The sequence below is a fragment of the Odocoileus virginianus genome, chromosome 18 (genome assembly GCF_023699985.2).
Source record: "Odocoileus virginianus isolate 20LAN1187 ecotype Illinois chromosome 18, Ovbor_1.2, whole genome shotgun sequence".
Lineage (NCBI taxonomy): Eukaryota > Metazoa > Chordata > Mammalia > Artiodactyla > Cervidae > Odocoileus > Odocoileus virginianus.
The window spans coordinates 31,049,238-31,110,185 of NC_069691.1; the positions used below are offsets into that span (position 1 = coordinate 31,049,238).

At 39.9% G+C, this 60,948-nt stretch overlaps 1 long non-coding RNA gene across 1 annotated transcript; it reads right to left on the reverse strand.

Moving 5' to 3' along the window:
• Nucleotides 1–34,006: 34,006 nt before the first annotated feature.
• LOC139039503 (uncharacterized) lies at nt 34,007–60,388 on the reverse strand. The gene is made up of 4 exons (XR_011492808.1): nt 59,748–60,388; nt 58,211–58,250; nt 38,298–38,469; nt 34,007–38,054 (listed from the first exon to the last, which is right to left on the reverse strand). It is a non-coding gene; the product is annotated as an uncharacterized lncRNA (long non-coding RNA).
• Nucleotides 60,389–60,948: the final 560 nt, after the last annotated feature.

A 60,948-nucleotide genomic window follows, 5' to 3' on the forward strand; every position in this document is an offset into this window, starting at 1 on the left:
AGCATTTAGAGAATATTAATCAATACATCAGCAACACTTCACTACACCCATACTGTTGTTTAAAATTCCCTACTAAAGCTTAGAAAAATGCCTATCAGCACAAGCAAATGTTTTCAAAGCACCTGATAAGAAAAGCACTTGCAAGGGAGATAAAGTGAAGGGAAGCATCCTAAACTGACAAATGTGGCTGGTTCTGAACTGATTGATTGATTCGTTAATTAATTTATGATGGCACAACAATAATTACAAGCTACTGTTTGTCAGCCAAATCACTTGTGATGAAGTCAAAGGTTCACATCTGTGTGCATGTCCCAAGGATCAATGCATCACATTAGCTTGGTTGGCTTTTTTCCCACTAAAAGCTAACATGTGTCATCAATATTCCAGCATTTGTGTGTGTAAACTAATTGATCGAACATTCATGCTACATAAACATGTGGCTTGTATAATGTGGGGTACCATTTATAAACATCTTTGGTGCCAAAAAAATGAATAGCCTCACATAAGGTAATTAATATCTTATTGGAAAAATAAAATGGCAATTTAGTGTTACTCCTTCTACTTATGGATAAAAAAAAGCAGTCCCGCCTCTTCAATGTCTTGGTCATTATTGTATGACATAGTATTCTACAGTTCCTCCTAAGAGCAAATCTGAGGAAATTTTACAGTGGAGAAAGAAGTTTGTGTGAGGTTGTTCAGATTTATCAATAATAGCTAATGAATTGTGACTCTAGAAAGTTACAAATTATTTTCCTCTGCAATGCATGCTATAACACACATAGTGTTGTTTTTTAGTCATTCAGAAGTGTCTGACTCTTTGCGACCCCACGGACTGTAGCCCACCAGGCTCCTCTGTTCATGGGATACTCCAGGCAAGAATACTAGAGCAGGTTGCTATTTCCTTCTCCAGGGGAACTTCCCAACGCAGGGATCGAACTCACATTTCCTGCATTAACAGGCAGATTCTTTACCAGTGAGCCAAGGAAGTCATAATATTTATGATGTTATTTTTAGCCTTACATTCTCCCATCTGTATCTACCCAAGGTCCACATTTGAGAAATCCAAGTTTATTTTCCTGTGCATAACCTCTACCAGACTAGCTCTCAGCATCAGCATTAAACCTTGATACTTGGTTGGAACACTGAAAACACCTGGAAGGTAGAGTAACCCTACTTATTTAGTAGTCACAGCTCGTTCACTGCTCCTTCAAGCCAGAGGCTCTGCTTTCGAAGAATGACAGTGTTCCTAGTTGTTTGCAGTGATGGGAGCGTTTGGGAGCAAAAGTTATGATCCACATTTTTTCCCCCCATGTCTCTCTACCATCATCTCACATTAAAATATCCAAAAAGAAACTTGGGAGGGGGACAGTAAACAAAAGCAGTTAAACAAAACCATTATCACTAGTTTCTTAGATGTAGAAATGAATCTTATATATAGGCAGGGGGAGGGTCTGGCCGAAAGGGCTCTCATATTTTCCAGGGGACTCCAGAATACTCTTCCAGATTCACAGGTCTTAGGAGGAGGGGCGGGTAACCTTCCAGCTTTGGAGATAAAGCTGCAGAGTTTCTAACACTGGAGCAGCACTCTCAGTGCTGGCATCAGGAAACAGTGCTCTCAGCTTTCATTTTGACACAGACTTGCAGTCTTTGAAAAGGGCCCAGTCCACGTAAATGACTGTGTTTTCTCTTTACCTCCTTTCTCAAAATTATTTAGAAGCTGTTAGTGTTGTCGCTTCAGTCGTGTCCAACTCTTTGCAACCCTATGGACTGTAGCCCACCAGGCTCCTCTGTCCATGGGGTTCTCCAGGCAGGAATACTGGAGTGGGTTGCCATTCCCTTCTCCAAGAGATCTTCCTGACCCAAGGATAGAACTCGCGTATCCTGCATCACAGGCACATTCTTTACCATCTGAGCCACCAGCTTGGGTACTTTCTTTCTCACTTTGCCAAAGACCCCTGTCCCTCCTAACCTATTGATTCCATTTGAGATTTTGGTTATTCTGATGTGTCTTCTCGAGTCCTCATCCAAACACCAGATGTTAAAATGCTAATCCATAACTGAGGGCTTTTCCAACATTACCATAAAGATAACACACATGGAAAGATGATTGAAACCTTAGAGTGGGAAAATAATCAGTTCTCTTAAATGTAACTTCTATCATCAAAAATAAGAAATTTCAACAAAAAGTTCACTTATTCCAAAGTCTTCTTGCTTTGGTTATTTACCCCTCAAAGTATATTAGCCTTTTCCAAAATCTCTAAATCTGTAGACCCCTGAAAAGTCTTAGTCACCATGATAAAGGTAGAGTTGAGAAAATAGGAAATGGCAAATGCTGATAACAATGGTTATTTCCCTGCTGGCTGACTTGGTGAAAACCATGGGCCTGTCTGCTGGAAGGGAAATACTATTTTGCAGTTTTAGCTCCTGGACCTTATTCCAACTCTCACTGTCAGCTTTAAAACTTTGCTGCTAATTTCACTGTAATTCCTACATGCTTTTAGCACTTAAGTTTCATCTTGAAAAGGGCAGCATGGTGTGTTTAACTTGGGCCACAGATTAGGCGCCCATCAACATTGATCAATTCAGAACTTATTGTGTCTCTTAGTCGAATGGGTTAGCAAGGGTCTTGATGCAATTTAAAAATTATTCATTAAGGGCCTTTTATGTGCAAAATGTGTTTGAAAGTGTTAGTCAGTCATGTCTGACTCTTTGCAACCGCATGGACTATAGCTGCCAGGCTCCTCTACATGGAATCTCCAGACAAGAATACAGGAGTAGGTTGCCATTTCCTTCTCCAGGGAATTTTCCCGACCCAAGGATTGAACCCAGGCCCCCTGCATTACAAGCAGATTCTTTACTGTCTGAGCCACCAGGGAATTTGGTAAATAAGACTTGGTCCTCATCCTCTTGGGGTTTATAATTTTGGTTGTACATCTGAGCAATAAATAAGACAAATCTTATATCCAAACATAATAAATGTCATATGAAAAAGTACAATCATTTGTATGGAATACAGGTTAAACACAGCATAGAAACATCAAATATGCTAAGGTGTCTCAGTTCAAACAGTTGTTGATACTGTTACTTCTAACAATTGTGAAAATGAGAGAAAAAAAATCCCATTTAGAGTATACTGTGCTGTACATTGTATTATGGGATGAGCTAAATCATTCCCATTATAATACATGCTAAGTGTGAGTTGCAATAATAACTTCATCAAGGAATTATTATAACCTGAGTTTTTGTGGTACAAGAACGAGCTTATATCAATGAAAAACCTGAGATGAACTGCAAGGTGGTACAGATGACCCTTGGGAAATCATCCTTATGTCTTCGCCTTAAATATACAAAAGTGGGTGGTGGGTATTGTTATCACTGCTACTGCATGGGATGTGGGTGAACTAGAGGTACACTGTTAGGTGAAGGATTAAGCCCTCTGAATTTAGCAGTAGAATTTGCGAACAGCATCATGTAACATTTGAGATAGCGAGCATTTTCTCTGTGCCTGGGGGAAATTTACCATTATCTCATGCTCTGGACCACTGAAAAATTCTGGGAAGCTTTTCTTCACCTACCCATGTTTAACACAGCCAGATAATAATATGTGTACCTTCGTTTGGTTTTGCATTTTACAGTTTTCAAGCGTTTATTATGTATTATCTCATTGGAGCCTCACAAAAGCCCCATGAGGTAAAGAGATATCATCAAAACTCGAAAATGGAAATGCTTTGCTTGCCAATTTCTTTCCAAAAAATTTCCCCCAGATGGCTTATGACTATAGCGAGTCTAATTGTCTCGAGGAAAGATGAATGGAATCACATTTCCAAAGAATTCAGCCACCTCCAACCCTGGAACTGTATAATTCTCAGATTCAGCTGGAGAGGTGGTGAGCTGGCCCACTGGACACACAGGGAGAGCTGAGCCTTGGGAAGAGGTCAGGCTCCAAACCAGAGTGGTAGGCAGGTGCCAAGGAAGCAAGGGCACCACACCTGACTGTGGTCACAAATCCTGAGCCATCACCCAGGTCACTGCATGACACTGCTGACTGGTGGGTTTTGGGGGAGGTGGAGCAGACAAACCTCAGACTTGGTGAATTTCAGTGTTCCTTTGCCCCCCTATTAATGGCATACACTTAGGTAAGTTTCTTGACCTCAGAGTCCAGCGGCCCCATTCGTGAAATGAGGTTGATAATTCCTGTTTCATTGTGCCATGCTGAAGACTGAATGGGATGACAGGTATAAATTGCCTCCCCAAGTACCCAGCAAACGTCTGGCAAATAAGAGGCTCATAATAATCATTAAGTCTTCTATCTTTAAAAACATAGTATTTTAGTTTAAATTAGCTTAAAATTAATTTAATATGTAATGTTGACCATTGAATATTGCTAAGCCCCACTTCAGGAGGGTCTGCTTTTAAGAAATCTGCTACAATCTGCAATGAAAAATACTGACTTTTTAGGATTCATTTAATGCAGTGGTCCCTAAACTTTCTGGCAACAGGAGCTGGCTGGTTTCGTGAAGGGCAATTTTTCCACGGACTTGGGAGGGTGGTTTTGGGATGATTCAAGCACATTGCATTTAATATTCACTTTATGTATATTATTATTATATCAGCTCCACCTCAGATCATCAGGCATTTGCTCCAGAGGCTGCAGGCTCCTGATTTAATGTACACAATTCCCACCAAAAAAGTTAACATAAATTCAAAAGGTCAACATGGTTATGAATGCCCCATAGGAAGCACTAGAGTTATACTTACTTAAGCCACCTCATGTATTTTTGGAGCACCTACTAAGTACACAGACTAAAAGCCTGTATAGTCACAGTTTGTTGTAGCCCCTTGTGCCGTGAACGTGGTATTTACACTGCATTCACCAGGTGCCTCACTGACTCCATCTCATTCATCCTCACGACAGGTTGGAGCGACAAGTAATGAGTATGATTATCTGCACTTTACAGCTGGCTCTACCAGGCACAAGAGGAGCAAATTCATTTGCCAGAGGTCACCAAATCTATGTTTCCCAGGATTCAGTCCTGTGCTCATAAACATATCCATTATGTTATAACCTCAGAAAATGAACATAGCACTGAGAAATTTAAACACTGCTTTCTGAATAAAGTCATATTTTAGAGAGGTGCTGGGTTGAAATTTGTGTTAGAACATAAGAAATGAAAATTGTTATTAAAGCTGTCCATTACATGATATGCTAAATCTGCCACATTATAAAGCATGCTAAGTATAATCTGAAATAACAATAATGATCATAGCTAACATTTACTGAGTTTTTTCTGCTTACTCTTTGCTAAGCACTTAAAATCCAACAAGATTTTAAATGCTGTGTTAGTAAAACACATAATATAGCTACACATATGCCTTTAGAGAAGTTCTTGTGAAAAGAACTTTTGCCTGAAGTGCACTACCCCATTTTGCACATTGAGACAGAGGAAGATAATTCTCTTTTACTGGGCTGATATATTTTCACTGGTATAATTTTCCTATACCCAAGTTCATTTTCTCAGCCTCTCAAAATATATATTATAAACCATAGTATAGAAAAATATCACAAAATAATCTCAGAATTAAAAAATGCATACAGGATAGTGCTTGACATCATTCATCATCTTCCAGAAATACACTATAGTTTCAATGACGTTGTAAGCATCAGATCTTTTTTTTTGACTAGTCTCGAAACTGGAAAATCAACACCAGCTTTCCCATAGATTGAAGAGATAACACTTCTTGAGAACATGACCCTTTGCTTCCAAAAACAAACTGAAAAAAAGGATAGACAAGCACTTTGTTTCCTTATTCACTGATTAAATTAATAACCATCTAATCACCATTTATTAAGATAGGATCCAAAAGATATTTTCCTTATGTAAAATGTATATGGTGAATTTGTTATGCAAGCACATAAGTGAAAAGAAACCATGAAAAATGAAATAAAAATCATTCTGAGGGAAAAGTGTCTTGGAAGAACATTAACATATTTGTATTTAATTACATCTTCTGTACAGTTTATTTTTATTTAAATATGCTAAAATGGTATCACAAATGAAAATATATCACTAAAGAATATAGGTATGGAAGATGTGTAATAAAAATCCAAATCTACCTTTGATAAAATTTGAAATATTAACAAAGTATGAACATTATTTACAGATGTTGAAATCATGTTTTTCACTCAGACATCACCATCATCATTATCATCATTTTGTTTTTTGACTCAGAAACTGATATTTAATAAATGCTTAGTCTTTATCCACATCATTTATTGCACAGGAGATGGATTAGGTAATGGTAATGTTAACATGTTAACATTCACCCACAAGACTAAGAGAAAGTATTGGAAAGACATATTAACTACCTTGGACAGTGAGTGACAACTCTGCAAATGTACTATCTACATGTTTACCGATGCTATAGATGGAACAGAAATCATTCTGAAGCTTTCACTAATATGGGTATCCCCTGCTTATAACATTGGGACCTAGGTTTGATTCCAATATGGAGAAAGAGTCTTGCTTGCCTCTCCACCTAAAACACTCTCTGGAATATAGTAAGTTCTTAAATATTTGTTGAATGAAACATAAGTTCTATAGCTTTTAATTCTGGAAATAAATGTATAGACATAATATCTTCATGTAACTAGTTGACACGGTTATTATCTATACTGTGTGTACTAGTTTCTATTCCATCGCTAAAGAAACTATAATAAAATTCAAAATTAAATATTAAATTTTGATTTTTAGATATACATTTGCATGGCTGCTGGCTTACAAAACGTGTGAATGTATCAGTAGACTAGGTATGAAGTTTCTCAAATAATTTTAGCATGTTAATTAGGTTGTTTAGGAACTCTTGTAGTGAAGTAAAATAAAATGCAGATTAATGTATACTACTAGTTCTAGCATTTGTAAGGAGACACATTAACTTTATAATTTTCAGTTAAAAATAATAGTAAACCAAAGTTCAACTTCTCAAAGACTTTAGAGAAATATTTGCTGTGAAAATAGTCTCTTCAATGTTGTTGTATCTATACTGATATTTGTTGTCAAGTCACTTAATTAAAATTTGTATTGAGAATAGGATTTGATTTTTAGAACAATAAAGTGATGAGTTTATCACCCTACTAAAATGGACTTAAACCAAATGATAAAATTATATAAAAGTACCATATTTTAATAAATCAGCTTTTCAAAAAGTAAATTAGATTCTTTCAAGAAAAATTAGAAGTATATTAACCTGAGTAGTTTCATTGGTGTTCAACCAGGAATCACCTTTATGCCTTTGATAACGTGAAAACTGGTTAAACTTTCATGTTCATTTGCCTGTTTTCTTTGATTAAATTTCAAGTCTCATAAACTAACAATTAGTTTTTAAATTAATCTTATGGATTAATATTTATATAATTGTCTTTCATGATGAAAGTAAATTTACAAGTGTTCTAGCCCAATTTTGTGGGATCAAAGGATTAGATTTATGAAATTTAGAAAAAAATAATGTCTGGTGCATACTGTTACCCTGAAGTTCTAAACAGCTAACAAATAAGTCCTAAGTCTGACAAAGAATTGTAAATAAGCAGCAGAAAATAGAATGGAAAGTCTAAAAATTGCTTTTTGTTAGTTTCATTTCTTCAGTAGTTCAAAAGGAAACATAGAGCATCATCAGTAACCATTAATGAAATAGTGCTATTTATGATACACATCTTTAAAACATTTCAAGTGGTATTTCTTTTTAAATAATGTGAAAGGTCATCAACAGAACTCTAAATATAGCCAACCAACTGTAATTTAAACTGCTTACATGATCTTTCTCTTTGAAAGAACTTACATGCAAAATAATCTAAAGAAGTAAAACATACATGGATGCCTTATTTTAAAAACTGCATATATGTAGATTTTCCACACACACACACACACACAAACTCATTCTTCTTGTGCTTGTTTATTTTTAGCTGTCTCAATAAAATGTTTTTCCATCCTCTGTTTTACTAAAACATGCCTATCTAGGAAGGGAAACAGATGTAGAATTGGACAACCACGTCTTGTTTGGGTTTTTTCCCTGTCAAGTAGAATTTATGATCATTGTCACACAATAAGAGAATCTAAGTGAAACGGACAATAAGTCAGGAAGCAATTGCTGGATACTCGAACACTGTAGCTTTGGAATTCAGGATTTGGTTACTAAAACTTCATTTGATTAAGCCAAACAAGGATACAATATCCTTTCTTACACAAAAGCCTCAGAGTAATTGTAAAAATAAAAGAAGCAATGTCATGGTGAGAGAAGAATCACAATAAACTCCTTTGTAAGAATCTTAAAACACCTTTTAAAATTGTTCCTTAAACCCCAAACAGGGAATCATGGTAAAAGTAATTCACATGCACTTTCTCCCTCTTCTGCTAAGTGATAAGCAATAATTTCATTTAATTAATATAGGTTTTCCAGAAAACATCTGTCATTCCAAGTTTTCAATGACTCATTATATGTTAATTGCTTAGACATTTTTTCCAAAATTAACCAACTTTATTAAAACTGAATTGTCCTTAGTAAGAAACTTACATACTATCCACGTAACCTAACAAAGATTAAATATGAAAATACTTCATGAAAACATTTTTAATTTAATATTTTGTCTCTGAACCTGTCCTAAACATTCTGCATCTTCTCAGGCAATAAAAAAGTAATTTTAAAAAATGACTAATCAGCTTACACACACCTTTGACAATAGTACTCACAACATACTTCTCTTGGGACACTAAGATCTCTCTGTACAGAATTAGAAAAATGAAACTTAATGGCAAAATATTTACTGTGATTATCTCAGCATACCCATATGAATCTCAGTTTTTAAGTAAAAAAAAAAAAAAAAAAATTAGAGTAAGACCTTTGACTTTTTTTTTCCCCAACAGAGAAAAAATGTTTCATTTAGCAAAAATATGGATTTTAAAACTTGCTTCTGGGAACATTCTTAAATGATAATGAAGAGACACAGTAACTATTCAAATAACGCTTCCAATTCTTGGTACAGTCACACCCAGCAAGGCTTTTAAATACTCATTTTGTAAGCTCTTTCTCCAAATATCTGCCAGTTATTTTAAGAGTTCACTGTGCCCATGCACACGCCAGTGCTAAAGTCTAAGGAGATACAACCACCCATGGACATGTGCCACCACAGAGCTTTTATCCCTTGTAAAATGTACTCCAACTGGAGTAAAACGGTTGAGGGAGAGGAGAGATAGAGAAGTGGGAAGAGAGAGAGAGAGAAATGCAGAGAGGCTTTTGTCTCTCCTTGAGGAACTGGCCTTTCTGAAACTCAAAACAGCAACAAGTAGCAGCGGCAGAGAAATTCTCCTGCAGGCTCCCACATCTCACATTGGTGAGAAAGTACAGGCAAGAGCTGCCGTGTCAGAAACGCTTCTGCACACCAAGCTCCCAGGAAGAGCCCAGAAGCAAGGGCACGGCATTCACCTTTCAGGAAATTCAAACACATTACAAGAAACCCTCTTGCCCAGCAGAACCAGAAGCCCAGACTCATCAGAAGGCTTTCTCCTCCATCTGACCACTGGGGCTGGGTTGGCCATACCCCTCCCCATCTAGAATAAAGTCCCCATTGTCTTACACTGTACTAATTGAGGGAAAACAGCCCTTGCAGTAAGCATAATAATTATCAAAGCCAGCAAGTAAAAGCAGTCAAGATGTAAATGAAAGGGGCAGGAGGAGAGGAGAGGAGAGGAAGAAAGAAAGAAATGGAAGAAAGGAAGGAAAGAAAGAAAAGGAAAAAAGAAAGACAATAATGCTCAGATGAATTAACCCAAGGATGAATTTAATATTCATACTGGAATGCTTTCCTGCAGAACGTTTGCCCATTCATGTCACGACTATTGCATACAAGAGACCATTGTCCACACAAGTTTTTCATGTAGCAATTTTTTGATCTGAAAAGTTTCCTTTCCCAAAGTCATAGCCTTGAATCCCAGCATCCTGATTAAAGAACATTACAACTTCTCTCCTCTCAGTATTATTTTTAAAGTTGAATCACCAGATTCTTCAATGTCCTGAATTTTTATGTTGTTTTTCCTCTTCTCCAAATTTGCAGCTGGACAAATATGGAGATAAAAAAAACCAGCAACAACAAACCCACACACATTTGCCCGAGCAAAGAAAAATAATGAACTGAATATGCATATCCTCATTAACTAAATTTAATTACGCTGAGTGGCATAGTAATCAGTGGTTGCTCCAGTTACAGTATTCACTGAAAGGGAGGTGGATTCCAAATTAAGGCGAAGCATGAGGGACAGTCGCATACTGATGAGGGAACCGCACACAACATGATACAATACGCTATCTAAATCATTATTCACAGACGCTGCAGAAAGAAGTACATTACCCTGTTCTAAGACTAATGCAAGAACAATTAGCCAAGAAGGCTCCAGTCCCCCACTGACTGTCCCACCTCCATACATTTCACACCAGCCAGCCTGGGGCCGACTGTACCATTTGCATTTTTTTTTTCAAAAAGTGAACAAAAACTCACACTGTCTTTTTTTTTTTTTTTTTAAAGCAGGCCTATGTCCCTGGCCACAATAGCAGGGAAATCCTATCTCACACACTGGTGTGCGGAGCCACGCCAGGCTCCCACAACTTCAGCCTGAACTTTCCGAAGGCAAGGGAACTTTATAACACGTGCATGGAACAACAAAACAGGGAGGCGGAAAGTTTGGGGGGCGGGGGTGAAAAATAATGGGATCACATCAAACTTACCATCCACCAGGTCCTGGCTGACATGTCATAACATAGCTGCCATTTTATGGAGCTGTCCGACGTTTTCCCAGCCATTATGCTGTCAGCGGTCTTCATCAGATGCAGCTCATTGGAAGATAAGACACCTAATCAAGGAAACATCGGCGGTGGCTTTCTGGACTACATGTAGGCCAATCCTTATCACACTGCATCATGGGAAAAGCTCCTTTATTAGCAGGAGGAACTACTGCAACTTCACAGATAGAAAGACAAGGATCAGTTCTTTCCTTTTTTTTTTTTTTTTTTCGGTCTAAAGGGATTGGTGAAAGTAGCTAGCGTTCTTTGTGTATCATGTGTACAAGAGTTAAGTATCTTGCAAGTGGGCGGCTAACTGCTTTGCTGGGCTATGCAGACTAAAGTTTATTTGCATTCTTCTCTGTTGTATATTGTTTGACATGGTCCATGGTCCTTGCTGAGCAGATGAAGGGAGGGGAAGGGGGTGGGAGGGAGGGAGGGAGGGGAGAGGGAGCCGTAATTGCTCAGAATTAATATCTCCCCCAACAAAGACATAACAGTTTCATTGACACAGTCGGAACATGGTTCAGATGTCAGTGCGCACACGGGCGTGCGGGTGTGTGTGCGCGAACACACACACACACACACACAGTGGAACACACAGGTAGCAGCTGCAGCTGGATTCAGCTGAGGTTGCCAAAGGCTACAAACTCCACTCTCATGCTGGACATATGGAAGCAGTTTAACTCTTTGAAATCTCTGTTCAAGAAGAGCCCTGCCGTCTGCAGAGATAAATCAGCCTTGAGAACACTTTCTCAATCAGGAGGCATCAGGCCCAGGGCTCTCTCCCATGTGAGCATAGCCTGGAACCATTATTTCCTTCATCTAAGAAAAGTGATTAAAAACAATGAGAGGAGAAGGGCAGGTTTGCCTGCAATCTCAGCTCTGGACTTAATTCCTCACTCAGTCCCTCTCTGTCCTGCTTGTAGAAAGGGATTCCTTTATTTTCCCAGCTGATCATTTTTCCTTCATCCCGGACTTAGAATAAGTTCTTCCAATCAGCACGCACAGAAGACAGGAACCAACATTTACTCAGAAAACCACTTGCCCAGTGCACTAAGATTCTCCAAATGAATTTTAGGCTTAGAATTTACATTTGCTGCAGACAATTTAAAAGGACAAATTCCTACTTGATTCAGATAGAGTGAAGGGGACAAAAAAAAAAAAAATTGCTGTATTACCGGCGTTTTCTTTTCTCTGCATGCGGTGTGTGTGAGGCTGCAAAGGCAACTTGTTTTGGCCTGGGAACTTCAAAGAGGAAAAGGGACTGCTGTGAGGAGCCCATTTTTATATTCACTGGGGAGGCCTGTCAGCCACAGTGTCAGGCAGGACAGGAGCTTACAGAGGCCTGCCTCTGGGCTGGCAGCGAAATAATCTGCCCTTCGCAGCCCTGGTGGATCATCCCGGCCCCAGACTCTGGCTTCTCTGTCCTCACGTCGTTGGTTGTGTTTATTCTCAGACGAGTGGGTGGGGGCAGGGGACAGGAGTGCCCACCCAGGCCTCTGCCTTTGAGGTATCCTATGACCCCCAAAGCCTCCTTTTTTCTCCTTTCTCCACCTGCTTCTTCACATCTTATTATTATTTTTAAAATTTTGAGCAATGATTGTACAATAAGTCCAGGAATGGAAATCATGCTTTCCGGTTTTAATTTGCTAATTAAAACAGCAGCTCTGCCGAACGCCTCCTGTGTGGCAGGCAGCCCACAGTGGACACGGGCTGCAGTGGTTTATGAGATATAGTCCATGTCCCAGTCCTCTCAGAGCCGTCTTTACCCAAAGTTGCGACAGGCAGGCTGAGGGGAAGAGATGGGCTCAGGAAGGCATTTCGTAAGGGCTGCTCAGGACCAGCATCTCCCTGCACCCAAGACCTTGCTCTACATGCACTTCCAGGGCCTTCTTGGGGCCAGCTTGTGGGGCTGGATATGAGGCTGGTGTGGCTTGCACACTTCCTCCCTCTCCCCTGCAATCAGACCCTGCCATGGCCCTGTCACCCTCTCAGCTGCCCTGAGTGGACGGAGGACCCGCATCCTCCTCTTTCTGCTGCGCTGCCTTCGAGGGGCTCTGTAGGGGCAGAGCCCGATGGTGGGGCGCTGGTGTGAGAACACTCCTCAGCCGCCTTTGCGGCCCGTCTCAGGATCCCTGAGGAATCCTGGCACGGCTGATGCTCAGGACTGTCTGCTGAGAGTGTCCGCTGTCACTGTCACTGTCGGGACACCTCTGTTGGTAAGTTAACAACCGCACGTGGGAAATAATGGGATGACGGGGCAGAGGCTGTGGCCCTCCTCTACAAACGTGTGAACCGTGGGGAACACAGCCATGGGGCAGAAATAACAAATCTGGGTGCCTCACTTGCTTGGCTGGGAAACGCCAGGGAACAAGAGACTGGTGGGGCGGGGGGTCCCTGGCAGGCTAGAAAGGGGGTAAACTCAGAATTGAGGTCACAGTCAGAAGACGCACACCTGGGGGCTGGTCACTCACCATTTGCGTTGCTGGAGGATGCCTTTCACCAACGGGGAAACTTCTGAGCGTGCCCATGTCGTCCACACTCAGAGAGACCAGCCCAACGGGCTTATGGGTAGAAGCCAGTGTGACTGGATTCATTAGCTCAACTAACCTCACCTGACTCGGGTCAAAGGTTACCTCCATGTTACAAAATACGAATTACGCTCCCAAAGCACTAATGACCAATGAGGAAGGCTTATGGGGAGGTGAACGTCATATCCCACCTGATTTAAATCCCTAACATTCCATGAATCTTGGGCTATTCCCCCTTAAATTCCTCTTTCCAAATTCTTAATCCCTACCCAGTTCTCTCCCCAAATCCTAGTCTCCCATCCTCTGTTTCCAGCCAGGCTACCTGTAGCCACCTCCACCAGTTTCTTCACCTCACTCAGTAAAACAAAAGCTCCGAAAAAGCCAGATCTTTAGCCCTAAGCAATGACCAATTATGTCCTGGGGGATGGGGTGGGGGGAGGGTTGGATTCTTTCTCACAGACAAATAACCTAGAGATCGACCCAGAGCTGAGGTGGAGGATAACATTTGCAGACAGGCTACTATGCCCAGCAGGGCTTCCCTGGTGGTTCAGGCGTAAGGAATCTGCCTGCCAATGTAGGAGATGCGGGTTTGATCCCTGGGTCTGAAAGATCCCCTGGAGAAGGAAATGGCAACCCACTCCAGTACTCTTGTCTGGGAAATGCCAAGGCCAGAGGGGCCTGGCGGGCTACAGTCTAGTTAACGTTATTGTCAGTCAGTAATGTCTGACTTTTCGTGACCCTATGGACTGTAGCCCGCCAGGCTCCTCTGTCCAGGGGATTCTCCAGGCAAGAACACTGGAGTGGGTTGCCATTTCCTTCTCCAGGGGATCTTCCCGACCCAGGGATCGAAGCTGAGTCTCCCGTATTGCAGGCAGATTCTTTGCTGCTGAGCCACCAGAGAAGCCCTGCCGTCTGTGGGGTCATGAAAAGAGTTGGACAGGACTCTTGCAGTGACCAAACCACAGCGACTATGTCCAGCACTGCTTTGGGGGATTCAGCGTCTCCTCTTTGAGAAGCAGTCTGGGGTGAGGTCAAGGACCCTGAAGCCACGAGGCTGGGATTCAAATCACAGAGTTGTTTCCTGCTAGCTCTGTAACCTGAGGCAAGTCAGTCAAACCTCATTGCCTCAGTGTTCTCATCTGGAGAATGGAGTTTTTAATAAGAAAGACCTTCTAATTGACATGAAAGTTTCCATCAATTACTGTAAGTCCAGGGCTTAGCCTCGTGCCTCGTGGACCAGACCTGTGTGTGTGGTGGTTGCCATTAGACTTTATTTACAGATAAAGGAACAGAGGTCCATAATTTGACCAAAAGCATAGAAATAAAAATTAAGGGGAAATGAGAAAGTAAAAAACAATACCCTCCCCCTCTGAAAAAGAGAGATGTTTTTAAAACAACATATTAAAAAAAGAGCTATAAAGATAATCGAAAAAAAAGAGAGAAATAAAGGGATACAGAGATAAAAAGACAGAAGGACAGCCAGAGAATGAGAAGCAAAACTGAAGCCCTTCTGGTGTCCCCATCACCCCTGGTAGGGGCCCTGAAGCCCACTCTGCCCGCATAGACCCTCCCCAGGGTCCCTGCTGGCTAGTGGTCCAGACACTGCACGGCCCTCAGGCTCCTAACTCTCATGGGACCCATGGATGGGCAGGGTTACTACTGAGGGCTCTTGACTCATGAAGGCTACACGTTTAGATGCTGTTTGAAGGCTCATTCCCTTAAACTCTTGTGACTTATTTTATTTTTAGGTTTCTGGCCCTGATGTTCAATTCTAATCTAAAGCTGAGAATGTTAGCTCTGTGCTCAGTAAATAGTATCCTTTCTAGGGTCATTGTGAGGATTGAATAAGACCGTGTAAAGCTCCATCACAAGCCGGAGTTATTTTTAAAATCAGGACAAACCACAGGGCTGTGTTATCTGCTCCAGCTCTGTTCTCAAGGTTAGGGAACTGACACTTTCCAGAAGTCACACTGGAAGGGAGGAGCTAAAATTCAGTCTTTGCTTTCTGACTCCTTTATCTAGTGTCTCTTACCTTCCCTACCACCAAGAAGAGAGACAGGATGAAGATGTAGTTTGGAGAGTTTCTTTGTTACTTTGCTGGTTATTTTATTTGTTTTGCTTTTAATGTGCTGGACACTACACTGGAGAGTGAACTAGTCAGCAAACATGAGGATGAACAGAGAAGCCCAGTGAGAAGGTCTGGGTAAGACCGATGAAGACTTTAATTTCCTAAACTATCTTCTTGAGGAGGGCAGGGAGGGTGATGACTGAGTCTGCACATCACCCATGCCCAGAGGCTGGCACACAAACACTCAAGTACTTGTCAAATGAATGACTGAAATCAGAAAGTGGTGATGCCTGTGGAGAGTTACTACAGAGAAGAGAAAGGCAGGTCTTCTCTGTGTGGGCTGAGGGAGACAGGGGGCCTACAATGCCTCCTGGGGTCCAGGCTTGGGATCCAAATGGAAAAACACGGGAGAATAGCAAGTCTGGCTAATAACGGGAAGTGATGATTTTCCATGAAGAACCTGTTTGGAAGAGTCAGACACATTCTCCGATCATTTACCTAGACCTGGCAGAAGCAGCCAGGCTGGGGTCGGGAACGTTCGATGAGCCTCCCATTGGGACCAGGTCAGGAGGGAAGCAGAGAAGGGAATGAGAGGCATGTGACAGGGAAAGAGGCCAAGGGATCTACATCATTATGATTCTCCTTGGAGGGAAGCAGTCCCACTTTACAGCCTTTGTGAGGATTCTGGGAGAGATGATGGTCTTTTTCTACTTCCCTCCATCCTTGGGTGCTATCATCATACATTGCAACCCCCTCAAGTCAGAGCCCTCCCAATCTGAGCTCAGGGAAGAAGGGAATACTCCAAAGGATGAACCGAGAAGGCTTCCTGCCCCAGTGGCTGCCTCTCCAGTACCGGAGCCCATCAAAACAGTCAGTTGTCATCCACAATGCTACAAGTTGCCGACCCTCCTGGTGAGGGGGTCAGAAGGGGGTCACGGCCCCTGGGCATCTCCTTTCGCAGGAAGCCCAGACTGAGCCAATCCCATGCCCACCCACTGGAGAGGGCCCGCCCCACCACCTGCTGCTGTGGCTTCCAGCAGCCTTCCCACTGTGTCATCCTGACCTGAGCTCAACTGGTCTCACGCCTCCCTCATGAGTCCCGAAGGAAAACCTGAGCCCTGTCCAGCAAGCCGGACAAAAAGCCGTTTTTGAAATGAGTAGCAGCCTTCTTACCTGTCCAAACGAGGAGAGGGAGGCTTGGATGGAAACAGCCGGTTCTTGAAGTTGGAGCCATCACAGTAATGACCCACCTGAAGCTTCTCCTACAGACAGGTGTGTTTCCAGAGGATGATTTGACAGAAATCATGAACAGTCTTAGCTTCCCTTAGAACATTCCTTTTGAAAAATAAGTGACCCTGGAATTGAAGTGTGCTCATTCTTACTAGCTTTCCTCAAGTAAGTTTCCCCCCAAATGACACTTTTTCTGAACATAACTGTTGGAAATATTTTTCAGTACCCATTTTCAAGAATATGCAGCACCTCTGGCCGCTAACCCAGGAAGACTTTTGACTTAGATTCTGGTAAAGAAAAGGTTTGCTGGATAGCATGATTCCATTTTTGATAAACAGCTCCAATTGTATTAGCACATTCATTTGTGCATATAAAATGCTCAATGTGGACTCAATAAGTAATGGGAGGAACTTGCACTGTATATACTTTTGTGCTCTGAAATTTTATCATGTTCATACATTACAGTTATAAATAATAAAAGTACAGTGAAAAGTGCATGAGACCTTTCTGTACTCTCTTTTTGCAGCTTATTGGGAATGTACAATTATTTCAAAAGAAAATTTTGGGAAAGAAAATAAGTAAATACATTTCCAACTAAATATTTAAACTTGCAAACCCTAAGCCAGGGATGGGTACTCTATAGAGAACTGTCTGTTGCTATAAGCAACGCCAGTCCATGGTATGGTACTTTGCTTTTGTGCTTTGGAAGGCAAAGAATAAGATAAAGAGACAGTGAAGGCAGAGTAACAATATATTGCCATGTTGCCCCTTTTGAACAAGGCGAACCTTGCCAAAAGATAGGAGAGTTTCACAGCTAAGATTCCTAAGAACACTCAGGGAGGCTGTGCAAGTTCCACATATGAATAACACAGGTAAACATGAAACCCACAAGTCCTGATGGAAAGTGGCGATAGGCGGCCTGGAGTGCCCTCCAGTGAAAAAGTTCTTAAGAGGGAATAAAGGCGACTGCTGATTTCTTAATCACTGTGTCAAAGCCTCCCACTGCAGAGATCCTCAAGGGCAGGGTTCTCACTCCCAGGCTGCCATTAAGACAAATCTCCCGACTGCCCCAATATCCACTCCCTCCACTCCTCTCCTCTACCTGCTATAGACAAGTAAAGGCTGGTACTACCAACTTAGGGAAAGGGCCACGGGGAAAAGAAAGCCCCAAGGCAGTCTGGGGGAGGGATCTCAGAAGGGAGGGATGGGTGGATGGCAGGGTTTCACTGTTTCCCCTCCCTTTCCCAGACACAATTGATCCAGCAAATATTTATTGTGCCAGGCACTGTGCCATGTGCTAGTGAGCAAAACTACTACACGCTGCTCTCCCTGGAGCTGTTTATAATGTAGGGCTGGGGTCAAGGGGTGCTGTTAAATACAAGTAAATACAAAATGACATTTATGATATGGGTGCTTTGCCAGAGAAGTACCATGAACACTTGTAAATGGGAAGGCGGTGGGTTTGCAAGACTCAGGGAAATGGGGACAATCTTCCCAGAAGTGACCGAAGGAGAGAGCTATTCCTCACAATGACGTTCAAGGCAAGGTTAATTCTCTTCACTGTACAGAACTGGACGCTCAGGAAAAATTAAGTCATTTGTCCCAGAGTAAATATTAGAATTTGGAATGCAAACAGGGTCTGCCACACTCTAAAACTAATCATTGTTCTTAAGTTCACAGGGCTTTTTGCTCAGAATCTGATACTATGTTTCAGGTTCTAGTCTTCCTTAAAACAAACTGACAGGGTGATCACCTTCTGGGACTACAAGCTTGGATGAAAGCATCTTTGATTCATCATGTTCCAGGGGCAGTTCTGTCTTGAGAAAACAAAGGTTAGAACTGAAAGTTCTGCTGAGGGTCCTCCCAAAACTCCTTTTACAATGCACCCAGGAGGACTGCAAGCCATAAAGACAGGATTCCTACTGCCATCTATCATCTCAATAAATGGCAACCCACTCCAGTACTCTTGCCTGGAAAATCCCGTGGGCAGAGGAGCCTGGTGGGCTACACCCCATGGGGTCACAAAGAGTTGGACATGACTGAGCGACTCACACACACACACAAAGTTCCTCTGAGATACCATTTACATACAACATTCTGTGCAAATCTTAAGTGATGAGTTTTTGCAAACATATCCACCTGGATAATCCACATTCCTGGTAAGATACAGAACATTTCCAATGCCCTGAAAAACTCCCCATTGCCCTCTTCATGGTATACCCACTTCCCCCAAGTCATACATGGCTACTGTTCTGATTTCTATCACCATTTATGTATACCTTTTCTAGACATCTGTATACACGGAATGATGCAGTATCGACTCACCTGTGTCTGGCTTCTTCCCCTCAACAAAATGTTTTTCAGATTTATCTGCATTATTGTATACCACTGGTTTGTTACTTTTTACTGCTGAATCTTATTCTATTGTATGATTTTACCACAATTTGCTCATCCAGTCTCCTGTTGATGGACATTTGGGTTGCTTCCAGGTTTTGACTATCATGAGAAACATTATGAACTTTCAGGGACAAATCTTTTTCTGGGCATGTTTTTAACTTTTCTTGAGTAAATAAGCAATGACATTTTGGGGAATAAGATAAATGTATACTTAATAACAAACTGCCTTACAGCTTTCGAAAAGAGTTGTACCATTTTACACACCTTTGGGTGATCTACGAAAGTTCCTATCATTCCAAATCCTTGTCAATTCCTTGTGCTGTCAGACTTTTTAACTTTAGACTTTTTGGTGAATGTGTGAAGGCATCTCATTGTGGTTCAACAAGCATTTACCTGATGACTAATAGTTTTGAGACCTTTTTCACCCAGCCATTTGTATCTGATCATTTGTGAAGGGTCTACTAAAGTCTAATGTCAATCTTCAACTTATTATTATTGAGCTGTGGAAGCCCTTTGTATATTCTGGATACAAGTCCTTTGTTAAATATTTGTATTATGAATATTTCTCACAGTCCAGAGCTTCTTTACTTTCATGTTTTTCATTTTGATGAAGTGCAATTTATCTTTTTTTTTTTTTTGCATTTTATGACTAGTGCTTTCTATTTCTATTGAATAATTTTTACTTACCCAAAGTTCATGAAGATGTTTGTCTTTGGTCATCTAGAAGTATAATATTAGTTTTTATATTTAAGTTTATGATTCATCTAAGATTAACTTTTCTGTTTGAGTTAAGGTAGAGATATGTCTTCATATGCAGAGGTGTTTTTGTTTTTCATATGAATACCTTACTATTCCAGAATAATTTTTTGAAAATAGTTGCATTGCTTTTGTACTTTTGACAAAAAGCATTTGGTCTTATTATACCTGTGGACCAATGGCTGTACTTTATTTGTTCCATTGCTAGATTTCTCTATCCTCTAACAAAAGACACACATTGTCTTGATTATGGTCACTTTTGAAAAGTGTAAGCCTATAAACCTTGTTTTCCTTTTTCAAAAATATCTTGGCAATTGTAGGTCCATTGCATTTCCATGTGTACTTCATAATTGGCCTGTCAATATCTGTTTAGATTTTTTACTGGGATTGCACTCTGTCTAGATCACTTCAGGGAGAACCGACATCTTAACAATTTTGAGTCTTTCTATTTATGAATATGTTATACATTTCCCTTTATATTTTCTTTTATTTTTCTCAGCAATATTTCATATTTTTCTCTGTAGAGGTGTCACATGTCTTTCTTTAAATTTATATCAAATTTTGGGATGCTATTGCCAATGGAATTTTATATTTTCCTTTCCAACTGTTCATTGCTAGACTGTAAAAATACAATTGATTTTTATATATTGACTTCCAATTTTCAGAAACCTTGCTTAATTTGCTCATAAATTCTTGGTGGTGGTGGTGTTGGTATGTGTGTGTGTGTTGGAACATTTCTTAGAATTTTCTTTATATGCAATCATGTTATCTGTGAAGAGAGTTCTACTTTCTTCTTTTCAAACTGTATGTTTTTTACTTCTTTTTCTTCCATTATTTCAATGACCATAGCTTCCATGTACAATGTTGAATAGTAGTGGTGAGAAAATACCTTCTTGTTCCCGTCTTTGAAAGAAAAGGCTTCAATATTTCATCATTAATATGATGGAGGCTATAATTTTTCCAAAGTGACCTAGACTGAGGAAATTCCTTTCTATTCCTAGCTGGAAAACAGTGTACTTTTTTTAAAAAAAATCATGAATGTGAGTTGAATTTTGTCAAGCGCTTTTTTGCATCTACTGAGACAATCACAAAATTCTTCTCCTTTAATCTCCTGATATTGTGGGCTAATAATTAATTTTGGAATGTTAAATCAATCTTGCATGCTTATAATAAATCCCATTTGGTGAAATATTATTCTTTTTATACATTGCCAAATTTGACTTGCTAATATTTTAAGAACTTTTGTATCTGTAGTCATAAGGGGCATTTTCTGTAATTTTCTTGTAAGCTCTTTGTCTGCTTTTTATATCATTGCAACCAAGCCTCATTAAATGAACTGGGAACTGTTCTGTTCCTCTATTTTCTGAAAGAGAGGGGTGTCATTTCTTCCTTAAATATTTGGTAGAATTCACCAGTGAAGCCATCTAAGCCTGGAGTTTTCTGGAAAAGTTTTAAACTAAATTTAATGTTTTTAACAGCTACAGGCTATTCAGACTTCCTATTCATTATTGTGTCAATTGTGACAAATCATGTTCTAAAGAAATACATTCATTTTATCTAAGTTTCCAAATTAATTGGTAGAAAATTATTTATAATATTCTATTATTATTTTCATGTCTGTAGAAAATATGATAAAGCTCATTCATGAAATTGGTAATTCATTAAATTATTTACAGTGTTCTCATTATTGTCTTCATATCTGCAGAATATATCACAGTAACTCTTCTTTCATTCTCAAAATCGGTCATTCTTTTTCTCTCTTCCTTTGCTCAGCCTGTGTGTGTGCTCAGTCACTCAGTTGTGTCCAACCCTTTGTAGCCCCATAATCAGCCTAGCTAAGGTTTAATTCATTTTCCTCATCTTCTCCAAGAACTAGCTCTGAGTTTGTTTCCTCTATTGCTCATGCTTTCTATTTCATTTATTTCCACTCCTAGTTTTTTAATTTCCTTTGTAAAAATTGCCTTTGGATTTAATTTTCTCTTTTCCTATTTACTTAAGATTGACCACAGATCACTGATTTTATACATTTTTTCTTTTGTTATATAGTCACTGAAACCTACAAATTTCCCTCTAACCACTGCTTTAGCTGAATCCAACAAACTTTAATATATTATCTTTTATTATCATTTATTTCAAAATATTTTCTACTGTCTATTTTTTTTTGGTTCATAGATTATGTTCCAGTGTATTTTCAATTTTGCAAATATTTGGATATTTTACAGACAGTTTACTTATGTTGAGTCCTAATTTCATATTGGGTGGCCAGAGAACATCTGCTATATAATTTCTTTCCTTTAAATGTATTGAGATTTGTTTTATGGCCTAGACTAGGATTCTATTATTCCTTGCTTTTAGACCCTTAAAACGTGGTTCTCTGAATCTCTTGCTCATGTCTTCATGTTCCCACCCTTTTCCACACTCTGGTCTTTCAGCTTCTCATTTTGCTGAAACACCTGTCAAGCGCCAGACTCACAGCCTTGTCTTCCTTACAAGCATCTCTTCTTTTTATGTAAACTAAACTTTAGATTTTTTTTCAAAGGCTTGCAATCAGACTGATTCTTTGAAAGATAGCTTTCAGGAATATATTCCAAACCTCTAAGAAAATGGAAATTTGGGAGTTAAGTTTATGTTTTTATATATCATAGAGAAATACATGGACTGAGAATAACAACAGTAATAAATAATAATAATGAACTCTTCAACATTTCCTCCAGTGATTTACATCTTAAATGGTATCTGAAATGAGATCGTCACAAGGGAAAGCTAGCCTAATATTAGTATCTTGAAGGTGTGGGTTGTATTCACCATCCCAAACATCTGTTTAGTGAGTTGTAAGAAGACAGTGCCATTGTTTCTCAAATAGCAAGTCAAGTATGCTCCTGCAGCCACTTAGCACTATTGCTGGGTAGCAGTGAAATGTGTGAAAGGGTAAAATCGAAATGGAAGTAGAGTGGACATTACTAGTGCTGTGCAATTACTCTCACTGGTATCCAGGTAACCTCTCATTTCTGGGCACAAGGAAGACTACACTTCCCAGACTTCCTACCGCTAGACCAGATCACATGACTAGTTCTGGCCAATGGCATATAAACTGAAATTATGTGCATCACTTCATGTTATGGTTGGAGAAGGAAATGGCAACCCATTCCTGTATTCCTGCCTGGAGAATTCCCTGGACAGAGGAGCGTGGCAGGCTACAGTCCACGGGGCCACACAGAGTCGGACACAGCTGAGCCACTCATCACTCAGGTTAAGGTAATAAATAGTACACAGGCATCCTTTCAACATCTTATTCTCCTGACTTGGCAACGAATGATTTCTCACCTGGAAAGTCATTGTCAGTTTTAAGTTCCCGAATGGCTATGCAGATGGCATCACCAACCTGACTCACTTTAGATATACAGCAAGAAGTGACACCTTATTTTGTGAAGCCATTGTGGTTTCAGGATGCAATTGTTGCTGCAACCCAACCTAGCTCCTTCTGACTCAAAGCATCATCCCTGGACCAGCATCAGCACCACTCGGACTGGGGAAAGCTCAGTCTCTACACTGGACCTCTTGAATCAGAGTGCGCCTTTTAAGAAGATCTCTGGACAATTTACAAATTAGTTTTCTGGGACTGCCATATCAAAAAAACCACAGAAAAGGTGGCTTAAACCACAGAACTTTATTTCTCACAGTTCTGGAGTCCCAAGATCAAGGTGTCAGAATGACTGATTTCCCTTGAGGCTTCTCTTCCTGGCTTTCATGGCTGGCAGCCGTCTCGTGTCCTCACGTGGCCTTTTCTCTGTGTGCATGCATTCACGGTGTTATCCTAATCTCCCCTTCTTATAAGGCCACCAGCCAGATTGGATTAGGGCCCTCCCTGGTAGCCTCATTTTAACTTAATTACCTCTTTAAATACAGTCACATTCTGAGGTATTTGGGTGTTTAGAGTATCAACACATGAATTTGGGGGGAACACAAATTTTCCCTAACAATTCATATTTATTAGGAACACTGACCTAATCTAGCCAAATGAATAGCAAAATGTCATCCTGAGACTATACAATGACTACTATGGTCTGATTTGTGCTTCAGTTCAGTTCAGTTCAGTTCAGTCACTCAGTCGTGTCGGACTCTTTGCGACCCCATGAATCGCAGCACGCCAGGCCTCCCTGTCCATCACTAACTCCCAGAGCCCACCCAAACCCATGTCCATTGAGTTGGTGATGCCATCCAACCATCTCATCCTCTGTCATCCCCTTCTCCTCCTGCCCCCAATCCCTCCCAGCATCAGGGTCTTTTCCAATGAGTCAACTCTGCACATGAGGTGGCCAAAGTATCGGAGTTTCAGCTTCAGCATCAGTCCTTCCAATGAACACCCAGGACTGATCTCCTTTAGGATGGACTGGTTGGATCTCCTTGCAGTCCAAGGGACTCTCAAGAGTCTTCTCCAACACCACAGTTCAAAATTTGTGCTTAATTTAACGTAATTGCAAGGTTCCTTCCTGACTTTGGGTGTTTTATCATAATTTAGACCCACCTTCCCATCAGTTTTTGAAAGAAGTAATCCTCAGAGTGCTCCCATATTCTGCTTCCGAGGGTTGATAAGAAACCAATGACACAGCTCTGAAATGCAGATTTTGTTTTGGTAGTATGGTCTTGACATCCCAACATCAATTCAAAGGCTAAAGGATCCTTATTGGATGCTTCCAAAATAAAACAAGAGCATATGTTATTTTCTTTTGCAGAGATCCAAGCTCTACCTACTACTAGGCATCACACAAGGGAGTTTATCTGTTGAATGCTGGACGTTTAGACTAGACAGACATCTTCACAATGGTGCCAAAATTCATATACTGAGGTCTAAATTTAGATTTAGAAGGGAATCATGCAAAGTTTAAAAACATACTTTGTCATTTCAACTCACAGACTCTTAGGGATGTAGAAATGTAAGCCAATAATTTGCCCATGCATGGGTTGACTTTACAATGTGCCCACCAAGTTACTGTGTACCCTGCATGAACAGCTCCAGTTCTAGGGGTCCACTGTCCTCCAAGCTGGCCTTCTCTCTCTTCCCACAGAGCTATTTTTTATCCATTGCTATCCTTGTGGTCATATCCACTGTTCCCAGCCATGACCCTTTGGTCATATAGAAACCTAGTGCTTTATCATAAAATTGCCTTCTCAGGCAATTTTTCTCCTTCTCAGGCTAACCATATCTATGTGACCTTGGGAGAAAAACAAAAGAGGTAATCAAATACTCTTTTAAATCCTGACACCATACTTCTTAATAATACCATAATAATAATACCATACTTCTTAATAACAAAACAAAGGGTCCTTTATAAAACTTCTATTCTGTGACTCTGAGCATTGATCCTGCATTTCTGATTGGCAGGTCATTCGGCATTATTTTAAATTTCACAAATTGCAAGTTCAGAATACCATTAAATCCAGAGAACAGATACCAAGGAGCACAGTACAGGCATCTAGAGCTATGCTATCCAACACGGCAGCCACAAGTCACATATCTGAATGGTCAGCCAGCTCTTGGCTTTAACTCCAATTCTGCCACTTGGAAATGCGACTTAACCACTCAGAGTCTTCATTTTTTCCTCTGTAAAGTGAGAGTAATAATAGAACTCAAAAACAGAACTCACTTTACATTACCGGTTCTTGTTATGACTTCATGTGATAATGTGAATAAAGTGTTTAATAAAATAAGTACACATTCCTTCTCAGAAGGTGAGAGATTACGTAACAGAACTAATGGTAAACATCAAGCTGGGGACAGTCCATTCAAACTCTATCAATTTTATAACCAGAGTACCAACAAACCTGATGATCAGGGGTAGCTGGGAGAGAAATTGGACTGCGCAGTAGCCAGGTTACTATGGCTGGAAGCTGTCATCTAGATAGTTAAAAAAAAAAAAAAAGCACAAAAATAATAGAGTGGAAATGCTGGAAGTTAGAGCAAGGCTAAAAGGAGATCTAAGAGTGCAGTCAGAAGTGGAGGGCATAGCCATGCAACGGGCCATGAGGGTGGACATGGGAGGAGTACCACCTGGAGGCCTTGCAAGCCTGCGGTTGGAGCCCCAGGGTCAGTGTCTATCTTGAATATTTAAAACTACAACCAACAGGGGCTCCTGCTGCCATTACAACAAAAGCTAAGGCTTCTTTCCCTCTCCCACTTAAAGATTAAAATTCTATTTTCACTATTCCAGATTCCTTTGCTAAGGATAAACTGTATATGAACCAGCAATTTCCTCATTGAACCAACATCATTTCTCTTTGACCAACTGCACATGAGCTAATCCACATTTACAGAAACATGAACGACTGTAGAGCAGGCCATAGTGGGGAAAGGAATTGAGCGTAGAAGTGCAAAAAATTAAGGTCAAGTCCTGGCTCACCTGTAAAAGCTTTATCAACAGCATGTATCATTCAACTTCTCTGAACTGCCAGGTCCTCTCGCCTATAGGATAGTGTTCCATGCCTGATAGTTGCATGGATTATTTGGAGGTTCAGACAAGAGACTGTGGAGCGCAGCACCAATATAAATTTCCTGGGAGGATGGAATTTGAATGAGGTCAGTTTGGCTCGACTGTGACAGAGAGACATGGGCGTTGCCAGCTGCAGTTCGGCTCTTGGGAGTTCCTGGATGATTTAGGAGGTACAGGGTCTTTCTCTGCTTCCTTCTCCTACGTCACCAAGAAACTGAACCCCAATCATCCCCTCATTCCTGCTGCCGCCCAGGGGACTCAGGAACCTTGGACAGGTGCAAGGATCTCTGATCAAAGAAGCCTACAGACCTTTGGGCCAACTGAAACCTATTTTGCTTTTGATTTATGCGTTTTCCCAAACTTTCTGAAAACGAAGCAACACTTGGGAAAAAATCCTCTTCCCTCCCTCTCTCTGCTATACCCCCAAGGCCAAATCCACTCATAAATCCTACCTGGACACCACCCACCCCCATTAACTGTTAAGGTCAGTGTTTCAGAAAGGACCCATTTCTCTGCCTATTCTACCCTAAATGCAAAGAAATGATGGAGAAGAAAGACGACTCAATACTGCTTTGTTTTAAGCACTTTGGAGACAACAGACCAGTTTTGTACTGGGTTTTTTAACATCTATCACTTGAGATAGAGAGCCTTTTCTCTGGTACTGTGGTCCTTATGCAGTCCATCCTCTCTTCTATCTCCTCCTCTAATTTCCCCACTTGGCTTATCTCAGACCACATTCACAGAGAAAGAATAGCAGCTTCCTGCCCTCCCAGGGACTGTCACTTCCACAACTACAAAGGGAATGTGGTCATTAGTTTGTTGTTACGCAGTGGGACAGAGCCTGGATCAAGCCTGGAAGATGCCAGAAGGCTGGCTTCTCAGTGGTCTTATCTTTGCAGATGTCACTGTATAATGGAAGAAACTGAACTGAGAGTCTGCAATTCCTTCTGCTCCTAGGAGTTCTACAATCAGCTGTACGAACTGGGTTAACTCACTTCTCCATAGGCCTTCACCTAGTCTCCTTATCTATAAAGTAAGAATGGTGAGCAATGATGATGATGACGTTAACTATCATCTAACGAGAATTTACTAGGAACCAGGGACGTGCTAAGCTTTTTACATGAATTTCCTCACTAGTATTATTTATCACATTTCTACTGATAAGGAAATCTGCCCAAAGTCCTGGAGCTATTTTCTCTGTAGAAGTGTGATTTACATCCAGGCTGTTCCACTGCCTGTGTTGGGGACCTCTGTGTGTACAATCATTACTTCTCTGAAGACTTCTTTGTTGACCAAATAATTGTAATGCATACTTCATCATTTTCACTTATCACACTGCAATGCAGAGAAGTTTGAGGGCCTGTATCTCCCATTAGACTTGAATTATGTCTTCCTAAGATTCTGTCCTAGCACAATTCTTGGTACATAATAGCTAGTGAGGATGTCATGAATCAGCAAACAGCTTCTGCACATCATATCTGAAAGCACTAAGGTGACTTAGTAACTAACTGCACCCCATTCCCCCTTTGAATTTAAGCACTCCCACCCACCATTCTCCCAGAGTGGTGCTTTAGCCTCCAACCTTCACTCATGGGGAGGGGTGGAGAGCAATATGTGGAGCTCACCAGAGGTATGAGACAATTTCCATGTGATGAAAAATAAAATGTTTAGTTTAACCAATATTATTTTAGTATCACTGCTATCTGCTCCTTCAATATATTTAGACTTAAAGGTAATAAGTTATAAGGAAACACAGCCAGAAAAATGCATAACTCAATGAGATGTGGTTTCCAATAAAAGACAGAAACTTAGGCACAGATTTTAGCACGTTTAAGGGAGATATGCTTTAGTCTGATTTTATATAGCTTGGGGAATTTATTTCCATACTTATCACATGGTACTAAAGGACCCAAAATAGATAAATCTTTGGTTATACCAGGAAAGCAGTTCATCTGTGATTATGGAGAAATACACATTTAATAGTTGTTACAATTTAGCATCGGCACAGCCATTTACACTGATAATGTATGAAACCCTCCTTTTCCCTCTCCTCAGGCACAGTGAATGACTCCCTGGGCAGGATTACCTTCCACTAAGCAGATTTCACAGCTCCAAGCCTCAGCAGGGAAAATGTGAGGCTGAACCAATTTAAAAAAATAAAAACCTTCCTGAAGCTCAAAAAAACCACATAATTAAACTGCATCACTTAGCATTTTGATTGTTTGAAAATCCTGATACAAAGACTCAGAAATTGCCCCAAAATGCATCACAAACATGGTGCTTTTACTTATGTAAACTCTAGGCAAAGATGAATGCAGAGAGAGGAAGATAAGTAGAAATGCAGGGACAAATACTATTGCTATTTTCCCAGTCTAAGTCCATTAAGTATTATTTTTGGTGTTTAATCATTTTCATTGCTGTTTCACATTTTAAATAGCAAATTGTCATTTTGCTTGTAGAAATACCCAGCAGTGTAACCACACTATTTCTTTGAGAGTGTCTATTTGTACGAAAGTACACAGACCACTGGTGGTGATCAGATGATGGAGTTTGACACTACATTTTCCTTTATCCTAAGATATGTCATTTAGTCATTTTTGGTACTCAGTACTTCCATCAGTAAAAAAGGGACTGTCTGCCTACCTCAAGATTAGAACTTAAGGAAATTCAGCTCGTTAGTCAAAGCCACAGTACAAATACGAAACAGGTATTGGGGCAGCATGTATTGCAACATGCTATCATTGCACTTCGTTTTTGACCCCGAACCTGAATGCATTTCCCCATCCACTAACTCTGCCAACTCCTACCTCCCCATCAGTGCCATGCACTTGGTAGTATTAGTCTTGTCCTCAGTCTTCTCACGTTACTTTGCTTTCAGACAAAAGTCTGTCTGTAGCCAAGTGTGGTTAGGTTTCATCCACAAACAGATATCTGGCACAGGAACCCAAGATAGAAAGGTGCTTGATGGAAGCAAAGAATAAAATTAAAATGAATGCTTTCATGGAGGCCAACAACCTCAGGGAGGAAACCGGAAAAGCAGAGAAATACAAAAGGGGGCCTGAGAGCAGGGATGCAAAAGACACAAAGCAAAGGAGAGAGAGAGAATGAGCATGGTTTTGGGGGCCAGGGTATAGATATAGACAATGGCTTTTTTAAAAAGTTAGTTAATTAAAATATTACCTATAGAAATCAAATTGCACTCACTATCTCTTCTACATAAAACAAAACCCTCCTTATTATTTCTTTTCCTTCAAGTAGATAAACAAGATAAAAGAGATACCCAAAGAATTAATATTAAAACCTTTTTAAAATCATCAGAAACAAAACATTAGAAATAATCTAATGTTCACATTAGAGTATAACCTGCCAGACATATTCATAGCTTGTTTATTTAGTTTTTGACTTTTTATACAAAAGAAAATATTTTATATAATGTCTTATAATTTTCTTTTTTGACTTAATAGCACATTAAAAATAGCTTCCCACATCAGTAAACATATATCAGTGTCATTATTCTTGATGGTTATCTCATTTTTCAATGCATGAATTAATGAAGTTTCATTTAACCAGTCTCCTGTTGGACATGCAAGTGGACTGGTTTTTGGCAATTACAAATAGTGCCTTATCAATTAGCTTTCACTGGATAACAAAACCACCCCAAAACTTCACAGCTTAAAATAACAACCATTTTTTGGGACCTAATTAAACTCAAAAGCTTTTGCACAGGACAGGAAACCACAGACAAAACAAAAAGACAACCCATAGAGTTGGAGAAAATATTTGAAAACGATGTAACCAACACAGGATTAGCCTCCAAAATTTAAAAACAGTTCAAGTGACTCAACATCAGAAAAAGCAAACAACCCAATCAAAAAAAAGGGCAGAAGACTTAAATACATATTTCTCCAAAGAAGACATACAGATGGCCAAGAGGCACATGAAAAGATGCTCAACATTGATAATTATTAGAGAAATACAAACAAAACTACTCGTATACCTCATATCAGTCAGAATGGCCAGCATCAAAAAGTCTACAAACAATAAATGCTGGAGAGACTGTGGAGAAAAGGGAACCCTCCTACACTCTTTTTGGGAATGTAAATTGGTAGAGCACTTAAGGAAAACAGTATGGAGGGTCCTTAAAACACTAAAAATATAGTTACTATTTTAGTCCAACAATCCACTCCTGAGTACATGTTCAGAGAAAAACAGGGTCAAAAGGATTCATGCACCCCAATGTTTGCTGCAGCACTGTTTATAATAGCCAAGACATGGAAGCAACCTAAATGTCCATTGACAGAGAATGGAGAAAGATGTGGTCCATACATACAGTAGAATGTTAGTCATTCAAAAGAATGAAATAACACCATTTGCAGCAACATGGATGGACCTGGAGATCATCATACTAAGTGAAGTAAGTCAGACTGAGACAGACAGTATCATATATCGCTTGTATGTGGAATCTTAAATGATACAAATGAACTTATTTACAAAACAGAAACAGACTCATAAAGAATGAACTTATGATCACCCGGAGGAAAGGGGGAGGAAAGGGATAGATTAGGGAGTTGAGATGGACATGTACATGCTATTACATTAAAAACAGATAACCAACAAGGATCTACTGTACAGCATAGGAAACTCTGCTCAATATTATGCAATAATCTAAATAAGAAAAGAATTTGAAAAAGAAAAGATACATGTATAACTGAATCACTTTGCTGCATACCTGAAACTAACACATTATTAAGCAACTCTGCTCCAACACAAAACAAAAATGAAAACAACCACTGTTTCAGCTTAACAGTCTCTGGGAAAACCGCAGGAGTTGCCACAGGTGACATAGCTGGACCCTCTCTCCACACGGCTTCTCATCCTCCAGGGGGCTGCCCTGGACTCCTTCACGTGGCTCAGTTCAGGCAAAATCACACAGGTCTCCTGGGCCCAGCAGAGAAAGCAGCTGAGCACGAAGGGAAAGCCCAGAAAAGTGGGCAGTGCTTCCCCTCAGGTCTGAAGCCAGAAAGACACAATGGGAGCTTAACTGAGTGGAGTTCAAGTCTCCGGGAAGGCGGAAACTGCCTTCATCCCATTTCCAGTTGCCTGTGTATCACTATATTTAACATATAACATATATATGTATATATATATACATACACATATATCACTGTATTTAACATATAATGATAGAAATTGTATGCAGTTGAGTAAGTGGCGTACATGGTAGGGTCTTATTGGCTGGAAGTCTAAGGAAGAGTCTGGAAGGGTTGTGCTAACGGTCCCAGCAGTTGGGATTCCAAGGCTACAGAATAGGGTCTGGTACCCAGTAAGCCCTCAGTAAATATGTCACATGAACATCTAATAGGGTCACTAGACAGGTGAGGAGACTGCTTAGGACACTGTGTGTCTTGATTTTGACAAACAGCAGATGAAAGTCTGTGAGCATATCCTGTGATAAGGGTAGTATGTGGGGTGGGTAAGAGCTCTCTTATGTGTATTTTTACCTGGGTGACCAAAGACAGCCATACTATGGATTAATAGTCCAGGGTGTATGTCAAAGGGCTCTGTCTTTGGCTTTTTTCTGGTTTAATATATTCACAATTTGAAATTTTATTTCTCCAAAGTGAGTTCTTTTTAAAAAAATTTTTGACAGACCCTCGTGGTGCTAGTGGTAAAGAAACTGCCTGCCAAGGCGGGAGATATTAGAGACACAGGTTCAGTCCCTGGGTTGGGAAGATCCCCTGGAGAAGGGCATGGCAACCCACTCTAGTATTCTTTCCTAGAGCATTCCATGGACAGAGGAGCCTGATGGGCTACAGTCCATTGGGTCACAAAAGAGTTGGACACAACTGAAGCAACTTAGCACATACACACATGCAGTGTTTGACTTAAACTATTTTAATATTACTTAAATATAGACACAAATGAGATTCAATGTTGCTGATGCTTTTTATATAACTCCAAAGCTAAAAGTTAAAAATAAAATGCAAGCCCCATGAAAGTCAAGTGAATAGCATTAACATGACAGGTGATATTCTCTGGCTGACATGAAGTCACTGGTTGAGCTCACGTGGTCCTGACAGTGACAGTGGGTGCTTTCGAGCTCTGTAAGGTAATCCTAGAAGGGCTTGGGGATGTCTGTGAGTCATCTTTCCACAGCCTGATGCAGTGTCGTCAGCCTCAGTTCAGCTTGGCACACACACACCCAGTTGCCTAATTTTCTTTTCTCATCAGCCTGGACCACTTTTTACAACGGCAGTCTTTAACACAAATGGAAACTCATGCACCAAATACCACATTGGTCTCAAGACAGCTAGAGCTTTCATTTTTTATATGTTCATTGAAAGGAAAGCAGAAAGTTTCAGATTCCTATAGAGAACTCATTCAAACAAGAATGGCTGGGCACCAGCAAGGTGCTGGGCGGCTGCGAGATGCTGTAGGTACACTGATGAACTACACCAAGCACGCTCCCACCTGCAGGATGAACTGAACTGGGGATGCTGGGGTTTGCAGCTGACACAGGGTCGGGACAGCAATACATGAAAACAGGACCTGGTTATAAAGAATCCTTACATTTTCTTCTCATGGTAATATTTTAAAATTCCTAAGTCAACTACATTTACTGTTTAGAACTTGCAAGCGATATGAAGTCTGTAAACCAATAACTCTAAGCTAGTACCCTCTAACCCAACTCCTCAAGAGTCACAGCTGGGCTAACTTGAACCTTCCAGACTTTTCCATGAGATCAGAAAGCACTGAACAAATTGATTGTGTGCAGAATTCCTTAGTCTCTTGCCTTCTTCTCCCCTCAGTGACATTTTCTAAAAGGATTCCTTCTTCTGTGAGAGAATCTTCCTAGATTGAAGCTACAAGGAATCACAGAAACTGGCCAAAACTTCAATTTTGTAGAATCACTACCTTGTTCTAAGATTCGTGAAAAGGATTAAAGATACTGTATACAGAATACCTGGCATACAGTAGACACTTAATAAACGTTGACTGCTATTATTATAATTTAAAATACTGGTTGTTCTTAAAATGTACCAGCTCTTCCAAGTATAGTGTTCTATATCTTGATTATGGAGTGATGGTAATTCTTTTTCCAACAATCCTGGGAAAAAAAATTGTCTTTTCATGTGGCTGCCCACTGGGGATTACAGCTTTCCATAATCTTTGGAACACCACTTCGCGGTTGCCCTTGCATTTAATATAATATCCCCTTGCCCCCACAGAGGAGATGTTGGAGGAAGGTGGAGGTTTGGTCATTTGAATTGAGACAGGGTATAAGTGTCGGGACCATATTTCTTTTCCAACTCTAAAATCTAATTTCCTCAGAAGTGTGTTTAACAGTTCAGCATTTACAGCTCAAGTTCCTGGCGTCCCATCCGCTCACATTCACCACATCACTTAGGTAATGCTTGGAAAGTACTTTGGAGGAAATGGGCCCAGAAGTGCTAAGTAGAATTACACGATACAAGTCGACAGTGGGGAGCCACAGTGAATAGATAAAATCTCCTGTCTGCACTACATCTCATTTTCTCCAGTAGATTTTATGGAACCCTCATGTGTTACACTGGAAATAAAGCAGGAAGTCACATTTTTATGAGTAATATGTGTGTTGAATATTGAAAAAAAAGTAACGAAGTAGTGAAAGGCATTATTTGCACTCAGTTGGGCATAATAAAAACAGTCGGAAATTAAGGGTCAGTCACTTTCCATTAAGTAATATTTTTAATAAATAAAAAATAAAGATAGGAGGAGGTAAATCACGAAAGGGAAACAGCTTGGGACATTTTTCTTATTCAGGGAAAGTGGTTCTGGAGAATTTTAAAGGTTCCTTGTGCATGAAGAACTTCTTAAGAACATTCACTCATACATTCATTTGCTCATTAAGTCAACTTTTACTACATTCCTTCAGAGAGCTGAGTGCTGAGCTAGATACTGATGTAGAAGGTGTGGTCTCCTGGAGGCAAGGTAAAGTGTGTCCCTGCAGGACACAGAGAAGGAAATCCTCTGAGAGGTTCATAGAGAGTGTCTCTGGAGGAAGTGACAACTAAACTGTCACGAGGATGAGTGTTTTCTAGGTGGAGATAAACAGGAAGGGATTCGTGGTGGTGGAATAGCAATAGGAGAAGCACAGAGGTGAGAAAGGCAAGGACAGGTGAGGAAATAAGGTTTAATGACCTGGAACCATCATGTTATGTCTAGAGGTGAGGCCAGAACAAGACGCTAGCTCTCATTTCACAGCACCTTGTAGGGATTGCTAAATGTGAGCGTCCTTTCTCCCTTCTTCAGAGAGGCCTATGCTGACATATCTGTGGAAATGGTGCATTCCACTCAATTAAATTCAGCAAATATGCCTAGGGCTATCCTGAAGACATGCAGATGAACATACAAAGATTCCCATGGTCCAGTGTTTGCAACGCAGTGGCATAGTGCTCCTCCACACACTTTCAGTATTCACTTCAATCATTCGTTGCTCTATCAGTGGGCCCCACATGCTGTGCATCACTTCTAAGATCAAGAGCAGTGCGGCACCAAGGGAGGTGTGGGGCTCTGGCGCTGGACTTCCTGGGCTCAGGTCTCGAGTCCCACAAATTCTAGTCTAGCCGTGTGAGTTCGGGCAAGCTAACGGGTTTCGTCCTCTGCAAAACTGGAGCCCTCGTGCTTCAGACTCACAGGGCTGTTGTGCGGATGAAGTGCGAGGAGGCAACACATCACTCAGTCGGCATCTGGCAAGTTATAAGCAGTGGAGAAATGGGCGCTGTTGTTGCAGGCACATCAGATCTGTGCTCCATGGAAGACCCGTGCCCAGGGAAGAAACCACTACCGCCCACTGCTCCTGTTCTGGGGCTGCTCTCTGTACACTCAGAAATAGGTAAGATGATAGACTATATGTTACAAATATTTTGCCACAATAAAAAAAATTTTTTTTAAGCAAGCAAACAGGTCAATGGCCAAATTTATGCCTTGGGCCATAGTTTGCCAACCCCTGGTCTGAGGTTAGGGGTGATGATAATCAAAGAATAGAAAGAAAACTTTTGCATTAAGTGTTGGTGAGCGCTGTGGAGGCAGGGCATTTTGAAGGCCTCTCTGAATCTCTGAGACTTGGCTGTGTGGGTGGTCAATCACAGATGCTCAGCACACACTCGATGAATGAACTGTAGTTCCTAGCAGCAGACTCCTGGAGAGGGTTGAGTCTGCAGTGAATCAAACAGGGAGGGAAGGAGGGAAGGAGTAACAAACATCATTTCCATTGGAGGAAAACTGGTTTCAGTAACACCGAGGCTCTCCCCCAAAAGTAAAAGTTCCAATCACCCACATTAAAGGTATCCCATGTCCAGGGACCCCGTAATAAGCCTCTGAAAAGCCACCATGTCTGTCTCCTCTACGGAGCTGCATTCTTTTCAGTGCTCGTTGTTTTTAAGGTGTCCCTAAGGCCATGTCAGAAAATCTTTTGGGAGGATTTCCAACTCTCCCGCTGTACTGTAAATGCAAGGCATCTAGGTTTAAAATAAGAGAACAAAGTCAGCACCAGGGGCCTGAAGACCCACATCATATGAACTCTCTTGGCGCCATGTTGCCTGAGCGGGGGAATGGGTGACGAGGGGGTGGCCTGGTTTCCTCACGCATAAACCCTGGAAGCTGCCACCCTCAGGGACAGGATTCACGTCCTCCACTTATGCCCACGCTTCCCCATTCTCTCTGAACTACCTATGGGCACAGTTGTTCTATCAGACCCATTTCTTTAAAGGATACCTCCCCTCAAGTTTGGAAACGATTTTACTGAGAAATGGAGACGACACAGAATCACATTATCAAGAGGCATCAGAAAGCATTTCTGGAGCCTTCAGAACTAGTGCCCAGTTCTTAGCCTTCCTCTCAGAAAGTCAGACCCGGGTCAGGCGCGGGGAACTCTAAAATCCATTTCCAAAGCCAAGACCTGCTCCCGTTTTATAAGCTTAAATGCTGAAAGTGGGTTTGATTGTTGGCTCCACAAAAATGGAAGAGGAAGAAAAGGGACAAAAATGTGGCTTTTCGGGGTAAGGCTTTTATCAAAAGCAGGTACACTGTTCAGCACAAGCTGAGAGACAAAGGGTGCCTTGTGTAGCCCCCTCCACAGGTGGTTCTCAAGCTGCGAGGGGAGGAGAGGACTCAGGGGATGTTTTCTGTGTGCCCTGGAAAAGAAAGAGCGATTCACGAGAGCTGCACCAGGACCTGGCTTTGAGGTGCGCCCGCAGGCCCAGCTGGGCCAGCGGTCGCGTTTCATCGTAAGGAGAGGAGGCCTGCAGGGAGCCAGGCCTGGGGGAGGCAAAAGTTGCCCCGTGGCCCAAGGGCGACGCAGCCTCCCCTGAAAACATAATCGGAGCAGGCAGGGGTTCAGCAGGTCCCTGAGCAGGCCTCCTCGGGTCTGGGCGCCCAGCAGGGAGGGGCAGGGGACGAGAGACAAGCCCTTCTGCTTGGCAGTCTGTTCTCTGAGGCACTTCCGGGCGCAGTGGACCACACTGTCCACCACGCAGCCACTGGCCAAAGGCCCCTACTGAGGACCGAAAAAGCGGCTGCTCTGAAATGAGGTGTGCTGACAATTTAAAGGCAATTCCAAGAAAAGTGAGCTCAAAATAAGGAGCTGTGAAATGTCTCAATAATTTTATAACTGGTTTTGAGCTTTTGAATTGTTATGAGAGGGTATACCGAGTTAAATAAAACATGATTGATTGTACCTGCAAAAATTGATTTTACCTGATTTTACCTTTTAATAATGGTGACTGCTAGAAAATTTTAAATGGTATATATGGCTCATATATTTCCTTTGGGCTGTGCTACCTTGGAGAATGCTCAGCCAGAATGGCTCTGACATTCTGAACTAATTTTCTTTGGGGTACTGAATAAAGGAGAGATTAAGAGGCAAGGACACATCGAGTGAAGAACGTGCTTATGGTCCCGAGTCCTGCAGCCCCTGATCTGACGTAGGTCATTCCCAGAGCACCAAAGCAGCCTGTCTCCCTCTTGGTGGTTGTGTCCCTCACGTCTGATTCACACTGTGGTCCCAGCACCCATCTTGGCGTGGAGAGGCCCCTGGGTTTGTCCTAGGAAGGGGTGTTTTGTCTGGTCTCAGTTAAGCTCCCTTTGTGTCTAGTCATCTGTGAGTCACCCCAAAGGCTGCTTCTGGGGACCGACAGGCTGTCAGCGAGGGGGACAGACAAGATTGGGCTGCATGTCTCTCATCCTCCAGCAGCAAACCTGAGCTCATGGCACGTGGACAGGTTCCAAAATGGCGAGTAGAAGGTGCAAGGCCCCTTGTGGCCTAGTCAGAGCCATACACTGTCCCTTCTGCCACATTCTGTCGACCAGAGCCATCACCAGGCCAGTCCAGATTCCAGGGGCTGAGGAACAGACTCTCCTACTGACAGAGGAAGCTTCAGAGTCATATGGTAAGACCTATGCCTCAAGGGAGGGAAACAATTCGGTCCATTTTTAAAAACCAATCTATCACAGGGGCTGTCTACTTCCCTTAGTTATCCCTTGTCCATTATAGCCTAGACTCCAGCCAAACTGTAATCCTCACTTCCCAAACACGACGCCAGACGCGTTCAGACTTCTCTGTTCTTGCTTGGACTTGTTGTTTCTTTGTCCTCAACTGCCTCTTTCATCCCCTCATGCCTTCACCCTTACTTAAACTGCCTTTGAAAGGGTAACTTACGACTCCAGGTTTAAAGCAGCTGATTGAAGAGGTATTCTCCTCTGCTCCCTCTTGAAAACCTAGGAAAAGGATATAAAGGGGACTTTCTATAACGATGCATAAACCCACAAAGGCCAAGAGAAGAGAAACTGACAGCTGGTAAAGTATTTCAACAAAATGCAGGGATGTGGAAATCAGATGCACAGTGCCTAACCGAGTAGACCAGAAAGGGATGTGTGATCAAGCGATCAGTCTCCAGCAGAACACGAGCAGCCCGGAACCAGGGGCTGGGCGCCCGGCAAGGCGGGGTGGGAGGCGCTCACCTGTGCATTTGTTGAGTGTACAGGGAGCCACTGATCCCTGGATCTTCCCATCCTCCCCACACAGGCAGGTGAATAGCCTTCTTCACCCAGAGGCTCATAGGTTTCATCCTGAAGAGGCTTAGCCTGAGGAACTCTGGAGTTGGGAAGGGTAGACATAGCTCATGGAGCCATTCTGAAAAGAGAGATTAAGGAGATGTCTATGCACAAGAGGGTGAAACTTTCAGCTGCATGCCCAGCCTGGCTCTGGAAAAGTTGGCAACCAGCTTTATACCTCCTGAGCAAGAGCCCAAAAGATTCCTCTTTAGGGAAACGGACCAACTCAAAAAAAAAGATGTTAAAATGCTGACATGTATGAGTGCTCAATAAAATAATCAGGAGAGCTGCCTGATTCCCTCATAGGGAAGCCTCCATGCACAGCCCTAGCCCTCTTCCATACAGGTTGTTCCAGGCAGCTTGAAACAGGAACTATTTGCCACGGTCAAGAGACATTTGAACAAAGCCTCTACTATGACAGACAGCAATAAAACCAACAACAACAAAAGAGATGGGGAGATGGGTGGCAGAAGTCGGGTAATAAGAAAGGCAAGTCTAAGTTTGTATAAACAAAAGTCAATATATACTACTTACCTCTGAAAATATTAAGCACTAGCATCATAGGCATATTAGTTAGAAATATATTGGTAGAAGAATTAAAACTGGAAAGTGCTGGAAATCATTGTTTCTAAGGAGGAAAAAGAGGGCTTGGCTGATTTCATGAAAAGTTTTATAAAACTATTAGATGGACTCAACTCTGTACATGCATTAGTGTGTCAGGAGAAAAGATTATTGTTTTTTTAAATAAACAACACCTACTTAAACATCCTCTCTTCTGAAAAGACTTCGCAGTCTCCCGAGCAAGTCCATGGCTATACTTTATGTGTTTTCCTGTAACTACATTCAAAGAACTATGTTCATAGTTTATTGAAAGTCATGAATGAATACATTGAGGAAAACACAGTCATGCATTTAACCATGTTTTATCTGTAATGTATCTGTTAGACTGCCTACCTTTTTACTAGGCTTTATGCTTTTTGAAGTCAGAGCTAAGCCTTAATTTAGCATTGGGCATTCAGAAGATGTTCCTTACATATGACGGGTAGGGAATAGAGATTAAATTACAGCTACTTCATAACGCAAAATTTTCTCCCTTTAATTCATTTTCTATTTTATTTTTAACTTATCAATGTGTAATTAGTCTTGTTCCTAAAAGGAATCTACGCTGACTTATTAAAACATATCCAGGTACAAAAAAAAAGTGAAGAAATCAGGGCACATGGGAAGCCTGTCTTTAAAAAGTCACACCAACATACTATTTAAAACAAGAAAGAAGGAAGGACTGGGGAGGGAGGGATGAGAAACACAAGCAGGACAGCAGGAAGGAAGGACATTTAAGTGTCATCAAATGGCCAAAAGAATTTGCCCAATGCTTGCACTTCATATCCGCCCCACCATCCACTCTGGAAATTTCACAGCCAGCTGTTCGCTCAGGCTGTCTGTCCTTTGCGCTAACCAGTCCTTTCCACTGGCCAATGACTGATACCGACTCATCCTATAAGACCAGGCCAGCCAAGGTGTAGTCCATGGATGTGCACCTGTCTGTTTTCTGCATTTTTTAATTGGGGTATAATTACTTTACATTGTTGTGCTAGTTTCTGCTGCACAATGAAGTGAATCAGCTGTATGTGCAAGTATATTCCCTTCCTCTTGCACCTCCCTGTGACCCCCCACTCCAGCCATCTGTTATCACAGATCACCAAGCGGAGCGCCCTGTGCCATGTGCAGCAGCTTCCCATTAGCGATTTTAAACCAGTTAATTGAGGTAAGTTGAAAGAGAGCATTTAGATATGTTATATTATGATATGTTAATTTCATATCTTTGTACTCTAATAACAAAGTTGGGCTTGATTTTTTAAAAATTTTACTTTCCTAGTCAATCATTTTATTGTATTTGCAAGGTAGACTGAAAATTAAAAAGAGAAAAGTTTGAAAAGCTAGTATAGTTTGAAAAGCTACTTTAAGACTCCTTTCAGATATCACCTCCTCCAGGAAGCCTTACTATTTTCTCTCAGGTTCGGGGAGGGTGCTTCTCCTTGGCTATACTTCCACAAAGCCAAGCAAGTTTCTGACCTTGTGCAGTTCAAGTATCCGTTTGTAACTGTTTCCTCCAACAACTGTGAGCTTCTTGAGGGCAAGCACTGTATCGCTATATCTTCGTTATCTTTGCACCAAGGACAAAGCCCACATCAGATGTTTAATAAATGTTTGCCGAATATAAGAAACTGAGCAGTCTTGCTTGGGTATACACAGCCAATAGGGGATTCAGTAGTACCTGCTTATCTAAGTTTCCATTATTAATCAAATCATCTTTTGATTGACAATCTTTCTTTCAAACATGTTTAATTATTAGACACAGCTATTAGATTAGATCTGATAGGCAAACTGCCTGAAGAACTATGGATGGAGATTAATAACACTGTATAGGAGCCAGTGACCAAAACCATCCGAAAGAAAAAGAAATGCAAGAAGGCAAAACTGTTGTCTGAGAAGGCCCTACAAATAGCTGAGAAAAGGAGAAATGAAAAGGAAAGGAGAAAGGGAAAGATATATCACACTGAATGCAGAGCTCCAAAGAATAGAAGAAAAAGATAAGAAAGGCTTCTTAAGTGAACAATGCAAAGAAACAGAGGAAAACAATACAATGGGAAAGACTAGATACCTCTTCAAGAAAATTGGAGATATCAAGGTAACATTTCATGCAAAGATGAGCACAATAAAGGACAAAAACAGTAAGGACCTAACAGGAGCAGAAGAGTTTAAGAAGATGGTGCAAGAGTATATAGAAGAACTGACAAAAAAGGTCTTAATGACCTGGATAACCACCCTGGTATGGTTACTCACCTAGAGCCAGACATCCTGGAGTGTGAAGTCAAGTGGCTCTTAGGAAGCATTGCTATAAATAAAGCTAGTGGAGGTGATGGAATTCCAGCTGAGCTGTTTCAAACCCTAAAAGATGATACTGTTAAAGTGCTGCACTCAATATGCCAGCACACTAGAAAACTCAGCAGTGGCCATAGGACTGGAAAAGGTGTTTTCATTTCAATCCCAAAGAAGGGCAATACCAAACTTTCGAACAATTGCACTCATTTCACACGCTAGCAAGATAGAGCTCAAAATCCTTCAAGCAAGGCTCCATCAGTATGTGAGCCAAGAACTTCCAGATGTACAAGATGGATTTAGAAAAGGCAGAAGAACTGGCGATCAAATTCCCAACATCTGCCAAATCATAGAAAAAGAAAAAGAATTCCAAAAGCATCTACTTATGCTTCATTGACTGTGCTAAAGCTTCTGACTGTGTGAATTACAATAACTGTGGAAAATTCTTAGAGATGGGAATACCAGACCACCTTACCTGCCTCCTGCAAAAGCTATATGCAGGTCAAGCAACAGTTAGAACTGGACATGGAACAATGGACTGGTTCCAAATTGGGAAAGAAGTACACCAAGGCTGTATATTATTACCCAGCTTTTTCAATGTATATGTAGAATACATCATGTGAAATACTGGGCTAGATGAATCATAAGCTGGAATCAAGATTACAGGGAGAAATATTAACAATGCAGATGACACCACCCTAATGGCAGAAAGGGAAGAGGAACAAAAGAGCCTCTTGATGAAGGTGAAAGAGGAGAGTGAAAAAATTGGCCTAAAACTCAACTTTCAAAAAACAAAAATCATGGCATCTGATCCCATTACTTCATGGCAAATACACAGGGCAACAGTGGAAACAGTGACCGACTTCCCAAATCACTGTGGATGGTGACTGCAGCCATGAAATTAAAAGACGCTTGCTCCTTGGAAGAAAAGCAATGACAAACCTAGACAGTGTATTAAAAAGAAGAGACATCGCTTTGCCAACAAAAGTCTGTATAGTCAAAGCTATGGTTTTTCCAGTAGTCATGTATGAATGTGAGAGTTGTACCGTAGAGAAGGCTGATTGCCAAATAATTGATGCTTTCAAATGTGCTGTTGGAGAAGATTCTTGGGAGTCCTTTGGAACATCAAGGAGATCAACCCATTGAATCCTAAATGAAATCAACCCTGAATATTCATTGGATTGTCCAATATTCATTGGACAAATGCTGAAGCTCCAATACTTTGGCCACCTAATGTGAAGAGTGACTCACTGGAAAAGACCCTCATGCTGGAAAAGATTGAGGGCAGGAGGAGAAGAGGACAACAGAGGATGAGATGGCCGAATGGCATCACTGACTTAATTGACATGAGTTTAAGCAGACTCTGGGAGATGGTGAAAGACAGGGAAGGCTGGTGTGCTGCAGTTCATGGGGTTGCAAAGAGTTGGACACAACTTAGGAACTGAATATTACTATCCTGGGAGCCATTCTGACAAGTTTGTTTAGCATAAAGCTGTAAAGCTTTTCTCTGTATTTCATTTTGTGTTGATTTCATAGATTAACCCTGAGTAATTTTTCTAATTTTTGAGTTCAATTGAAATTTTTGCTCTACCACACTGCTCATATGGGAAAATGAAACCATTTCCTTGTACCACTATGAGGAAAATAGCATATAGTATATTCATATAACAGTACTATACATAGCACATATTAGACTTACAATAAGTTTTTCTCTCAAGGTATGGCAAACTTTAGGCATGTAACTTCTTCCCCTTGTATCTGAGGCAAACATTGCTAAATAATCATACTTTTATTATATTGACCTAAACCACCCTGGTGGTTCCCTGGTGGCTCAGTGGTAAAGAATATGCCTGCAATGCAGGAGATATGGGTTAGATCCCCGGGTCAGGAAGATCCCCTGGAAGAGGGCATGGCAACTCCAGTCTTCTTGCCTAGAAAATCCCATGGACCTGGCAGGCTGCAGTTCATAGGGTCACAAAGAGCCAGACACAACTGAAGAGACTTAGCATGCATGCTGCATGCACCCACTGACATAAACAGACCCTAGGCTGCTATTCAGCCACCATCAACTGAAGAGAAATGTAAATACACAGCTTATTTGTCACCCTCAGTACATATCATGCAACTCAGGATATGAGTGTAGGCTAAGGCTGAAGCAAGTGATGATCCCAATTTCAAACTAGTTTTTAACAAGTGTAGGATAGCAAGTCTAGTCAGCTTGCATTAGACGGTATAGAAAATGAGAACATACTTGTCTTCAGATTTCCTGAAGATGCAAGAACTATCACACTATGGAAGGAGAGGCAAGAAGTCCTTCTGGATGGTAATGCAGTCTCTGATTCTAAGAAACCAGAAGAAATGTAAACAGGTTACAGCTGGATTAAGATCTAACAAACCAGACTTCCCTGGTGCACAGTGGTTGGGAGTCTCCCTGCCAATGCAGGGGACATGGGTTCGATCTCTGGTCCAGGGAGATTCCACATGCCATGGGGCAAGTAAACCAACGAGCCACAACTACTGAGCCCATATGCCACAACTACTGAAGCTCAAATGCCCTAGAGCCCGTGCTCTACAACAAAAGTTATTGTTGTTCAGTTACTCAGTCATGTCTGACTCTTTGTGACCCCATGGACTGCAGCATACCAGGCTTCCCTGTCCCTCACCGTATCCCAGTTTGCTTAAACTCAGATTCACTGAGTCAGTGATGCCATCCAACCACCTCATCCTCTGTTGTCCCCTTCTCCTCCTGCCTTCAATCCTTTCCAGCACCAGGGTCTTTTCCAATGAGTCAGCTCTTCGCATCAGGTGGCCAAAGTATTGGAGCTTCAGCTTCAGCATCTGTCCTTCCAATGAATATTCAGGGTTGATTTCATTTAGGATTGACTGGTTTGGTCTCCTTGCTGTCCAAGGGACTCTCAAAAGTCTCCTCCAGCACCGCAGTTCAAAGGCATCAGTTCTTCAGTGCTCAGCCTTTTTTACTGTCTGGCTCTCACATCCATACATGACCACTGGAAAAACCATAGTATTGACTATACGGACCTTTGTAGGCAAAGTAATGTCTCTGCTTTTTAATACACTGTCTAGGTTTGTCATTGTTTTTCTTCCACAGAGCAAGTGTCTTTTAATTTCATGGCTGCAGTCACCATTAACAGTGATTTTGGAGCCCAAGAAAATAAAGTCTGACACTGTTTCCATTGTTTCCCCATGTATTTGCCATGAGGTAATGGGGCCAAATGCCATGATCTTTGTTTCTTGAAAGTTGAGTTTTAAGCCAGCTTTTTCACTCTCCTCTTTCACCTTCATCAAGAGGCTCTTTAATTTCTCTTTGGTTTCTGCCATAAGGGTGGTGTCATCTGCATATCTGAGATTACTGATATTTCTCCTGACAATCTTGATTCCAGCTTGTGCTTCATCCAGTCTGGTATTTCGCATGATGTACTCTGCATATAAGTTAAATAAGCAGGGTGTTCAATACACAGCTTTGACGTAGTCCTTTTCCAGTTTGGAACCAGTCCATTGTTCCATGTCCAGTTCTAACTGTTGCTTCTTGACCTGCATACAGGTTTTGCAGGAGGCAGGTAAGGTGGTCTGGTGTTCCCATCTCTTTAAGAATTTTCCACAGTTTGTTGTGACCTACACAGTGAAAGGCTTTAGTGTAGTCAATGAAGCAGAAGTAGATGATTTTCTGAAATTCTCTTTTTCTATGATCCAATGGAGGTTGGCATTTGACAACAAGGAGTCACTACAATGAAAAGTCCAAGCACCTCAACTAGAGAGTAGCCCCCACTTGCTGCAACTAGAGAAAGCCCACACACAGTAATGAAGATCCAGTATAGCCCAAATAAATAAATAAATAAGACCTAAGCAACCAATGCATTTCCCTCAAGAGACAAGAGTTGGTAAATATCCAATTCCCAATAACTTTATGTGACAATGTATGAAACCTTTGTGTCACTCCTTAGGATGAGGCATGGAGAGTGAATGGGTGCTTCAGACATAAAACATTTTATTAGAAACAATATAATGAGAAACAATAAAATGAGAAACAATGTAAAACTGTATTAGACAGTGAGTACAATTATGTAGTAACTATGCATAGCATAAGAAGACTGGATGGGAATACATCAAAATAAAGGCTGTAGTCTCTCTTAGAATGTAGTTATAGATATTTTTCTTGTTTTTGGATCTTCTATAAGCCGTTTTATTAAAAATGGGGAGGGAGGTTCTAGAAGGAGGGACCATGTGTATACCTATTTCTGGTTCATGTTCATGTATGGCAGAAACCAATAAACATTATAAAGCAATTATCCTTCAATTAAAAATAGATAATTTTTTTAAAAATAACATTAAAAATGAATTAACTCTTTCACATCCTACAATATTCTAAATAAAAGAACACTTAAGAATAGGGCAACCTATTGGGCAACAGTGGTCTCTTTAGCTGTAGGGGCCTGGAGCAAGGAGGTTGAATAAGTAAGCAATGAGCATTTTGTTGGTTTCCTGATTCTTTCCTGGCTAAGTACAGGAAGAGAGAAGAAAAACTCATCTAAAGAAAGTCATATGCCAAAAGCATAGAAAACTGAGATTCCCATATCCCCCAAGAAGGAGAGAGCTTGATATCTCAATGAGAGAAGTAAGGACTGATTCACTAATTGTGCTATGTGTGTGTGTGTGTGTGTGTGTGTGTCTTTCAAGGTCAGAGGTAAATCTGGACCATCTGGGATGAGTCTCTTCTTTGCATAACCTGGTTTGATTTCAGCGCACACAATAGTATTACCACATCCACACAGCTTACGAACTGGAAGTTTGCGAATCCTCTTCAAATATGCCAGTGTCAACTGGGGGTTTCTGAAAGGGCCCATTTAAACCTGACCATCACTATAATGCATTACTGAGACAGCAGCGTGCAAAAAAAGTATCAAAGGAAAACAAAAGGATGTTGTCCTTTTATTGTAATCCATTGGAAGAGAGGTGATGAATGCTTTGAAACAAAGCATTTAACAGGAGAACACTGAATACTGTGTCACTAGGAGGAAATAGTCTTATTTATCTACAAGATAAGGGCCATGTGTTGCCAGGTGCATTGCTAACTCTTTCCAGAAACTTGGTGTCTGGGTTGGAAATGACCTGAGTATCTCTTCCCCCAGAGGCTTTGGTTTTCTAATTATTAGTGGAATGTGGTATAAAGGCCAAAGATGTGATCTTTTATTAGGTTACAAGTTCATTGCCAGCCTGAGGTGTTGTATTTTTTATCCATTTTCTTTAGAATAACTGCCTTAGATGTCTCCTTCATGTTGATTCCTAATGCTTTTTTTTTCCTCCAAATCTCCTGAAACCTAGATAAACTCAACACATACCCACATCCTCTAAGGTACAACTGTCAGGGGCTCTTTTGCATGCTTAAGAGACTGAAGTGATGGGGTTTAGATTGACAAGGCGGGCTGGGCACTCACTGAGCCCATGAGAACCTCTCATTAGCACACACACACCAGCCACGAGGCAGGTCGGACCCCTATGAAGTTGCCGGAATTCAGACACTAACTATAGATGCTGTCAGATGGGCTGCTAGGAAGGGCTACTGCCACGTGAGCCTCCTCCTCCTTGACTATCTTTTCACCCTTGCCGTTTGATAGTCAGCAGTTCTTTTCTGTTGGTTGGTTTTGTATGTTTTAGGGGGTGGGGAGCATGATGGGAAAAGGTACTCATTTCTATACTGTTGTGGCTACTAAAAGGCAAAGTTGAGGGTAACTGCCAAAGGCTACTCCTTTCTCTTTGTTCACTTGATCTGTTTGGACCAATGCAGAAGGGAAAAAGGCAGACAGAATGGCTCTGAAAAGTTGCACTCTGTTTTAAAGCTGATAAAAGGATGTGTTTCAGCTTAGGAGAAAAATATATTATGAAGTGCCTGAGTAATTAAACAAATGGTATTTGCAAACATCTGCCATCCAGTACTGTTGCCTGTGTTCAAACAAAGCCTCCCAGTGTCTTTGGCAAACCAGGGTGAGATAAGCTGGGTGCCATTTGCTAAATGAACTCTTCCAGATTACAGTGCTATGGCCTGAGGGAATTCATTCAAACCCACATGGGAAAATTAACTGCCAAAGAGGTAGCTATTCCCTAAAAAAAAAAAAAAAAAAAACCCTAGAAACAAACAAACAAACAAAAAAACTAGAACCTGGAGTGAAGTTGGCAGTAAGTCAATGAGTATTTTATTAACCTTTGCCAAACCATGTTTATTATTTACATCTGAATGACAGAATCCTAAAGTTATAAAAGGGAAAAATGAGACTTCTGGTTGAGAATGGCTTCTAATAGGACTACTGCTTCCCTTGCAATTTCTCCAGGCCATACCTATAAAGATAAACCCAAAGATAGAAACTTTCAATAGCATCAAAGACAACCAGTCCAATGCACAATATGGGGGAAATGGCTAAAAATGCAGACACTTTCTGAACTTTGGCTCTCCTATTTAATAGTTCAGTAACTTTTTCTCACCTGCAGAGTAGAGATGATGGGGACATTTTCATAGGCTGGTTATGAGGATTGGAGAAGATATGCCTGTATGCATGACATCAAGTAAATACTTAGTAAATGTTAGCATGAGTAGCATAGCTTCATGGTTATTAATGTTGTCATTATAAAACAGGAGTTCCTCTGTAGTCCTGAAATTGTAGCAAATGGAGAAAGTAATGGCAAAGAATGTTCTAGATTTACTGAGAGGAACTCATTTTAGTATATTTCCTATTCCTAGTCCCAGTCCTATCTGCAACTAATATAAAGGAGAAACTGGCAGAGAAGTGTGTCCTCTGGGTGAATATTTGGAAAAAGAGACAATAATAACCTCCCCTTCCCCGTGGGGGAAGACACCTGGTGTTTCTTCTCTAAGAGGTTGAGGGAGGGAGATCCTAAGAATAACTCTGTTTTGGGGTGTCCAACACCTCCATTTTTCATTGACTAAATGACTATCCTTCCCCTGAAGGTTGGTGAGGCAACAGGTCTGCTGAGTATCCAACGTGTCCCTTGGTCTTGGAGAAAAGACAAGAAAGAGATGGTAGAGTTGAGGGAAGAAGTGACTGAGAGACTGCTTAGGTTTCCACTGCATTCATAGCAAGGCTAAAAGAATGTTCCACGGTTGGGTGGGCACCACTTTGAGATGGCTGGCCTTTTTTCATTTCACCTATGTGTCAACAAGGAGCCCCATCTACCATGTAAAAGCAAGTCAGTCACAGAGGCTGCTGGAATCAGAAGGTGGGAGAGAAACCCAACTCCTCAAGTCAAGGGCTCTACAGAGTTCAGGGTCCTTTGTGTCCCAGCTCCTCCAAGGAGACCATCAGAGAGCCAGAGCCAGCAAGGGGAAACTGGCCACACACAGAAGTGTCAACGATCCACTGGTTGCAGTCAGAGAAGCCGAGACAATGAACAATGAAAGGACCTGCCTCTAGTCCTCTGTCCTGTCCTTCTTTCCCACTTAAATCCCTTGAGAGGGGACAGCTCTGAAGTGCCATCTTTAGCCCGATTTGCAGTAGGAATGGGGATAGAAAGAGCTTTGAATTCATTGTAAGACTGACACTTAAAACTGATTATGAGTGAGGCTTATTAATCTATTCTAATAATCAAAAGTGACTGAAAACACTGCAGAATCTGAGCAAAATACCAACAAGGGAACCATAACCCGATGGTGGAAATGGCAGTTAACAGAGCATAAATATTTAGAAAAAAATTCATATTTTTGATTCATTGTATGAGATTTCTTAATAAAGTACATGTTATTATTATTACTAGTTATAAGGCTGATGGGGCAAGATTTAAAAAGAAAACTGTATATAGAGGTTTCAATTCACAACCAACGCTGGCTTTAAATCATGAAACAGAAATTGTCTGAGAAAAGGCATAAAAGATGCCAATCATTCTACCATGAGCCCACTGACCCAGATGATCAAGCCGACACAAACCAGAAAACGGGGCTACGACCCCTCTCTCTCCACTAGGAGTGCTCTGTGAAAACATTTTTTCCTGCAGTAGTCTTCATCAGCATCGTCTTGTAACCAAGCAAGTAACACACACACACACAAAAGACCTTGCTCAGAAATTTAAGGACAAACCATGGTGCTGTCTGAAGTCTACAGCCCACATCACAAAGTACTGGCACATGGAGACAGCCTCGACAGTATACCCTGATCCCTATACTTCATTCCTTTTCTTGGCTCAGAACACCAGAGAATCACACAGGAAAAGAAGCAGCATCTGTTGAGAGCAGAGGTTCATTAGGTCAAAGTTTCCCGGGAACAAAGGGTTGGAAGGGAAACAATATACACTGACTTGTGTTTTAGCTGAAGAGGCATCAACTCAGTGAAGCCTGTGACCAGGTGAAACAGAGATATACCTAGGGAATGCATTCAAGAGTCCAAAGCATTCCTACAACTGAAGATTTCTAATGTTTTTTAAAACCACTTTATTATACGCTACATGTGTAAAATAAATAGCTGGTGGGAAGCTGCCGTGTAGCACAGGGAGCTCAGCTTGGGGCTCTGTGATGACCTAAAAGGTTGGGATGTGGGGTGGTGGTGGGAGGGAAGCTCAGCAGGGAGGGGATGTATGTATACATATAGCTGATTCACGCTGCCGGACAGCAGAACAAACACAACACTGTAAAGCAATTCTACTTCAATTTTAAAAAATAAATAAAATCCCCACTTTATGGAGGTAAGTTAAAAAGTTGTACATAGTTAATGTATACAACTCGATGAGTTTGATGATAAGTATACGCCTGTGAAACCATCACCACCATCAAGGCCATAAACAAGAAAGAAATCTTAGTCACAATACGGATGGACCTGGAGAGTATTAAGCTAGGTGAAATAAGCCAGGTACAGAAAGACAACGATCATATGTTCTCTCTTACATGTGGGATCTAAGATAGTCAAATTCATAAAAGCATAGTAGAATAGTGGTTGTCAGGAATGGTGGGGATGAGAAAATGGAGAGGTGATATCCAAATAGTCAAAGGTTTGACATGCAAGATAAATATGTTCTGGAGATGAACTATACAGCTTAGTGTCTGTAACTAGCAACTGCATTGTATACTTAAAATTTGCTAAGAGGATAGATCTTATGTTAACTGCTTTTGCCACATACATGAAAAATAATAAAGCAAGTTGGGGGAAACTCTGGGAACTGAGGGGTATGTTTAATGTCTTGATGTTGGAGATTTTAAATGTCTTTAATGTTAAAAAAAAAAAGTAATGTAACCTCCCATAACAATGAAAAAAGTGAACAAAAATGTGTTAATCAACCATTCTGAGACATTGGTTGATAGGCAGTACCATTAACAGATTCTGACCCTTAAAGAAGGGAAAACAAATGAGGTAAATCCTGAAATCCCTTGGATTTCTGATAACAGACACTCTGTAGGTTGCTAAATCAGGAAGAGAATCCTACACAGAGCATGGTACTCTCACTGAAGTCAGGGAGGCAGAGGAGGCTGGAATTTGCAGGGCAGAGTATCATAAGGGAAGGTACCGTACAGAACAAGAACTCCAGAAGTTTTTCACGAGGATGTCTGAGACTCTTGCTGAACACTATGCCACCTTTGTGTAGGATGAGACTCCACAAGGTTGAGCAAAAAGTGCTGGGGAAATTATAAGTTGAACCACTTTCAGAGCTCATACAGGATTGGAGATGTTCAAGCTTCACACACGTGCCTTAGTACTAGGATCAGTCTAGCCTTTAAACAAAATTTTAAAAGGATCAAGTTGATCAACAAATAATTGCTTGTCATATCAAAGTCCAACACTCTAAAAGAAAGACAGTAATCTCCAGTGCTCAAAAATATAAAAAAGTCCAGCATCCAGCCAAGAATCACTAGACACAGAAGGAAGTTAGGACATATAAGTCATAACAGGAAGAAAGGTCAGTCAGTCAAAACAGATGCAAAATGACAGAAATGGAGGAATTAACTGACAATGGGCCTAAAACATGATTGTAACAGCTGTGTTTAAGTATTTAAAGGAAAATATGTACATAATAAAAAGGGAAATGTATGACACAAATAATATAACTTCTATGAATGAAAATATCTAAAATATCTAAAATGAAAAATTCACTGTATGGGATTAATAGTAGATTAGACACTGCAGAAGAAAAGGTGCTGAACTTGAAACATCAAAAAAGAAACTATTCAAACAGAAGGACAGAGGCAGACTGAAAAAGTCTTAGTAACCTATGAAACAACACAAAGTGTTACAGTGTTTGTTTAAACGTGATGCAAGGCGGACAAAATCTTTGAAGATATAATGGCCAAAGTTTTCAAATTTGATAAAAATAATAAACCCATAGATTTAGGGTATTTAATAAGCTCAAGCAGCATAAACACAAAGCAAGACACAATGTAATTAAACTGCTGCAAATTACAGATAAACAAGTAAAAAAATTATAACACAATTCTCACCAAAAAATAGGCATGCCAGAAAACAATGGAATGGAAGGGGCTGAATGTGTGTCTTGTGGGGTGAGGTGGCGGGCACAGAAGCCCTATACTTAGAATTCTATATTCAACAAAAACATCCTTCAAAAATTAAAGTGAAATAAAACTTAACCAGACAAACAAAAGTTCAGGAAATTCATTACCAGTAGGCCTGAATCATAATAAATATGAAAGGAAATTCTCAAGTAGAAGAAAAAAGATCTATAAACGAAAAAAAGAAAAGCACCAGAAATGGTAAAGAGATGGGAAAATCTTTAAAATATTTTTCCTACTTTAAAATTTTTTAAAAGACTATTGACTAGTAAAAGAAAGGTAGTAACAACATAGTGAGGTTTATAACACACATATCAGTAAAATATATGCCAACAAGATCCAAAAGGGGAAAAAAGGGAAATGGAAGCAAAACAATATATGATTTTTATATTATACATGAAATAGAATAATATTTAAAAGTAGGCCAATAAGTTAAAAAGGCATATTATAATTTGGAAAGAAACCATTAAAATTAAAAGAGGTATAGTCAGTAAACCAATAGTGGGGATAAAATGAAATATTAAGAAAACACTAAATTAATCCAAAAAGGTAAAAAAACAGAACAAAGGATAGGACAAACAGTAAATAAATAGCAAGATGACAGATTTAAACACAACTATAAAAGTATAAAAGGGCTTCCTGGGTAGCTCAAATGGTAAAGAATCTGACTGCAATGTGGGAGGCCTGGGTTTGAACCCTAGGTCGGGAAGATCCCCTGGAGAAGGGCATACCAACTCCAGCATTCTTGCCTGAAGAATTCCATGAACAGAACAGCCTGGTGGGTACAGTCCATGGGGTCTCAAAGAGGCAGACATGACTGCGTGATTCACTCACTTTCACTCATTAAAGTAATTACATTAAGTGTAAATGACCTAAATGAGTAGCTCTAAAACTGTGGTCTACTGGCCCCTTAACAGAAATCAGCATAGAACATCAAACTGTACTGGCAATCACTGTACTGTTCATTATTGTTAAATGCACAGAGAAAAGAGTCAGTCTCACTTAAGAAAATGCTTCATGTAGCAGTACAAATTACTGACATTATTAAATTATAACCCTTAAATACCTCTTTTATAAAATATTCCCTCCTCTTTGTCTTTCGTAATACGTCATGGCATAAAATCTATTTTGTCTGATACCATTAGAGCTATTTTTATCTTTCTTATGATTACTGCCTGCATGGTATATCTTGTGTAATCCTTTTATTTTTAATCTATTTATGTCTTTGAACATAAATTTTGTCTCTTGTAGACAGCAAATAGTTGGATCTTGCTTTTTTTATCCAGTCTGACCATCTGTGCCTTTTGATAGTTCTTATTCAATTTATTATAAAATAGTAATTGATATGGTTATATTTATAATTAGGAAGTTATAGCAATTACAAGTCCATTCTCATCTAACAACAAAATCTTAAAATAAAATGATGCAAAAACTAAAAGAACTGAAAGGAGAAACACACAGTTCAACAATATATTTGATCATTTCAATAGTCCATTCTCAATAACTGACAAAATAACTAAGCAAAAAGCCATCAGGGATAGAGACTTGAACAAACATATTAACCAACATTCCATAACTGACACTTGTAGACCACTGCATCCAAAACCAGCAGAATATACCTGCTTTTCAAACATACTTGGAACATTCTTCAAGAGGTATGATATACTAGGCCATAAAATAAATCTCAAAAAATTTTGTAAAAGTTGAAAAGTGTACTTTTCAACCATAATGAAATTAAATTAGAACTCAATAGTTGAAATAAATTGAAAAATTCCTGAATTCTTCAAATTAAACAACACACTTCTAAATAATCTATGGTCAAAAAATATGTCATGAGGGAAATTACAGTGTCTAAAATTGAACGAAAAACTAAAGCATATCAAAATTATGGGATACAGCTAAAGCAATACTAAGAGGGCAATTCATAGCTTTGAAACATCTATGTTAAAAAAGAACAAATCAGCAATTTAAGCTTTACCTTAAGAAACTAGAAAAAGAAAAACAAACTAAACTCAAGGTAAGCAGAAGAAAAGAGAGTGGAAATAAGAAATAATAGTACAAATCAATGAAATAGAAAAAATAGAAAATTAGTGAAAAAATATCTTTTACAAAAAAATCACAAAATTGACAAAAAAGAAAAATAGGTTTTAAAAATTAAGAATAAAAGAGGGGACATTGCTACTTAAACTATTGAAGTGAAAAGACATCTAAGGGAATACTATGAAAAACTGTGTGTCAACAAATTAGACACATTGGATGAAAAAGACAAATTTCTAGAAAGATAGAAATTCCCAAAACAGACATAAGAAGAAACAGATTCCATATGTTTATCTTTTTTTTTTTCATTACCCTAGGAGAGAAATCCAAAACAACAAAAAAAATACTGCTGCAATTTATGTCAAAGAGTATTCTGCCTATGTTTCCCTTATGGAGTTTTACAGTATTGGGTATTACATTTAGGTCTTTAATCCATTTTGAGTTTATTTTTATATATGGTATTAGAGAATGTTCTAATTTGATTCTTCTATACACATCTGTCCAGTTTTCCCAGCACCACTAATTCAAGAGACTTATCTTTTCTCCATTATATATTCTTGCCTCCTTTATTGTAGACTGATTGACCATAATTGTGTGGCTTTATTTCTGGGCTCTCTATTCCGTTCCATTGATCTAGAAGTCTGCATTTTGTTTGTTTGTTTGTTATTTTAACTTTTAATTTTATATTGGAGTATGTTTGTTGACAATGTTGTGTTAGTTTTGGATGTACAGCAAAAGGATTCAATTATACATATAATGGATCTATTCTTGTTCAAATTATTTTCCCATTTAGGTTGTTACATAATAATGAGCAGATTTGCCCGTGCTATACAGTAAACAACTGTTTTTGCCAATTCCACACTGTTTTGACTACTGTAGCTTTGTTATACAGTTAGAAGTCAGGAAGTGTGATTCCTCCAGTTCTGTTCTTCTTTCTCAAGATGGTTTTGGCTATTTGGGGTCTTTTGTGCTTCCATATAAATTGAAAATTTTTTGTCTTAGTTCATGAAAAATGCCATTGGTAATTTAATAGGAATTGCATTGAATCTGTAGATTGCCTTGAGTAGTACAGTCATTTTAACAATATTGATTCTTCCAATCCAAGAACACATGTATCTTTCCATCTGTTTGTGTCACCTTCAATTTCATTTTTCAGTGTCTTATAGTTTTTTGAGTACAGCTCTTTTGCCCCTTAGGTAGGTTTATGCCTAGATATTTTATTCTTTTTTGATGCAATGGTAAATGAAATTGTTTCCTTAATTTCTCTTAAGATAGTTCACTGTTAGTATACACAACTATAACAGATTTCTGTATATTAATTCCAGCAATCTTATGAAATTCACTGATAGACTCATAGTTTTTTGGAAGCATATTTAAGATTTTCTATGTATATTATCCCCTGCAGAAGGAAATGGCAACCCACTCCAGTACTCTTGCCTGGAGAATTCCATGGGCAGAGGAATCTGATGGGCTACAGTCCAGAGTCGCAAAGAATCGGACACAACTATGTGACTAACACACACAAACGTATATTATGATCTCATATGTGAACAGTGACAATTTTACCGCTTCTTCTCCAATTTAGATTCCCTTTCTTTTTCTTCTCCAATTTCTGAGTCTAGGACTTCCAAAACTATGTTGAATAAAAGTAGTAAGAGTGAGCATCCTGGGACTTCCCTGATGGTCCAGTGGCTAAGACTCCATGCTTCTAGTGCAAGGGGCCCAGGGTTCGATTCCTGGTCAGCAAACTAGATCCCATATGCCATAACTAAGAGTTCATATGCTGCAACTACAGATGCTGCCTGCTGCAATGAAGATTGAAGATCCTGTATGCTGCAACTAAGACTTGGAGCAGCTAAATAAATATTAAAAAAAAAAAAAAAAAAAAAGAGTGAGCATCCTTGTCTTATTCCTAACCTTAGAGGAAATGCTTTCAGCTTTTCACCATTGAGTAAGATGTTAGCTGTGGGTCTGTCATATATAGCCATTATTATGTTGAGGTATTTTCCCTCTATGCACACTTTCTTAAGAGTTTTTATCATAAATGGATATTGAATTTTATCAAAAGCTTTTTCTGCATCTTTTGAGATGATAATATTATTTCTATTCTTCAGTTATTTAATGTGGTCTATCACACTCATTTGCAAGATATTGAAAATTCCCTGCTTCACAGAAATAAATCTCATACTACTCAAGGAAATCTACAGATTCAACGCAATCTCTATCAAATTACCAATGGCATTTTTCATAAACTAAGACAAAAAATTTTTAAATTTATATGGAAACACAAAAGACACCAAATAGCCAAAATAAAAGTATTGTTGAAGTTGGTTTGCTAGTATTTTGAAGAATTTTGTATCTATGTTCATCAGTGATACTGCCCTTGTAATTTTCTTTTTTTGTGATATCTTTGATTTTGGTATCAGGGTGATGCTGACCTCATAGAATAAGTTCAGAAATGTTTCTTCCTCTGCAGATTTTTTGGAATAGTTTCAGAAGGACAGATGTTAACTCATCTCTAAATGTTTCGTAGAATTCACCTGTGAGGCTATCTGGTCTTTTGGGCTATCTGGGCTTTTGTTTGTTGGCAGTTTTTAAATTAATGATTCCATTTTAGTACTGGTAACTGGTCTGTTTATATTTTCTATTTCTTCCTGCTTCTGCACAGAAAAAGAAGCCATAACAAACTGAAAAGACAACCTATGGACTGGGAAAACATATTTGTAAATGATGCTATTGACAAGGGCTTTATTTTCAAAATATATAACAGCTCATATAGTTTAATATAAAAAACACAAACAACCCAATCAAAAATGAGCAGAAGAGTTAACCAGACATCTCCCCAAAGAAGACAAATAGATGGCCAACAGTTGCATGAAAAGACGCCTAGTATCATTAATTATTGTTGTTTAGTCACTAAGCTGTGTCCAACTCTTTTGCAACCCCATGGACTGCAGCCTGCTGCTGCTGCTGCTAAGTCGCTTCAGTTGTGTCCAACTCTGTGCGACCCCATAGACGGCAGCCCACCAGGCTCCCCCGTCCCTGGGATTCTCCAGGCAAGAACACTGTAGTGGGTTGCCATTTCCTTCTCCATGTAGCCTGCTAGGCTCCTCCATCCATGGGATTTCCCAGGCAAGAATACTGGAGTGGGTTGCCATTTCCTTCTCCAGGGGATCTTTCCAACCCAGGGATCGAACCAACGTCTTGCATTGCAGATGGATTCTTTACCACTGAGCCATGAGGGAAGTCCTACCACTAATTATTAGAGAAAGGCAAATCAAAACTACAATGAGGTGTCACCTCACACCAGTCAGAACAGCCATCATTAAAATGTCTCCAAATAATAAATTCTGGAGAGAGTGTGGAGAAAAAGGAACCCTCCCACGCTGTTGGTGGCAATCTGAATTGGCATAGCCACTGTGGAGAACAGTACGGAGGTTGCTTAAAAATCTAAAATCAGAGTTATCATATGATCCTGCAGTTCCACTCTTGGGCATACATCTGGAGAAAACCATAATTTGAAAAGATATATGCACCCCAATGTTCACTGCAGTAGTGTTTATAATAGTCAAGACATGGAAGCAGTCTAAATGTCCATCAACAGAAAAATGGATAAAGAAGAAGTGGTACATATATACAACTGAATATTACTCAACCATAAAAAATAATGAAATAGTGCCATTTGCAGCACAAGGATGGACCTAGAGATTATCATATAAGTGAAATGAGTCAGAAAGAGAAAGGCAAGTATCATGTGACATAACTTATAAGTGGAATCTAAAAAAAAAATGATAGAAGTGAACTCATTTACAAAACAGAAATAGACTCACAAATATAGAAAACAAACATATTTCGCAAAGAATAGGAGGGGAGCACAGGAAGAAGTAAATTAGGAATTTGGGATTAACATAAACACACTACTATACATAAAATATATAAACAGCAAGGTCGTACTATATAGCACAGGGAACTATATTCGATAGCTTATAATAATATATAATGGAAAAGAATATGAAAAAATATATATTTATATACTATATAATATGTACATACATGTTACTGAATCATTTTACTTTTGCTGTATAATTGAAACTAACATTGTAAATTAACTATTTCAATTAAAAATGGTTAAAAATTCCAAAAAAAAAAAAAAAGAAGAAATAGAAAACCTGAGTAGATCTCTAACAAAGGAACAAATTGAATAAGTAACTAAAAACTTTCTAGCAGAGAAAAGCTTAGGTCCAGTTAGTTTCACTGGTGAAATCAAACATTTGAATAAACAATACCAATCCTTCCTAAGTGTTTAAGCAAGTATATTAGATTAAAAATTCAGATTATTTATAAAACAAAATACCACTGTAAGAAAAGGAATCAAATTGATACTCACAACATGAATGAATCTCAAAAACATAATGCTGACCAGAAACCTGTAAAACAAAAAGGACATACAATATAATTCCATCTATGTGAAGTTTTAGAAAAGGCAGATCTAATCTATAGTGAGAGAAAGCTGACCAGTGTTTTCTGGAATTGGGAGTGAGCTTCCCCAGGGAACTTTTTGTGGTGACTGAATATTCTGTATCTTGACTGTGGTCATCACAAAGTATGAAACCCACTGGAATGTGGGCTTCCCTGGCGACTCAACAGTAAAGAATCCCCCTGCAATGCAGGATACCCAGATTTGGTCCCTGGGTCAGGAAGATCCCCTGGAGAAGGGAAAGGCTGCCTACTTCAGTATTCTTGCCTGGAGAATTCCATGGACAGAGGAGTCTGTCAGGCTTACAGTGCATAGGGCCATAAACAGTCAGACACGACCGAGTGACTAACACTTTCACACGCACACACAACTAAAATGTACATGTAAAATCGGTATCTTATATTTCACGCAACCCACCTCAGTAAAACTGACTTTAAAATGAAAGATACAAAATATTATCTGACTTTAAAATTTCAAATTATATTCATTAAAAAATAAGTGGAAATATGGAAAGAAAAAATTAAAAATTCCTTGCTTCAAATGGGTAGAGGTGTTAAAAATACTATTTTTTAAATGAAGGTCACAGTGAGGAAAGTACAGGTGAATACTTCTGAAATTTTAACCAATAATTATTAGAAGCATTAAATGCACACTACATCCCTTCAAGAATATAATTAACATTATATATCATATATGAAAAACTGAACTGTGCAAAAAGTTGTGGTGATATTCTGTAAATGTAAACAAATTTAAAGTTAGTCTTCTGTGTATGTATGTGTGCTCCGGTGCTCAGTCATGTCTGACTTTCTGTGGCCCCATGAACTGTACCCCTCCAGGCTCCTCTGTCCATGGGATTTTCCAGGCAAGAATACTGGAATGGGTAGCCATGCCCTCCTCCAAGGGATCTTCCCGACTCAGGGATCAAATCTGCATCTCCTGCACTGCAGGCAAATGCTTCACCACTAGCTCCACCTTTTTAATATATACTTTTTACAAAAATACAGGTTTATAGAAATACACAAAAACACTGAAGTTTTAAAAAATTAAAGTTACATTGGAGTTTATAGACTGGAGTAAATAGATTCAGCAGCCTAATACAAATAAGCAACACTATTAAAGTTTTCTGATAAATAAAGGAAAATACATAATGTTGATTTAGGAAAGAAAGGCTTTTTTAAAAACAATATAAAACCACAGGCATCTTACAATGCTTAAATTTCAAGATAATTTAATACTTCCATAAACCATAATGATTGTAGCAAATTTTATTACCCATGTTTGTCCTCAACAATATCTTCCTTTTAAAATGATTTTCCTGTTAAATGTGAACTTGCCACTCTTCCTAAGAAGAGTGTCAAATTCTCTTTCACTGAATCTGGGTAGGCTTGTAACTACAGCAGGCTTCTGACTTCTGGAACTAGGTCACAAAAGGTGATACAGCTCTTACCTGGTTCTCTTGGGCCACTCTCTTCTGGAACCCAGCCATCATGAAGTGGGGAAGCCCAAACAGATTTATGGAAAGAACCACATGGATGTCCTCAATGACAGCCCAGTTGCAGTCCCAGCTGAGAGCCAGCATCAACCATCAGACATGTGAGCGAATGCGGCTCTGGCTGATTGTAGTTTCCAGTAATACATTCCTTCGCAGTCTTCAAAACTTTCTAGCTGAGGCCTGAGACACTATGGAACAGAGAAAAACTGCTGTGCCCTTTCTGAATTCCTGACCCACAGAATCTGTGACTGTAAGAAAATGCTTGTTGGTTTTGTACCACGAAGTTTGGGGTTATTTGTTACACAGCAGTAAAGAAAAACCATTAAAAAAAAAGAGAGACTGGGCTAAAATATAGAAATATGTTGAATAAGTTAAAAAATAATATCCAGAAAATATGAAGAGTTAATAACACACAATAAGGAAAAGCAAAGAGTCCAGTCAAATATTCAAATGCCATACAGAAGGAACTTGGGAAGAAAAAAATGAACAGATGCTCACCTCTATTAGAAGGACATAAATTTTAAAGATTAATAGTACCAAGTGAGGCTGTGTGTAGACTAAAGAAGTTTGGAAGGCAATTTGGTATTTCCTATCAAAATTTAAAATATGCACATCCTTTGACTTGTCAATGTCACTTCTAGAAATCTACTTATAGAAATACTAGCAAATGAATGTAAAGGTTTTTGTACAAGTGTTTACTGTAACATTGCTTATAATAGCCAAAAAAAAGATGTTCATTGTAGAGGCACAGTTAAATATATTATAGGATATTGACATGATGAAATCTATAGTAAAGGTAGAAAGAATGGGGGAAGACTATTATGCCTTCATAGGGATGATCACCAAAATACATTGTTAACAATGAAAACCACAGAAAAGTTAGTTTGGTCTTCCTTGAAAGCCAAACAACTGTGCATGTGAAATAGTTAGGTTGTTGGGTAGGTAGGCAGATATGAGATATGTGAAGAAAAGGAAGAGAAATGATGGATACTAAGCTACTGTCAGTAGCTGCCTCTGGGGATCACAGTAGAAATGGGGATTTTTCACATTTTGTTCTAAATGGTGATAAGTGCTATGGAGAAAAAAAAAAAATAGCAAGAACAAAAAGATAAATACTGGTGAAAAAGACACATGTACCCCAATGTTCATTGCAGCA